Below are 72,089 nucleotides of genomic sequence, written 5' to 3'. Positions count from 1 at the left end.
AATATTCATTCTATTTTCCTTTCTTTGTTCTTATCATGTTTGGTCTGCTTTTCACAGATTTTCAATTTTGCCATATTCTAAGAGTGAAGTAAATATAAGGACTTGCTTGGTCTGCCTTGGAATTGCTCAGATCACTCATTAAGATGGGAACACACTCGATTTCCTAGGGAAAAAAAGACCATATTTTCATTTTGATGTTTCCAGTGTAAAAATCTCAAAATGTCATTAATGGTTCTTCCAAGTCCACAAGCAAGAACTGTTAACAAAATCTTGACATTTCTGCATTTTCTTTTGACAACCTCCTGGTTAATTGATCATTAAGGCAAAGATCACACTCATGCTCTGTCCCTGTCCCTCACAGATACAGATTTCTCTGTGGCACCAACCCCCCTCAAGACACACACACACACACACATATGCACACACACACACACACACACACACACACACACACTCTCTTTAAGGCTCCTTGACCCCCTCAAAGACCCATTTGCTATACATGGTATTGCTCCAGCTCCCTTTGCTGGTGTCAGAGATGCGGGGATGAAGTAGGGTGGCCCTGAGCTGTCCTACCACCTTCAGATCCTTCTCCTGTGGGCCATGAGGGAGAACCTTGCCAAGGCAAGTGCAACACTAATATGGGTAAGACCAGGTTCAGTCCTGGAAGGTTTGAAAAATCCCAGTTTGGGACCATACTTTTAGGAAGTCAAGGCAGATCCAGAACCCTTGGGTACTGTGGCCCTCCTCACAGGAGAGATTTTCAGTGGATGGAGAAAGCTACCCTAATTTGGTGGCTGAAGTACCCTCAGGAGGTGGGGGAAGTGGGGGCTGAGACTCCACCTCTGCTGCTGACCAAACCACCAGCGCTGGTGGTGGGAAGGCATGGGACTTCCAGGTGGGACCTATTGCATTTGGCAGGGGACAGCCAACCCCAGCCAGGTCCACTTGGGTGCTCCATCTGTGTGGGGGGTGAGCTGGATGATGCACTCCATGGGTCTGACAAGAAAAACACTTAAGCTCTGAAGCAAGAGCTTGGACCCCAGCCTATTATAGTGTCAGTCCTTTTTTGTACCTGGTCTATAATTCTTAGACTGTTTTCCTTGAAGACAGATACAATTTTTACTGTGTCTTTGCCCATATGAAGCAAAGTTCAGAGATTAACATCACAAAATGAGCTTTCCAGCATTTTTAATTGTATCAGTGTATATTCACAATTTAAAGTTCACAGCCATATATTGAGCTGTGACAACTGTCATGCTTGAGTGTTGCTGCAGTCCCATTGTCAGCCGAACTAGTTTGCAGCAGTTAGGATATGGTCCTGTATTTTGAATGCATTTGTGTTATTTTTCGTATGGATACTTCCTTTTATAATTATTTGAAGTTTCAAACAAAATTCACTTGCACACAGCTACATACATATAAACCAACATGTACACATGCATGTGTGTAAAATATGTTTACTGTAAAAAAACTATCACTACACAGAAACAGTATTTATAACAAAGTCAATGAAAATAAAATATCAGGCTAACTTGTTATGTGCTTTATCCATTACCGTGGATTTGACAAATAGCTTATTTCTTCTTGGTTTTGTTGAGGCAACACAAACCTAATTTCTTCAAATCCATATTTTTTATGTTTGGAAGTAGGTATCTCTTAAAATCAATCACCTTTTGCAATAATCTTATTTCATATCTTCTTACTACTCATGCAGTAGGCAGCATTTAGCTTTATGTTTGCATATCCAGCAATGTGGCCAGGTTTCATAATGCTGTGAATACCAAAGCATAAAACCGCTTCTCAAAAGCAAATTCATAAATGCACTCATGCATACCTTTTTGAGTTATGAGGTGGCTGCAGATTTGGCAGTGCTGACTTGATGCAGTTTTGACAGGTTAGGTTAAAGGATTAAGTCTAGTCTGTCTTCACTTTGCCCTGGCTCTGACACACTCTAAAAAAAGTTGTAGGCTGGCTCTGTGCCTAGTATGACCTCCACATCTCCTCGGAGTGACAACACTTCCCTTTAAGGCTCTCCAAAGGTCAGGGCAGATAACTTGTTGAGTCTTCCAGATACTTTCTTATCTGTGGCTCTTCCTCCTAACCTCACACGGTGGAAGAAATATGCAAAACCCTGAAGGAAAATAAATCAGGCTTTATAAGGAATAACTTGCATTAGATCAAATGTATCTATCCAGCTTTTCTTTAGTATACAATACGTATTTACAACAAACTTTCAAGACCACAGGTCACTAAAATCAGATAAGTGTTCTGTACGAAGAGATTTCATGGCCCCTCTTCTTTTTGCCCTGGCTAATTTGCAATTGAAAGCAACTTTCAAGCACTTCAAATGAGAGGGCCAGGGAATTAATGATATGATGATAAAGGAGTTCAATGCTATAAAAAGGCCTGTAATATTTGTTTAACAACTGTTCACCTTTGAGAAAAAATGCGAAAATAGAGTAATGATAGGCACAGCCTTTTATTGTGGTATTATGCCAAAGACTTTTACAGAGAAATGTTGCCATATGCAAGACTCATTGAGATTAATAGATTTTTAAGACCAGAATATCATCTGGTGTTCTGTATGACTTAGCCATTTAATTTTATCTGGTATTGCATTTAAGAACTTATGACTGACTGCAAAATATGCTTTAGGAAAAAAAATATATCTGTTTTGACATAAAAGTTCAAATAAGAAAACAAATTATATCTTTCTATACATAGTGATTTCCCTTTATATTCTGACTGCTGGAGTTGGTGCCGCTGTCTTCTGAAGTCAAGTGTTGTATCAAAAAGAAATATAGTGAGTTATATATACAGGGTTCATATGGACTATGATTGTCTAAGACACTTTAAAAACAATGAGCTTCCTGTATGTTTCTTCTTAAGGTGGAATTCACTGTCTGTAAAATCATCCCTGTAGCTCTTCTCTGAACACCTCTAAACGTTTACTGTCTTTTTGGAAGAATAGATATCAGATTGCATTTTGGTGATGGTGTCAGTAACTTCATGGACAGAAATAATACAGCTCTTTCCCTCTATTTTATGTTTTATTTTTTATAAATCCAGGATTTATCCCTTTTACCTGGATCACAAGTTCAGAAAATATTTCCATTTAAGAAGTATTGCCACCTTTTCAGGCTCAGTATTTCTTAAATTATTATCTCGCTAATGTTAAATCCTGTACTTCCTACCCTTAGGTATTTGGCTTTGCATTTAGTTATATTAAATGGATTATTCTTCTCCCCAGTTTACTAAATGATCTAGAGAATCCCATACAAATGACTTGTTGTCATGATGTTTTAACCATTCCATCTGTTTTTATGGCACCTGCAAACCTTATCAACAAATTTTTATATTTTCTTATGTGCTTTTCTCAATGATTTATGGCTGCACTGGAGCAAGAACTGGTCTGTGCGAGACCTCAGTGGAAACATACTGGATTAAGATTCTCAAGTAATTACTCTGTTGGATATTTATCATTAGTATATCACATATCATATCATCTCATGATTGTGAGAAATTTGCATGGTAATATGTGGAAAAATGTGCAGACATTCAGCCTGATCAGGCTATTAAAGGTACCTTTAATCAGCCCGTCATCTCTTAAGAAAGGAAATGAGGCCAGCAAGAACTATTTTATGTAAAAAAATATATATATAAAAGTGTCAACTGAAATTAATTATATTCTCATCCTTTATTTTTCATATCAGTTATTCCATTATTTTGGCAGACACAGTGTCATTTTTACAGGTCTATTCTAATTATTGCTTTTAAATTGAAATTTACTTGCAATCCTTTAGAACTGCCCTGCCATACTGAAATTTTAAATTGTTACCAGGAACAAACCTTGCAATTATTTTAAACTCTTGGATTCAAGCGATCAGGACTCTAGTTCTTTGTAAAAGAGAAAGAAAGAGAGAAGGAAGGAAGGAAGGAAGGAAAGAGGGAAGGAAAGAGGGAAGGAAGGAAGGAAGGAAGGAAGGAAGGAAGGAAGGAAGGAAGGAAGGAAGGAAGGAAGGAAGGAAGGAAGGAAGAAGCCTTATTATAGTTGTCTAACTTGTTTCCGAAGCCTATTTAGTTCTAGGACTGCAAATGACTTTGTGACCACTTTTTTCAGTTAAAGAACACTTTATCTTGGATGAACCTATCACAGCCTATTTCATTTAAACTAAACTGAATTAAGAATTACAAAACTAGTTACCAACTTAGAACATAATTATAAGTTAAATTACGGACATACTGAACTCACCATTTACTTCTCTGAAGCTACAAATGAGTAACGTCAGTCTTCAGAAGATGTGGAGCTGATGAAGATATGCAAGGAGGTACAGCGTACAGCCCAAATGCTCAACATCCACAAATACAACAACTTCTTGTATTTTCTGCATGTGTTTATCTTTGCATATTTCATTGAAATATTTTCTTTTACCTCAAAGAATAAAAACATTATTCCTTTTTAGGACCAAAACTGTGGTTTGCTTTCTTTGGCAGTGCTGGAGAAGATCTGGGGCTAGAAGGCAAACCAAGACATTCCAGTGAATTTGCCAGAGCACACAGTTCTGTCCCTGTTCCTGTCCTGTGGTCATATACACCAAGTACAGTATCATATGCAGACTGCCCTCAGGAAGCAGAAAGCTTTTTTACTAAATTTTGTAGTCTTTACCTTAGCAGATATATAGGCATTTAGTGAAGGTTCAATGACATATTTTCTGCTCTAAAGTCTACAAACAGAAAGGTTAAAAGCCTATTGTTTTATATCAAAACTTAAATTTTCATTTTTAAGAGCTTAAAGCTATTTTTCCTATAGACCTGCAAAACAGTTTGATGAAGTATCCATCGATTGCACTTCTAAAGGAGTTTTAAGCAGGCCAGTTCCTACATGGAGTCATTATCCAATGTGCATTGCTGAGTGTAAAGAGGACAATGGTTCAACAAGGAATAAAACTGAATTTCATGTTTTAACATTAGAGAGAGTAAAGAAGATCATGTATTAATTAAATAAAAGACTAAACAGGACAAACCTTTGGAACAACAGACATAACATTTAAGAATAAAGTCAACATGGCAGGGTAAAGGTCGGAGAAGATCAAGTAAGACGCTAATAGTTGTGCTTTTTCCATTTTCTTATCGATCAATATTATGTTTTTCCCAGTGAAAATGCAACAGCAGAGTTATTGCTGACCTTTTCCTCACCCTTCTATTCTATATAAAATCACAACAAAATAACAAACAACTTCATAAGCTGCAGAGTTTTTTGATCCAAAAAAATATATGTCCAGAAAATTGTTGTTTAAGACACGCAGAGAAAGAGTTTCTTTATATGGTAAAAAGTAATCCACTTCTCTTCTAATTAGTTGTGTGAAAAACTTTGTGCTAGCTTAAAAGCCAATACTTACGCATCTTTCTTAGAAAATTCAGCAACAGATTTTGATAGCATTTTAAGAAATTGACAGGCCAAATAGTCTCCCACTAAAAAGATGAGAAATAATATATATATTTCAATTAGGAAGAAAACTGGACATTTGCATTGCTATTATTATAATTTTGTGGTATATAATTTTTGCTGAATTTATTCATCATTTGAGTGCCAGCATAAAACACAGAGATGTATTATAACATACCATAAAGAAATATCACTTTCAAGTGAAGGAAGAGACATTTATATTTTCTATTGTAAACAGTATTTCCAGATCCATGTATTAGAAATAAGAATAATAAAAAAAACACAAGTTATCTAGTGAAAAACATTCACCGTTGTCCTTTCAAAAATATATACTGAAAACACCATCAAAACTTAATAGCTGCCTAGTAAAAAGGTTATTGCCATTTCAAAGGAGCATGTAGTGAAGATATAATTACTTCATATACAAATTAGATAATCACAAGACTATCTACAATAAAATTTATCTTGACACACTGTATAGTCTGGTGCTCAATAATGCAATAAGGATATGTTTTATTGCAGAATGTTATATGCTCACTAGATGTCCCTTTAATGTGACATACAGGGTGTGGTAACTTGTAGACAAAAGAAGTCTCTTTGTCTTCTCTAAAAGTACAGCTATTTCCTTTATTAAAAGGCACCAAACAATAGAAACACATAAGGTAACAAGTATCCATGAATATTTCAATATCACATCTCAAATTTCAAAACCTGGACATTGGCTACAAAAACATTCAAGATATATACATAACAAGTCTTTTGCAGGAGATTAGAAACATTGGCAGGTCTCACAGTTTATTTTGGAGTAGTGATATATTTGAAATTGGCTCTGAAACCATGACTTATAAAGATAAGTGATTGCTGGAGTAACTCTAGTTTTACTTAGAAAAGCAGGTTGCAACTAACCTGGCTGCATAAACAAGCTGGCAAATACAGAGTTCCTAGATGTATTTATTTATTATTTATTTATTGTATTATTTATTATTAAACCTCATATTTGTTTTTAAAAATTAATTATTTTACAGGTCTGAGTTTTCATTTGTAAATATCTGGGTGCAGAGTAATAGAAAATGACCTAATAAAATCAATCTCCCTATCATGCTTTATTGGGCCAGAGCAATTACTGTAAGCAGGATGCAGCTCTCACCTGCTCTCCAGCTGTTCACTACCTTCACTTCTACACTAAGCTGAAACTCAGGCCTCTTGAAGATACAGAAAATGACACTCAAGAAGGGGGAGCATAATTTGTTCTCTAACTATTAGCCCAACAGTTATAACATTCACTGGAAACCCACTGAAACTAGAACTCAAGACTGGTTACATTAAGATCTGTTAAAATGAGAAGGCATCCAAATACATAAAACATAGAGAAACTGGAAAATGAAGAACCTTCCATATTATTTTTGTGCTATGTCTTGCTATACAAAGTCACTACTTCAACCCCATTTTTTCCACATTTTTAACAATCACTAGTACTTCACAACAATTCCAAGCTGAAATAAAAAGCAAGTCACAACTCCTTCATCTGGTGAGACAGTGGCTTTGTAGAAGATATTATTTGGGTTTTCAACCTCCAAGGTAAATATTTGTGGTCAGTAGGCTTCATACTAGTTCCAAAATGTTTTGTTTGTTTGTTGTTTGTTTGTTTTTCTTCACAAAGATTACTGTTTAGGGACACAGCTCCTGGGATGCTATGGCTTAAGAATAAGCACACTTCTCTTTCTACAGACCAAGATGCACAGAAAGGAATTTCCACAGCAAGGAAGAGCAGCATTTCTGTTACAGTAGAGGACCTCTGGTTGCCATGAGACTGTGAGTGTTGCAGCTCTCTCTGCTCTGCTTTTTGTCCCCTGCATCTTCTAATGTATTTTGGATATTTTAATTTTTATTCCATTTCCTCTTCTTCCCAATTTCATCATTAATGTCCCTTTCTCTGTTCCTATAATTTTCTCATTCAGTTTGATTTCCTCTCAACATGTTGTTTTTTCGCCCATCCTCCATTTTTTTCCTCTACTTGCTATAATTTTATCACAACCGTGATATACAGCTATTTTGGGAAGTATCTCTGACTTGTGGGTCACACATTTTCCCTTATTCAAATCACTTTTTATCTCCTCTAATTTTCTGTGAGATTCATACTCTGAAAGATCTCCGTGTCAACACTGTATTTTACCTACTGAAAGATCTCCGTGTCAACACTGTATTTTACCTACTTTTGGTGACAGTGTAGATCTTGGTGTCTGACTAAAGATGGCTTGGAGATTCTTTTATTTCTGCCTATAAGGAAGCCAGACTACTCAAAGACAATGGAATTTGGGGCCTCTATGTAAGAAGCTGAACACATAGTATGAGGGAGAATATGTCTGAATTTTTCCAGCTGGAAGGAGAAAATGTGAGAAAGAAAAAGCTGTAGCAAGACAGATAAATAGAGCCTCAGTAACAAGGGCAAAGACAGGAAAAATATGTGTTTTCCACTGATACGTCTGCTGGACTGGATAGCCAGAAGTCTTCATGGGACAGGAACAGTAATTGTGAAACTGATCTCTGGTGATGGGACAGGGCAAGGAGAAACATCACTTGAACTTGTGAAGCTGGCCTAGGTGACTGCAGATCAGACCAGACCCAGCTGGGAGAGACCAGCTTATTTCCACTATTCTTTTTGCTCCCTGAAGATTAATTAGATTTGCAAAGAGAATAGAAGAGGATATGGGGAACTCTTTTGTTGAGTGTTGGACCAAACTACAAAGTAGCTAAGTGGCCCTGCAATAGCTTTCTATTTTTTTTTTCTGTTATTTTTGTGTAATTTCATAGTTATGTGTTTTTATTATTTTTTTTTAATTTATTTTTATTTTTATTTTTCCTAGAGAAGATAAATGTGTACTTCCATTCTCATGGACTTCTCTTCATATGTCAGAGAAATTCCTAACCATGAAGATCACTAGGAGACTTAAATTCCCAAAATTCCAAAGTGGATAGGGTTTTTCTGGGATACTGGACAAAAGATTTTATTTTAGAAAGGATCTCTTGAAATAATTGTCAACTCTAGCTCTTATCACTGCTGGTGGTTTCTAGTAGAATGGAAGAGGAATATGTATTTTGTATTTAAACCTCACGAATAAAGAATACAAAATCATATCCAATCCCCCCCCCCCCCCCCCGGGGGCCCCCCCCCCCCAAAAAAAAAAAAAAAGAAGGCAAAGAAAAGCGTTTTCCAAGAACAGAAAATGCAATGTAGCAGTTTGCCAGCAAAAAGATCTAGCACAGTTGCTGTGTGCCCATCAATCAGTGGCTGAGATGAACACATTTGTAAAAGTTAATAGAGCAAAGTATAATGTAAGACAAATTGGTATTATTAATCTAAAGTTTATGGTTCAATTAAACTAATAATATGCAGTAAAGCAAAAAGAATAATTAGAAATTATGATAAATATACATTTATTAAATACAAAAATATAACACAAGTTTACATATTTTGTTTTTTTTGAATATACCACTTTTTTTTTTTTTTTTTTTTTGATAGCTCTATATGCACTTGCCTTGGGGCATACTAGAAAACTGAAACAGTAAGATTTAAAACAGATAATTACTTGAAACCAAATAGTATTAAATATGCAACATAAAATTTACAGTGGGAATTATCCTGAGAGCAGAACCAATTTGAGATTTTAGAAAATAAAAGGACCTTTGAAATTGGTTTTATGAAATTACTTGTTTATCAGCTTTATAAATATATTATAAAGATTTTATAACTAAGGATTATTATTCCATTCTCCAAACCCTCTAACATTTACCAAATACATACAATAAACTGATCTATCTACCATGCACCAAACCTCTTATGTCCTTAATACTTCTCTTTTTTGAAGTGCATTAAATAAAAAGAGTCATTGCCACTTGGTTAGCGCTCAGCACTGCCCCTCACAGACCTGTAGTGCAAAATAGGAAGACCAAGGAAACTTGCATAACCCTTTCCCTGGAAAACCAGGTAGAGAGGTAGGAAGCCAGGCCAGGAGAGTTGCTTACTATTTAAACTGCCCTCTTCCCTACCCTCTGTCAAAGGTGTCCAGAGAACTGATGTGATCCTGCCAAGCCTTTCGTCTCTATCAGGGTTTTCCAACAAGGCTTCTGTCAGTGAGTATACAGCCTGCAAAACAACAGCCTCATTCCTGCAAAACAACAGCCTCCTCAGCTCAGGAAAACACTTACACACTACTGTCTTCAGCAGGAGAGCAAATTGGGTGCTATAGCACAGATACGTTTGGAACTAGTAGCTGAAGTTGTGACTTACGGATAACAAAAATGAATAAACTGCACCATCAGCAAGATTGACATTCTTAGCCTCCAAGTCTTCAAAGTTTACAATACAATTTCAAATAAAAATAAATAATAATAATAATAATAATAATAATAATAATAATAAAACAGACCAACAAACAAACAAACAAGATTACTGGGATGCCAGCAATTAATCTGGGACTTTGAAAGATAGATACTTTCAATGATAAGATACTTTCCATGAGGAAAATCAAACACAAATTCTACAGAAATAACCCAAATTTTAACATTTATATTTGATCTGTATCTGACTCAGTCTGCAATTTTTGGAATATGAGGCTTTCTTCCATCTGGATGGGGAAAAACAACAGTGGGAAATTGCAGCAGGAAGGAAAGTGAAAAAATAAAACTATATTTTCTGGTTTATAGGAGGAAAGAGGTCAATTTTGAAATGTATTGTGAATGTGTTGTGTTCCAGTGGGATTTTGTTGAGAGACAAAGAAATTAAAGAGAACTTAACAACAGAAAAGTAATTAAATCAAGTCCCTGCAGGATAAACTATTAATTTCAAAGTTTTCTTGAAATTTTTCTGTAAACAAACAAAACAAAATAAAAACAAAAACAGATACAGGCAAGCCCAAGCCCATTAAACAATATATTTTGATATTTTAATAAGCATTGAGCACAGAAAGGACCATCATTTTTGTGGGGAAAGTAAATATCATACATCCTTAATCAATCAACTTCCTTCAAGCCCCGGGGCTGTGACATTTCAGTCAGCAGAAGGTAGAGGACAGCAGAGACTGAGATATTTTCAGGATGGGGAAGCTGATTAGATGTATACCCAACAAATGCTCAGTTATCCTCACAGCAAAGAAATAGTATTCTATTTCAAGAAATGCTGTCTAGCTTCAGTAGTATCTCAGGATGCTTTTGTCAGCAAGACTGTAATCCCCTACTGTCAGAGCTCTTTTTCTCTATGAAATTCTTGTTGCCTGTGATCAAGTTACGTCTCAATCTCTTCAAACAAGCTGAGCAATATGAGCTCTGAAAGCCTTACGTTACAAGGCTTGAAACTTTTGGTTTCACGTGGCCAAATATTTTGACACAGAATGTCCTGAAAAGGTTTCATGCTTTTCTCCCAAAGAAATCTAAGCATAAAAGCTACAGCTCCCATGAAAATTGTTTTTGACTGGGTACTTTGTTAACCACGGTTTAGCCTAGAAAGAGGCAAAATGTTGAGAGGCTATTATTGATTTCATTCAGTGTTTCCAGTCTCTTGCCTTTTATTTAGGTAAACTAATTACAACAACTTAATTCATATTATATTCAAAAGTGTGCTCTTTTTTTTTTTTTTTGGTATGTTCATCATTTGAAATTGTGTAACAGATTATTTAGGCAAGGTTATTTAAGCCTATAAAGTAACTCTTACCTACTGAAGTCAGTAATTCAAATATTTTCTCCCTCAAACTCCTAATTTTCATATGTAACTGATTACTTAAATATCAGAATATATTTGGGTATTTCCCCCCTTTGTATTAGTTGAAAGACTGTCACATTTACAAAGAGATTCATGCAATAGTTTCAGTTAGAACTGAGCAAATAATCTCTGCATAACAATTTAGGAAATTTATTATTATCTTCCTTCTTGTTGGCTCTGGGGAAGGGTCCTCAAATACAGCTGATGTGTTGATAGCCAGAGTTGCTCTTGCTTTTCTTCCCACATACATACAGCCTACAGACTGCATACAGTTCCTTGGAATATTTAATATGAAAAACAAAATTTTTTGAATGTGTTCACTAATTTTAATAGCTGTATTCTTATTCTGAATTGGTCCAACATAACAGACAGCAAAGTCTGAAAAAAAAAAAAAAAAAAAAAAAAAGAAAGAAAGAAAAAGAAAAAAAATGTGGTAGGCAAACTTTGACCAACATTCCCCTCTTTCTCTCTGTCACACTTGCACAGCAACAGATCTTGAGGATTTGAGGCAGTACATGTAATCCTCTAATTCCAAACAAACTACTTTTCATGCCTGTCTTGGTCTAAGCAGTGATGTTCACTTCAGACAATGAGAAAGAGTAGTTTCTCGACTCTCGCATTTTTCACTATTTGGAAGGTAAAAGGTGCTCTGAGCTCCAGGAGAAAAGGAAGGGAAGAAGTAAAAGCCAGGTCCATGCCTTTTTCTGCTTTGGTTTGGATAACACAGAAAATTTTGCCTTGATCATTCACAGGTCCTGTCCCTAGACTGTCACTCCATTTCTGCACTCGCTCATATTCCTTCACCATGGCCTCAGCACTTATCTGGGCCAGAGGGGAACACCTCTGGGGGAGAAACACCCAGTACAGTGCAGAGGTAAGGATAACATGAATAGACGAGTAAAAGGGGACATTGCGCATGGAGAATGTCTGTGAAACAGCACAACAAACTGAATTCTTCCTACAGGACATACCAGCAGTGGTCTCTCTGTTAATTTTAATTTAGTAGAAATGAAATTCTAATTCTTAGAGTTAGGAAAGAAAACAAAATAATATTGAAATTGATGCCACTCCTCCCATGTAAAACTGCGGAGGCTTGAAAGGATTCCTCTGAGAGCTCTGAACTGCATCCTTCTTTTTAATGAGATTTTTATTTTGCCTTGGCAGTTCTCTTCCCATTCCCAAATTTTCTCTTGGAGAATCTCAGTACTATCTCAAGATGAGTCTGGGGGCACCTTTGTTAGAATAACTTAGCTAGTAGAAATTAAATGTATAGAAGTGTTTAAGATCTCCTGTTGTCTACATATATTTTCCAAAATATTTTCAGAGGGCACTTCTGGAGGAAGGGGAAAAGCTTTCTGTTCGTTAGCTTTAACTTTCAGTTAAGCAAATCAAAATTACAGTCCTCAGCCTCAACAGAGAAAACACAGGCCCAACCTCCTTAGCCTGGAGGCACCTTAAAGCCCATAGGCTTCTCATACTCATCTCTGACTCTACACAAACTGACAGTCGTAGCTCAGAAAGCTCCCAGGGCTGCTTTGGACATCTTTGAGAGGCCTGAATCTGCTTCCTTCTATATAGAGGAGTTCCTCTACCTCCTTTGTGCAGGGTTTGGTTCACCTTCTGTTTGCTCAGCAGGAAGGGCACGCACTGGTGGTGGGAAAGTCGAGGCATTCCCTTGGTTACTGGGAAGCTTTGCAAATGTCAGGCCATTCTGGAGCAAAACTGGCCAGTGAAAGGGGTGAAAATTTGAATGGTAGCTTTAAATCTGAATTGTCACAGAGAAGTCAGTATGAGTTTGACTACCTAGACCAGTAGACAGAGCACTTGGTGGGCATAAAGGAACTTCTGGAGTACATTTAGTGGCTATTTAGTTGCTTAAAATGTTTATTCAAGCAGAAGTTTTGACTCATGCCTTACCTCTCCTTGCTAAGTAGTCCAGCTCACAGACCCAAGGATATGCTTTCACATAGCTTTTCTGTCTGATCCAGAAGACTCCTTGTCTGTACAATTAAAAGCACAAAAGCACAAATGGGAGGGTCTCCATGCACTGGCTGCTTGGAGACACCCTCTGTGTCAGTTACCTTTCCTCTTGGCTGGGCAGGAGGCCCAGGGACCTGCATAAACCAAGGCAGTTACAAAATACAGCTGTGGCATATGGCTGCTCAGGACAGGATGGCATCACTCAAAGAAACAGAATTTCAGCCTAAGTGAATCCTCAAAAAGTCAGTTGCTGCTCTTCAAACAGACATGTCCTCAGGTCTCTGGAAGGTTGCTTATACACTGTGATCTAATGTTTCTGAAGGGGATGCAGACCTAAGCCAGCTGAAGGAAACAGGAGTGCCTTTAAAGCCAGGTATAAAGACAGATTTTGTAAGGGCTAATCTTCATGTTGTTCCACACTTCATTCCCTATTCCATTTCTACATTTCAGCCAATACCCTAGTCTGTGGGTCTTTTCAAACAAGCCACAAATAATTTTCCCTCTATTTGCAACTGTAGCAACACTATTTCACAGAGCACCAAGAATTGCCTTGGTTTTTAATACTATAACAGTACCTAGGTTTTAATTACTTGAACAAAAGGGTTTCAAGTCCATCAGAGTGCCTTTCAAGGCCTGTGAAGATATTAACTGATTCTATAACCAATTACCTACATTTTCCTTTACTTATTGCAAATGTGACCTTTTGTTAGAATTTGATTGCAAGTTTCCTGCTGTGAGTATATAACTATCTGTGTGTCTGAGAACGGCTACCCTCCACTCATGTGATGACTGTTGTTAATTTTAATACACTTTGATGGCTGGAGAACAAATAAGTGTCTGTGACACAGAGCAGAGACATTTGAAGGTGGATAAACTACCACTTTAATGAGTAGAAATCAGCAAGTAAAGGGGCCTTCTAGTGACAAAGCAGAAGACCTTCAACCTCAGTAAAGAAAAGTATTTTTCAGGCTGGAAAGAATAATAAAATAATGAAAAAAAATGCTGTCCATATAGAGGTAGAACACCCCACAAAAATGACAGAGATTGGAGAGAAGAGGAATACATAAATAAGCGCTATCAGGAGATAATCTATTTCTCTTATAAATCAAACTGTGCGGTAGAAAATATTTCAGAGAAACTATTGTAGATCTGGGGGGGGGGAGGTGAGGGAGTGTTGTCATTGCTGTTTTTTCTCCCATATTGTCACTGTATCACTGTTGTGTTTTTGTGTTGTAGTTGTTTTTTTGTTTTTGTTTTTGTTTTTTTTCTTTATTCCAAAGGCTTTATTTTCTTTATTCCAAATCATCCAACTAGACTCCTACCTCCGAAGAAAAATATACTCACAAATTTGTTGGAGTCCAGAGGAAAGCAAGAAGGAAAATTAGGAAGCTGAAAGGATTCACTTGAAAGACAGAATGTAAAAAGTTACATAACCTGACTAAGTAATGATCAAAGTGACATATATTAATTCTTTATAAATGTTTAAATAGTATGAATTCTTAGGAGTGAGAGGAATTAATTAACAATAATTAAGGGATAATTAGGATATTAGAAAGTTCTAGATTGTCTAAAAATACATTTATTGTAAAGAAAAATAAAAATATTTTCAAAAGAAAACAAAGAAAAAATATTGTCTACTTATGCAGAATGATATTTGACTAAATTCTAGCTCTGGAAACTACATTCTTGTTTTTACTGTTATTTAAAAAAAAAAAAAAATACAATTGCACACATTGAAGTTGCATTTAGCAAAACCATGAGATAGATGGAAAAGTCTTGAATCATTTATTATTATTATTATTATTATCATTTCTTTTCCTCCACATCCTGTGGGCATACTCTGAATCCTAAATACAGATTTGTTATAATTACTGAGAAAGTCTGAAAATCACAGCAACATCTCCTATGACTACATGTAAAAAAGGAGCAGCAAGCAGGTCCTCTATGTTCTTTCCTACTCAGTTAATATTGAATGGTTTTCCAAATTGATGAAAGGATTAATCATTAGCCTACAGAATTATTTTTTCCCTGTGTTCCCAATCACTGATTAGAGAGACTCACATATCTGCAGAAAAAAAATCAGCCTTCATCTTGTCGCTCCCAGAAAGAGCAACCTTCACACTGGCTCCAGAATCCACCATTTTCCTGGACCCTCGGTCCCTCACCCTATACAATAATAATAAAAGTTTTGGACTTGTATGGGGTCATAGGGCCCTCTACAGAATTTTAGTTTTACAGCTTGTAATTGCTTTTTTTTTTTTTTTTTTTTTTTCTGTTATCACTGTTAAATAACCAGAGAAGAGGTATTTCATCTGTTTAAAATACAAAACACTTCCCAATATAAAAGCCTTTTTCAGTAATAATTTTTGCCAATCTCTTGAAAATTCAGTCTGAAATTGTCCATGCTGAGTCAGGTAATTTTATCCTCATTGTTGGAAGAAAGAAATTCGAGAAAGATACCAGCTGGTTCCAAGAGTCAGATAAGCGAAATTACCGTGATGCTTATTCCAGTTCCACCATCCAGTGACATTATCAGTTACCTGCTGTAACAAACATTCTTCTCTGAAGGCAGGAAAACAGTCTTGGTAAGACCTCCATCATCACTCGTTCATACTTCCTAAGGTATATTCTAATGGTCACTTGATGACCACTGCATTGAAGAGGTCCCACAGTATACTGAGACTTGCACTATTGGCACAGACCATCCACAGAATCAACCAAAACTCAGTGCCGCTCTCCTTTCCTTGTTTCTATCCAGGTCCCTGGGAGAAGGTTATCTTTACCTTATCATTACCTGAGTAGCTCCCCAGCTGGTAGTAGCTGGCCTCCTCTGTCAAAAACCTGCCCTGACGCAGCTACCTGCTCCCACACAGCTCTTTACTGACCTCAGGAGTTCTACTGCCTTTACAAATAGCCACAGAGCTTTCTAAGCCCCCTGACTTATGCACAGGTTCTCCACTAACAGGGAAGTTCTTTCTCAGGAAATATTATTTTCTATACATAAATACATTCTTCCCTCCTCTTTGTGAACCAGACTGGAGCCTTCTAGATACCCAGTGCAGCAGAACACACAGAGATGTTTGAAACAGAAACCACTTTCCAAAGCAGTATGGCCAGAGCATGAGGGTAGGCAAGGCTTGAGCTGTCAGGGCTATACTGATTGCAGGACAGCACTTGAGTTTAAGCTCACTGCCAGCTTGTATGCAGACTTGGCCCTCCTCTACAGTGCAGCCAGCTGACACACTACATACATAACATTTTGGAATACAAATTGACACACAATTGCTGTAAATGATCCAGGAGATGAGGAGGAGCAAGGTTTGTTTTCAGCAAGAAACTCAGACTGCAACTAGCTCATCAGCCAACAGATACAGTCAAAAGAGATCTGGCTCACAGGCTCAGAGGCTTGGGTGGCATTTCCAAATGGAACGACTGGTATCAAGTAGTTCCACATAACTTCTTAAAAAATCAATGTCGAATCCATGTTCACACTGAATAAAAACTATCCATAAAATAGAGCACTTTGTAGAACATTGTCTGCAGAAAGGTTCAGTCAGTCCTGCCTTTTGGTATCAGTGACCTGTGAATTTTTTTCTGGTTCTCAGTAAGTGTCACTGGAGCAAGCAGGAGAGAGGAAGCCCTTAAATTACAGTGGCTATTTTTGTAATGAAGTAAGGCATAGCCAGATGTATGTCTGCTAGATCACTCAAAGTCTTGAATCTTAGGCTAAGAAATCCAGTGAAATAGCAAATGTTATCAAAACTGCTTATAACAAGGACCAATAGCATTTCAAATATAAGACAATCAAGATTAATTAGAAACCAGAATGATACAAGATGCAAAGCTGTATATCTTTGAGAATTAAAGCTGATTGCCAATGGCACAGCACACATTGTATTTATGCAACATCTTGCAGATTGTCCCCAGTCTGTATCTTTCTCTTTTACCTTCTTCCCACCTTTTTCTTCTTGTTCTAGTCTTACTATTTTCAAAGGGAAATTACTTGTACATTTCAGCCTTTTTGACTTCTTAGGGCTGAATTTTCCATCACTGTTTTTCTTTTGCTACATCATAACCTTCTAAAATTAATTATAAAAATATCAATAAAACCAGTAAGGAAAACATTAATATCAAAGGAAATGATATATTTCCAATACACACCTATTAAAATGTAGTCTTTGCAAAACACATCTTAAAAGCTGTACTGTAGACTGAAGTTTCTTTATATAAAATAAAAAGGAAAGCCTGATTTTTTGTATCAGTGAAAAAGAGCTACTGGAGTAGCTACTAGATGACAAGGGTTTTCAAATTGATTTATTTTTTTCTCTTTTCTCTGCAACAACAGTACAATTTTAACCACCATATAAATTGAGATAGATTGTCACACTGGTAGCCACTGGTCTTGCTGGTGAACCAGAATGACAAGAGGAATTACACTCCTTTCAGAGGCTGGAGGTATCTGTGTGAGTCAAACAGGATGGGTGGGATTCAGCTGCTTAAACATAGCCATCTCAAGCCACCCGAGTTGCCCTGGGGCGGTCACAATAATCTCCATGGGGCTGGCTCTGCAGCAGGACCACAGGGAGACCCACTCCCTTGCAAAACAGCAGGTGTGTGCCAGGCAGGCTTAAAATGTCAGGGCCAATACCAAAAGTGATATTCGACACTTCTGTTTGGGCAACGGAATCTTCCCTTCCTTCTTGAGTATTCATTCTCCTGACCTTCTTCTAGTGCCTGGGGGCTGTAGCTCACCTTTCACTCCATTCATATTTGAAAATGGACTTTTTTTCCAGACATTGCAGTGAAACTAAATCAAACGCAAGCACCCTGCACCCAAAGAATTTGTTTACTCGGTTATACACCTGGAAAAGTATTAAAAATACTTTTGTCTGTTTCCTTTTTTTTTTTAATTCTTTCCATGATATATAGAAATTATGGGATACGCTAGCTTGGTCCTCTTACCTCCTTTCTGACCACCTTAGAAGAACACGTCCTGCAGCTTTTAAGGTTTGTTAACAATTTTCAGTATCTTTTGGAAAGAAATGCCTAAGACATAACTTCTCACAGAAGAAAAAAAAGCTATTTAAACATTTTCTATCTTCTGATATTCAGTGGTGAGTACTCTCCATCATGAAGTGAAAGGTCTGCTCTGAGATATGTATTAATTTTGAAGCAAGGATTTCAACTCCATTCTCCTACCAGCCAGGAGACTGCCCACAGCAGAAAACCATTGAAGAACTGCAGGTGCAGCCTTCCCAGGCTTGACAGAGCTGTTCCATCTCATGTTAATAATTAAATATTCATTGGAGCATGGACCAGAACCTGACTCTCCCACTTCCCAGGTGATAGCCCTAATTACATGCCTGTGTCATCAATCTCTGTCTCTGCTGTAATGAATTGTCATTATTTGTATATACTGGAACAGTTTTAACAGGAGAAATGGAGAACAGCTCCCCTTCCTTCTCCCCTCCCCTCTGAATATCCAGCAGCCAAGAGGTTACAGCATTCTTTCTGGCACAGATGAAGACCTGAATTTGTCTTTCATCTGAATTACACAGAGTAAAGAATTTGAGGAAAGATGCATGGAGAATGGCCATAGTCACTGCAAGATAACCCTTGAGCAATCTCTTTGTTAAGTTGAGAGAGACTGAAACTGGTAGGAATATGACTGAGATTATTATGAAGAAGGTTCTTGACCAGGTTGGCAGTGGGTAAGCTTTCACACATACTTACTGGCCACTGAACTAGGGCTTAGCAATCTTGCTAGTTTCTTAAAACCAGAGTTACGCACCAAAAGAAATGCATGAATGCTTAAGACTCATTGCACATCTAGTCCCTGTTATCTACAGGATTACTTGCACAGGTATACATTGTTTCAAATAATTTGCTAATGAAAGGCAGTGCCAATAATCAATATGTTGTCTCTATGCTCCTCTCTCTTCAGGTGTCATTATATAGCCCTTGCCGCTGACTTGAACAGAAAGATTTCACATTAAGACTCACACAAAAGGTCCTTCAGACTCTATAATCACATATTGCCTCCCCAGGGCATTTTCTACAAAGGAATACCACATTTTCATATCCATTACTCACATTCTCTGTAATATCTTCAGCACTAACAGTGTTGAAATTCCTTGTGCAGGCTTTAAATAGTCTGTTTTTGCAACACTGAGTAGGTGTTTCCCTAGAGTTTTCCGCAGCTAGATGCTTCCTGAAATGCAGTACAAGAGAATTAATCTATCACGAGTTAAGAGTCTATTAATGCTTACCATTTCTTTAGGAAAACAAATGAGATTAGAACGGATACACTTAGCTCTATTTATAATAGACACTCTAGTTCTGTGCACTTTCTGTATGTGCAGAATTACTAACTCTACAGTGTAGAAAAGCACTTTCTATTACACTGCAGTCAAAGGAGAGCATGGATATTTTTACATGACATCTTCACTCATTAACCTCTTGAATATTGCAGCATCTACTTTTAATGTCTGAGAGTTTTGGCAAGTCAAGCTGCAGCAGGGGCCAATGCAGTCCCCATGTGTCTATGAGAGGCAAGGACAGATGATAATCTTTAACCCTTGCACACCTGATCACATACTGGAGCATGATCCTTCTTGCACCATGATGCACTAGCAAGGACAAGACTCTCACTCACCAGCTGATGCATGGTGCCACAGATTCCCCTTAGTGTTCTGCTTCTGCATCCTGTGGCCAAGGTACCAAGGAGAAACCGCAGTGCTGTGCTGTGAATACTCAGGCTCATGGTGCTGCAGCAAAGAGATGGAGATGGGGACTACCCTGCCTGTAAATTTGCACCTGCAAATATTTACTGAATTCTATTACAGATAACATGTCCATAGCCAGTTTTATCTTTCTACTTTGGTCCTTCCCTGTTGTATCTATTATGTTTGCCTAAAAAGTAATTACTATGCAAGCCAGCAGTAATTAAAACAGTACTTTAAAAAATCCATTCAGAGCTGTAATATCTGAAAATGCTCCCATGTAAATCTTTTGCACTCCAATTGTTCTTTTGCTAACAGCAGTTACAACACTGTCACCCCAGTGAGTTATTTGGAATTACTCTTAATTTAACCCTAACAAAAGTGGCAGGAGAATCAGGCTTCCTGAATCAGGCTATAATACTCTGAGGAGAAAACCCTGAAAGGAAAACTGATTATATATATTTTTTTCTTTTGTTAGTGCCAGCATTCAAACATCATGCCATCATCACAGCATAGACTTTGTGAAGCTAAGTGAGATGTATAGCAGGACAACATGTAGACATTCACAAGGTTTTACGAGAATAAGGAGAAAATTTCAACTGCAGCTGGGCATAAGGGAGTTTATGGCACAGTGGTAGAGCCTTGTTCATAGCATTTCTACAGCAGGAAAGATTGGGGAAAAGCCATGAGAAGATCTATTAGAATTCAAGTGTGCTTTCTCAGATAGAACTACAAGCAGGAGATTTCATCTTCTTTCATATAAGAGAAAGACAAACCTTAATTCTTCTTGTAACTGCTTTAATAATTAAGAAAATAGAAAGCATATCTGTGATCTCCCACATTAAGTAAAAAAGCATGACCAAAATACTGAAGAGAAAGGAGTAATATTGGCTAAGTAGTTGACTGGCTATTGTGCAGCTAACGTACTAGCACACCTGCCTTATCACATCATTATTATTGTGGTGGCTTGTTATGCCATCTAGCAGGGACTCTAGGAACTACCAGTTCTTGGGAAGTGAAAAGAAAACACAAAAATGAGACAGGGCAAAAAGTTCTGGATTTTATATGTGTTAAGAATAAATCCAAACATTTGCATTTTTCAAATGGATCAGTTTCTGAATGAAGAGAATCTTTTAAAAAATGACCATTTACCATTATTTTTGTGATACACACTGTGTTATATTATGGAACATTTTCACACTTTCACTATATATTGTGGCATCAACCTTTCCCAGCTGTCAGTAAAAGGACACTAGGTTTTTGATCTATCCCATCAACACAGTCTTTACATTCTTATGCCTTACTTTCTACCATATCTAACTTTATTAAATCATTTTATAGGTGAATAGAGAGTAACAATAACTAGTGACAGTACTGCAAATACAAGAGCATTATACCTTATAAATTCATAATGATTTTTCATTTTTCTTTTGTATTATTTCACTGATCATTTCTAGATTTAACTACTTCCATCACTAAATATCTAAGCAATATTTGAGAGAATTATCCACAACGTCAGTGTTCATCCTTGCATAGATTTCTCTCTTGTCTGCATTATTTTATATTTAACAGTATAACATTTAACAACATAAAATTCCTAAACTATAATTTGGTTATTATTTATCTTGACATACATTTGCAACTCTTAATTTTTTGCTGTCCTAAATAGTTTTGTAATATTAGGGAACATTCTTAAACTAGTTTTTATCCCCCTTGCCAGATGATGCATGAATACACTGCTATTACAGATTTCTGATGTACCAGTTTAAAACCAGTATGAGAGTAACTCTTATGAAAGCAACTTTACCCTTCTCTGGACAGTTTTAAATATACAGAATGACCACACAATAAATTCATTGCTCCAGGAGCCTGTAGGGATGGGGTACACTTCAAAGCACATAGAGGAACTCCAAATGATGTGTACTGAAATATCTACTTACCAAGACTTTTACACCAACACTAGATAAGATGATACAGAAAATATTAGAATTAGTATTTTGGAAATTTCTTATGTGGATTGTTTAAAATAAGAGGGTCAACAAACAAACTTGTTGAAGAAGATTGTTACCTGTAATAAATTTGCTCTCTGGTATCTAATATTGGAAATTCTGATCAAAATACATTTCAACAAATTCACCAATTAAAGAAATAAATACACAAACACACAAACAAACAAAAACAAAAAGAGCAAAGAAAAAAAAAAAGGGGGGGGGGGGGGGCCAAAAAAAAAAAAACAAGGATGGAAAGCCAAGGATTAACATAATATAAAGACTGGTAGTAGGTGATTGCAGTAAGCAATCATATCCAAACATGAACCTCCTCTTCTTCATGCTGAAAAACAGATTTCCCTCACCTTTCATAATATGATGTGTACCAGAACTTCACCATCTGTACAGACCTGACCTAGAAAACTTTCTGGAACCAGAGAAATCAGAATGGGACACGAGCCTGGACACAGTCAGCAAAGTGCCAATTAGGACAGAATACCAATATAAATATAAAGCTGTTATAAACATTATTCTCAACCAAAATCCAAAACACAGCACCACACTACCCAGTGTGAAGAAAATTACCTCTATCCCAGACAAAACTAGGACAAGCCGTCACTTCTTCATGAGGGCTGGTGGATGGCACAGGAGGGCTCCCACAACCAGAAGGGGAGATGAGCCTGCACGCAGTCCCCATAGTGCCAAATTGTGGTGGTTTTACTCATGTGGGTGGCTGAGCTCCACCACAGCCACTCTCTCACTTCCCCTTCTCAAAGAGGAATGGGGAGAAAATACGATGAAAAGGGCTCAAGGGTTGAGATAAGGATGAGGAGATCGCACAGTAATTATCGTGACGGTCAAAACAGACTCAGCAGAGGGAGATAATAAGATCTATTACCTATTACTAACAAGCTAGATAAGTGAGAAACAAAGGAAAGAAACCAAAAGAACCTTCTCCCCCACCCATCCACCCTCTTCCACCCCCCGAGCGGTGCAGGGGAAAGGGGGAATGGGGGTTATGGTCAGTCTATAGTGCTTCTTCTCTGCTGCTCCTTCTCAGTCACTCTCATCCCCTGTGCTGTGGGGTCCCTCCCATGGGATGCAGTCCTTGTTGAACTGATCCGGCATGGGCTGCCTACAGGCAGCAGCTCTTCAAGAACTGCTCCAGATATGGTTCCGTACCATGGGGTCCATCCCTCAGGAGCAAATTGCTCCAACCTGGATCCCCCACAGGCAGCAGCTCCTGCCAGGTCACCTGCTCCTGCGTGGTCTCCTCTCCATGGCCTACAGGTCCGGCCTCGTGCCTGCTCCTGCGGGGTCTTCCACAGGCCACAGCCTCCATCAGTGCAGGTCCACCTGTTCCACTGTGGTCTCCTCCACGGGCTGCAGCGTGGAACCCTGCTCCACCGTGGTACTCCATGGGCTGCAGGGGGACAGCCTGCTTCACCATGGTCCTCACCACAGGCCGCAGGGGACTTCTGCTCTGGCGTCTGGGGCACCTCTCCCCCTCCTTCTTCACTGACCTTGATACCTGCAGGGCTGTTCCTCACTTCTCTCACTCTCCCAGCTGCTCTGTGGTGCAGCGTTTTTTCCCCTGTCTTAAATATGCTCTCACAGAGGTGCAAACTACATCACATATTGGCTTGGCTCTGGTCAGCAGTGGGGCCCTTACCTCACATGGGGCAGCTTCTAGATTCTTCTCACAGAAGCCACTCCTATGGCCCCCCGCTACCAAAACCGTGCCACGTAAACCCACTACACAAATAGCAGAGGAGAGCATTTCTACCAGGTGGTGGTGGTGGTGGTTTTCTTGTTTCCTTGTTTATTGCCCCGTCTTGGGAAGACCTCCTCATGAAGCATCCCCCCTCCCCAAGCCCATGGTGGTCCTCGCAGGGACTCCTCCTGGGACACCAGTACAGCAGCCAGGTCCCCTCCTCCCCTCTCCCTTAGGGCTCCGTGAAGAAGAGATGCCACTTCTTCAAGTGGCACGGGGGATGGGAAAGAAGAGCTCACACAAGCCTCAACAACTATCAAAAGAACTATTTATTTACACAATATCTGACAGGCAAGCCTGCTAGACACTGAGTCTGGTGGTTCTGCCCAAGCCCAAGTTAGTGGTGGGCGCGGAGGCTACGCCACGCGTAGGGAGCTGTGCGCGCACGCCTGCGATGTTGTTGCCGGGCTCTGATGGTGGACACCAGGGACATCCCAGGGTAGCTCCATGGTTGTTCTCTCAGTGGTGGATCCACCTCCATGGGCTCTTCCGCATCTTGTGGCGGATCCACGTCCATGGGTTCTTGTTTGTCTTGTGGTGGATCCACGTCCATGGGCTCCTCCCTGTTGGCTGGCAGATGGACGTGCCTGTGTCCCTGGTTGTTGGCAGGAGGATTGGCGGGCCGTGGTCCCACACCGTTCTTTGGTGAAACGACATGCCGGGGACTCGCGTTGCTCGCTGCTGGCTTCAGAGCCGCGCTCTGCGTTCCACCGGTCACAGGAACACTGGCCATCGCCGTTCTTCCAGAACAGCCGTTCGGGGCCCCAGTCTGCTTGGTTTGATCCTGGGGCCTCGCACTGCTGCCTGGTGGCTTCACAGCCGCGCTCTGCGTCCCGCTGGTCATGTGAACGCTGACCATCGCCGTCTTGCCAGAACAGCCATTTGTCGTCCCGGTCTGCTTAGTTTGATCCTGGGGCCTTGCACTGCTCCCTGATGGCTTCACAGGCATGCTCTGCATTCCAAGGTTGACATGAATGCTGGCCATCGCTCTGGTGAGGGATCTGATCTTCCTCCTCCCTTTCCGCGTTCTCTTCCGATGACGCAGCCTCCTCCTTGGGCCTGAGAACAGCACCAGCCTGCTCATTGCCGCACTCAGTGGTGGGCAGCCACCCGTCTTCCCGCTCCGGCTCCTCTTGCTTCTGAGCATCTTTTACGCTCCAAAGCCTCGAAGCCTCGCAGCAAGTGGTGGGCCAGCTGCGAGGCTGCTGTATTTATAGGGCCCAGAAGGCAAGGCGGGGTGGTGGTGGCTGCTGTGACATAAGCAGGCCGCTGTGATGACCATTGTGACGGTGGCCCACACCTGTAGCCAAACATGGCCGTGTTGCCATGGGATGCAGCTTCAGCCTGAGAGCCTCTCCCCTCCGGGTCCCAAGGACCTCGGTGGCCCTCCAACAGATTCCCTCTGTTGCGCTGACCCAGAGGAGGGGAAAGTTGCAAGAGAAGTTGGAAGGCAAAGAATTGTGCCCTACTGAGAGACATGAAGGCTGGCAGGGTAGCATGAGAATCTGAAAAGCCCTTGGTCTGTGTATGTGCTGTTCTGCCACAACTAAACCATCAGCCTTTTCCTTCTCCAGGGGAACTGCTGCCCCTCTCATTATGCATATGGTGTGGAATTGCACAGAATCACAGAATGTTAGAGATTGGAAGAGACCTTTAAATATCATCTAATCCAATCCCCCTGCCGGAGCAGGAACACCTAAATCATATCACACAGGAATGCTTCCAAGCAGGTATTGAATATCTCCATAGAAGGAGACTCCACAACTGTCTGGCAAGTTTTTATCAAATGCTGGAAGACCTTGTGCATCAGCAGCATAATATTTTTAGAAAAGAAAGAAAGTAGCCCTGGAGTTTGTAGGACCTCATACTGAAGTTCATTTTCTCATCAACTTTTCGCTATCGCAACACAGCCTCGTTTGGCTACAAGTGTCATCACTGTCACAATGGCTATCACAGTGACCTCCTAATATCAGGGGAGGTCATTCATTTGCTCTTTTTCTGACAGCTGGGATTGGTAGATACCCAAGATAGATATTAGGCCAGTTGTAGTTTTGCATCTTTGTGATTTGTAGCTATGGGATGTCCTGATTTCATATCTTTGTAACTAGTATGTGATGGTTTTACTCGAGTGGGCAGCCGAGCTCCACCACAACCGCTCTCTCACTCCTCCCCTCCTCAAAGAGGAAGGGGGAGAAAAGACAACACAAAGAGCTCGAGGTTTGAGATGAGAATGATTTAATTAAAGGGAAGGGGAATGGGGAGGAAAAGAAACAAAAGAAACAAGACCGCACAGAAGCACAGAGAGAAAGGAAAAAAAAGTTATTCTCTGCTTCCGATCAACGAGTGATGTTTGGCCACGTCCCGGGAAGCAGGGCCTCAAAACGCGTACCAGTTGTTCAAGAGAGACCCTCCCCCATGAGAGCCCCCCTTTTATTGCTGAGTGTGACATCAGGTGTTATGGAATATTCCTTTGGTTGGTTTAGGTCAGCTGCTCTGGTGATGTCCCCTCCTCATCAATTGCCCACCCCCAGCCTGCTGGCTCTTGGGGGCTTGGAGGGAGTTCTGATGTTGTGCCAGCACTATGCTGCAATAGACACAACACTGGAGTGATACCAGTGCTGTTCCAGCTATGAGTGCAGAGCACAGCACTGTGTGGGCTGCTGCAGGGAAAGGTGACTCCATCCCAGACAGACCCAACACACTAGTAGCACTTGAAAGATTTTTTTTTTTCTCACCTTGTTTAATAGTTTTTTGAATCTGTAAAGTTATAGCATCTGCAGCATTTTGTTGCAAGGTGTTGCACAGTAGCATGGGTCAGAAATACAGAAAAAAAATCTGCATGAAACAGAATTAAATAGACTGTGACTATTCAGCTTGGAAGAAATATGAATGAGAGCATGATATGGGGCTTAAGAACAAGGTAACCAACTCATTGCGATGTAAGTCAACTGAAAAAGGAGGGATGGGATCAAGTCTAAAAGGTTCGAGGCAGATAAACAAAAGATGGATATCAGTGAAGTCCTCCTGGCAGTACCTGACATTCTATAATCATCCAAGTTGGCAACAGATGTTCTTCAGTGGTACTTGGCCAGGAAATAGAAGCCAGTACTTACACAAATTTTGGCATAGTATGCAGACAGGGATCATGGCACTGAATAAAATGATCTAGTTGGTTTTGCTCTGAGATGGATGTTTTACTGGAAACCTTCAGCTGTTCACCCTTTTTTTTTTTTTTTTTTTTTTATCATTGTCTTAGATCCAGCTTTTTAGACTCTAAAAGATTTTTTGTTTTGTTTTTTGTGTGTGTGTGGTGTTTTTTTTTTTGTTTTTGTTTTTTTTTTTCTAATTGGAATAAAATTATCACAGTGAAAGCCACTGTACCACATTTCTTCTGCCCAAAGATTTTATAGTCTTAAGAGACATCAATTGTTTAAAAACAAGGTCAGGTGCATGGAAATGTTAGGTAAAAAATAGAGTATTTGCCTGTCTGGATTTTAACGTACACAATTTTATACTAATTCCATCCTTTAAATTATTGTTACTTCATTTTCTGTTCATTTTCTATTTTATGCACAGAGCTAACACTATTCTTGCATACCTTTCATCTGTGATTTTCAACATTTACTACAGTTCCCAATGGAAGAAGGTATATGCTCTGATATAACCTCATTATGCTTTAATAGGAGTATAGTATGGAAGGAAAATTCCAGTGCCTGTAGTACTGTGTGAAATCAGTTTTTCTGATGGCATTAACTTTGAGCACAGCTTAAGTTTTGGTATCCTAGTGCCAATGGGGGGATACAATGATATGAAAACTGATCATGTATATAGAGGTTAACTTGTTATAAAAGATCCAAATGTTCTTCCTAACTATTTTATGAGATTTTTATGCATCTGGAGAGTGATCACTAAAATTTAATTTGTTTGGACTTTATCATTTTAAATTTTAAATAACTGCACAAAAATAAAAAATTAAATTTATCCTTGTCTAATAAATTAATACAGTAATACTGATACTGCCTCTCAAGAATCAAAATTCAGTTTAGCATAACTAAAGAGGTCTTGTCAAATATGAATGATCTAGCCATCTGTCATTGCTAGAGACTATAATATGCTTGACATGGCTGAATTAAAGCTCTCTATAAAGGGTTCACAATGTGATGTAAGTAGCATTTTCAGTATCAGGTAAGTTTATTAGATTTTAAGGGCACATGATATAAAAGGTTTTTACAACCACTGTAATTATAGTAGATGTATACAAAAATACTTTTTGTGTTAGCTACAGCCAACAAGGACACTTAGTGACATTTTCGTAAGAGTTCAGCACTGCATTCAACACTGCCACAGTTTTTGTGCATCTAGGTAGGAAGTCAACTTTCAAGTAAGGACTGCATAAATAAAGCAAAGAATTCACATTTAAAATAATAATAATAATAATAATAATAATTTAACAACCTGTGCATAAATAAAGCTGAGATAAAGTTGAGAGGTTCTTCAGCATAGACAGGTATCTAAAATCAATTGCAGTCAATGGAACTTAAATTATAAAGCATCTTTAAAAATTGATAAGTGACTTGTGGTGAAAGTTGATCATAAAAACATAGAATCATTCAGGTTGGAAAAGTCCTTTAAGACAATTTAGACCAACCTTTAACCTAGTACTGACAATTCCACAACTAAACCATGCTACTAAGCTCTTGAAGACCTCCAAGGATGGTGACTCAACCACTTCACCGAGCAGCTTATTCCAATGCCACACAACCCTCCTAGTAAAGAAATTTCTCCTAATATCCAACCTAAACCTCTCCTGGCACAATGTGAGGCAATTTCGCCTCATCTTATCACTTGGTGCTTGGGAAAAGAGCCCCACCTTGTTACAACCTCCTTTAAGGTAATTGTAAAGTACAATAAGGTCTTCCCTGAGCCTTCTTTTTTCCAAGCTAAACCTCATCTCCCTCAGCCAGTCCTCATAAGACTTGTTCTCCAGACCCTTCTCCAGCTTCATTGCCCTTCTTTGGGCACAAAGAATGATGACTGATGACTGGACAAAAAGAATTGATGACTGGTCCTTGACACTTTTGAGTCTGTTTGGCTTTTGTATTTGTGATGGAAATTATTTATAATTGTAAATGCCTAAATAGCCAGCTAAATTCAGTGAGAACTAGAAAGCTAATATCCTTTGAGGATTAAGGCCCTGTACTGGGTTTACACGGCAAGGGTTTGGTATCAGAGTAGGGCTGCAGGAGTGGGCTCTGTGAGCAGAGCCCAGCAGCTGCCCCATGTCAGATCAGAGCCAGCTCCAGCTGGCTCCTAAGGGACCTGCTGCTGGTCAGAACTGAGCCAGGGAGTGATGCTGGTTGGGCCTCTGGGAGAGCAGATTTAAGAAAGGGAAAGAAACTGCAGGGTAACAGCAATTGGGAGAGAGGAGTGAGAATCAGTCCTGTAGCCCCCAAGGTCAGTGCAGAAGGAGGGCAGGAGGTGCTCAAGGCAGGCATCACAAGATATGAAAAGATATGACAAGATATCACAAGATATCACCAGGGGCTTGTGGAGCAGGCTGTCCCCCTGCAGCCCATGGGTCCCACAGGAGCAGATCTCCACGCTGCAGCCCGTGGAGGAGCCCCCGGTGGAGCAGGTGGATGTGGCCTGGAGGAGGCTGCGGCCCATGGAGAGCCCCCGCAGGAGCAGGCCCCGGGCCGGAGCTGCAGCCCGTGGAGAGGAGCCCACGCAGGAGCAGGGGTCTGGGGGGAGCTGCCGCCTGTGGGGGACCCGTGCTGGAGCAGTTTGCTCCTGGGGGATAGACCCCGTGGTACAGAGCCGTGTGGGAGCAGTGCTTGAAGAGCTGCTGTCTGTGGGCAGCCCATGTGGGATCAGATTGGGAGGGGCCCCATGTGGAGCAGGGTCAGAGAATGACCATGAAGGAGTGGTGGTGATGAAGCTTTAGGGACTGACCACAGCCTCCGTTCCCCCGTTCAGCTCTTCAGGAGGTAAAAGAGTAGGATATGGGGGAAGGTGGTTTTGGTTTGCTTTTAGTTCTCACTGCTGTAGTCTGTTAGCAGTTTGCAATGAAGGATATTAAACCCCTACAATGAGCCTGTTTTACTTATGACAGTAATTGGCAAGTGATCTCCCTGTCCTTATCTCAGCCCTTGAGCTTTCCTCCCACCACCACCCCCATTGTATTTTCACCCTTGTCTTTCTGAGGAGGGGAGTGAGAGAGCAGTGTAGTAGTGCTGAGCTGCCTACCAATGTGAAACCAACACAGCACCTATACCCATCACACAGGGAGAAGATTAAAGCAAGTGTGACTTCTATTCACAAAGTGCATCTTTGAATGAGCATGTCTGTAAGAGGCCATGCTAATACATTGTTTCATTCCACCTAAACCAAGTAAACTTACATGGAGGCAGGTTAGAATATAAGGTTGGAACAAATATTGGTTTCAAAATAATTTTAGAATAAGAAAGCATTAGAATAAGTCTACAAGAAACATTTTATACCTGAGCAAGAATGGCCACATTGCATGAAGATGTCAATAAGAGATTTTGGTACAGATACAGTGATTGTAGAAATAAGTCTGCCCCATAAAGGGATTTACACAGGACATGTTACTAGGGGTACATACCGAAAAAAAATGAATATAGCACAAGTATGTCAAGAGTATCAGAAAGATAATGCACAAAGCAGCATTTTTAACAACAAATGTTAAAAGCAACAATCAGTTTACAGCTATACTTGAAAAAAATTACAAGTATAGTTAGACTCATTAACAGGTAGAAAAAGCAGGATCTAGCAGTGTACTGGGTCTGGCTGGGATGGAGTTAACTTTCCCTGCAGCAGCCCACAAAGTGCTGTGCTCTGCACTTGTAGCTAGAACAGCAGTGGTATCACAACGGTGTTGTGTCTGCTGCTGAGAAGTGCTGGCACCTCATGAGGACTCCCTCTAACCCCCCAGAGCCAGCAGGCTGGGGGTGGGCAAGAGGTGGGGAGGGGACATCCCCAGGGAAGCTGACCTAAACCAACCAAAGGGATATCCCATACCATGTAATGTCACAGTCAGCAATAAAAGGTGGAAAAAGGAAGAAGAGAGGAGGGGTGGGCTTTCATCATGAAAACAATGTCTGTCCTCCTGAACAACGGCTATGTGTGTTGAGGTCCTGCTTCAAGGACATGGACAAGCATCACTTGTTGGTGGGAAGTAGAGAGTAATTTATTTCCTCTGCACTTCCACAAAGCCTTTCATTTTGTTTTGTTTCCCCTTTTCCCCTTTCCCTTTAGTATTATTAATGAATAATAATATGTTATATAATAATATATTATAATACTTATTATTAGTGAATAATAATTTTCCCTTAATAATTATTTTTCCTTTAATTAAATTATCCTTATCTCAACCCGCGAGTTGTTTCTTTCCTTTTCTTCTTCCCCTCCTCTTCTGAGTAGGGAGAGTGAGAGAGTGGTTGTGGTGGAGTTCAGCTGCCTAGCAAGGTAAAAGCACCACAAGCAGAGAACAGAAAGTCTGAAGAAACTACTCATTTTCTTCTTTTGCAAAGAACTAAGCAAAGAAATTGTGACCACATATTTATATTAGAACTGCGTTACAAAGAAGACAGAGATGCAAGTTAGAGTATGGAAAGAACAGATTGCAAGTTCTTTGTAAAGGAAATAGGATGAATGTCCTTAGACCATGTTGGCTTGACCCTAGGAAGTGACCAGTGCAATCTCCTCAGCATTCACAAATTTCCTGGGAACTCAAAGGCCAAGAGAGGACCTAGAGGACAGAAAAGTAGTCATTCTCTCTCTGCATTTACTTTTTACTTGTTAGGGAAAAAAATAAAAATAAAAAAATTACATTTGAAACATCTTTAATGCATTCACTGGAAATAGTAAATATGCTTCAATCACATGTAATGAGGACAATAATATATATATATATATGTTTTTGCCAACACCTCATCATGTTAACTTCCTCCCTTAACAGGCCAGTTATCCCATTTCTTCCCCCCTTATCTATTAGGCTATACATCACCGATAACAAGGCTGTGAGCATTGTTACCTACAATATGCCTAAAGCAAGCTAAGGAAGACAGCTATGAGATTGTAATAGATCTCCACACAGTCACCATCTTTTTCTTCCCACTTAGTACACTAACAACTGAGTGACAGACTGACATTTCTCACCTATTCAATCCACAGTGCTCTCTGACCTCATATGACAGGTTTCCGGAAATTGCCCCAGCTGTGAAAAACATGTGGACATCCCAGCATGCCTTAGTCTTGCAGGTCATATATTAGCACACATATACCAGCACACAGAAGATGCAAAACCATGATTTCTCTCCAAGACCACTGCATGTCCCTCTAGGCCAAAATTTTAATCACATTCATATCACAGTTTAGCTAAAATTCTGTTTTGGTCATGGACCAATATTACCTGCTCCAGGAGTAGAAGGACTGAGCAATGGAGCATTCAACAATTAGATACCCACTGCAAAAGCAATATTCCCTTTGTTTGTTTTTTGTTTTTTGTTTTGTTTTCTTTTGGCAAATTCATTGGTAAACATTCTACTGAAGCTTTCATTATTACAAAACAGCAAATACATTTAAAATAGATGGTAGAATGCAAAACATAGGCACCGAGGAAATACTTCAAATAAATTATTTTTTTGTTTGGTTTTGTTTGGTTGGGGTTTTTGTTTGTTTGTTTGTTTAAATATAAGGAGCTTCCTTTGATATCATATGAAGATGTTTTTTGTCTTAAGGGAGAGGGGTACAAGAGAAGAGAAGCAGTCTTATAGTCAGGCTCTGGATCAGATCTCGCATTTACTGTTCTCAACAGGAAGACCACAGAATGCTAATAAATAGGTTTTATTTTGCATGGCTAATAATAAACAGAAATTGGCAGCTTAACACATACTTGCTGTTTTCACCTTACATATGTTTTGCCTACATTCAGTTCCTTTTGTCAAACTTCCATTTAGTGTTTTGGTGCACATATAGTTATACTAGAGACTTACAGAGAGCAACTAGTCATCTGATTTCCTTGATCAGAGCACAAGACAGACTATTCTTGAACTTGCCACGTTCTCTCTATTTGCACATAACTGCAATTTACCTAAGAAAGGATTTTATTTTTTTTTTTCTAGGCAACTGCTATTTACATAAAATGTTCATCCTGATTGTTCATTTATCTCCTCTGGTAACATAATTTAAAAGACTTATGGAGAATGAATACAATTATCCTTCTAAGGCATTCTGTTTTTAAATAGAGTTTGCAAGTTCCTGTATTCATACTTGGCATTGAATGTTTTCAGAAAATTCCTTCATGCAACATGTATAGATATTTCTTATATTAGGAAAAAAAAAAATCAGACCAAATAACTTAGACCAAAAGCTTGCTGCCTCTGAATCTCCCCTCTTTTCCTCACTAGCTTTTGCTTTTTTCCACTACTACTCTACCCTTCCCAGTGAATCCCCCTGCCTTTAATTCTCCTTTGCTTCTGCTTTTGTCTCTTATCAGTGGCTTATGGCATGACTTAAGTGCTGGCAAGATGGAGCAGATGAGGTATGGATTATATGATTTTAAAATGCTTTTGTCTTTGTTCCCATTGGAAAAAGCCACAGATTGGTTATATGGAAGACTTACAGATATATACATCTTCTAGGATCAAAGGTGCAGACATATTTTTCTTGCTATTTTGTATTCAAAAGTAATCAAGTTGGACAGAAAATACTTTACAGTTGACCTGCTGCCAAAAAGAATTTGAAATTTTTTTTGGTCATTTTGATTTACTAGGTCTCAAGATAAAAGAACATTAAGAATAAGCCATTACGTCACTTAACCAAACAGTCCTAAAGGATCTTACTGCTGAAGTGAACTGCATTTCAGTGTTTTTCCACCTGCTATAATGAATGATGCATGAAACACTTCAGATAGTACCAGCATGATGAGCTGACAACTGGACTTGGCTTCGCGGGCAAATTAACTGGGCGGGGGGCGGGCAGGTATTTAGTAGTTTTGTTTTCCAGCTTTTACTGTACTCTTTACTACACCTACATATACTTTTACTTTAATGAATTAAGGCTCTTTCCCCCATCCTTCCTAATGGAGGAAACACTGCATCACACTCATTTTGTAACTAAATTAAGATTTACCCACATGGAATTAAATCCATATATTTGTAAAAAATATTTTACAGGTCTCTGTATACACAAAATGAGGATTTTGTTATATAACTAAGTAGAGACTGTACAGAAATTAAGAAGCAGATAAATAAATAATAATAATAAAAAAAACTAAGAATACAAGCAGGTTGAACTCATAATAGTTTTGTTACATGCATTCCAGTTCCACTTTTTAATTGATATCAATTACTCAAAAAGAAGGTGAAAAACAGAAGATTCTATACTTTTCTTAACACAAGACCATATTTGAAAAATTAAAGCAGGATCCAAAAGGAACATGGTAGTTACAAAATTTTAGTACAAAGACCACATGCCTGGCTCCAAGACCAGTAATCCCTGTTAATGCAAACAATTACTTTTCCTATACAGAAAGAAAAAGAATATATTAATTTGTAGACTTGATCTGACAACAGCCAGTGAGCTGAATCCCTAGAACTAAAGACAGACAAAAGGAAAAGTGGGGAAAAAAAGGGAGAGAGTTGGATTTAGAGTCCAAAAAATATTGGTAGTGTTTCTACCTCAGTCATAACAGCAAGAGGAACAGCAGCCAAGTTGTTAGAATGTTTGCCTGTCCCAGATCTTTGGTTTGACTATTTATGGTTAAAAAAAAATTCTAGTCAATAACAGTGGCTAAAAAAGTTCTGGATTAAGGCAGTGTGATTTAACACATAACACTAGGAATATTTTGAAGGAACTTTAAAAGTCAGGTCACCACAGAGTACGTAATTCCTAAACTAGAGTCTTATGGGGAGAAAGTTCTCTGGTGCACAACATATCCTATGCCACACTTAGGATCTCTAGCTGTCTTCTCAGCTTGACCACCACATAAAATTGGAAGTATGCAGAAAAATGTTAAACAAAGCATTCCACACTTTTTAGCCTTAATGTCTAATCTGTGGTGGCTTGCAAAGGAGTTTTTGCACTGGCAGGAAAACATTAAAGTAGTTCTGTGGCAATACAATGTATTTTTGGAAGTTGTCTTGCCCTTTTATACACCTGCAACCTCCTCCCTTCATCGAGACAAGACATTATGAACTCTGAAGTTACAAATCTCCTATGCAGAATATGAGCCTCACAAAGTAAAGGTAGTTGTTCCTCTTGGAGGGGATACATTTAAATCCAAAACTCATCCTTAGGACAGAAACAAGACATTAAGCTCTTCATGTTAATAGGAATATGAGTTTTTCCGCCTGGGACACAATTCAACAGAGCAGTCAACCATTTCTTTAGCTTTGAAGATGCTGATCTGGACCCTGGGTTAAAAAGAAACAGTTCCCAGCCTGTCTCTAAAAATGGTTGCTTGGGGCTAAAATCTGAGTTTCCTTTCTGTTACATGAAGATCCAAAGAGACTCATCCTCCCTTCTCAGTTGAGTTTGGTGCTGCCTAGTCTTAAGATTTTCAGTACTCAGTAGTGTACCCCAGACTCATATTTTGAGAGGGATTGCACTCCCCTTAAATAATATGGGAATCCCATTTTTCTGTCTCAAGGGTGAATGGTGTAAGGCACTTATAAATCACTGCAGATTGTGGTTGTTATCAATTGCCATGTAAATTAAGGCCATGCAAGTACCTTCTACTGTTTCATCTTCCCTTTCATATGTAGCCTGGTTACTACTAACTATTACATATTCAGTGAAATATCCTAAAAATAATAATAATAATAAAAATAAAAAATAAAAAATAAACATTACTTTTTAATTTTAACAACTTTTTTTTTTTCTAAGTCTGCCAGCAGCTGACAAGGTAGAAAGATGTGCTTTTCTCTTTCATTCTTGTGAAGTTAGAGGCAGTGCCAATTTAAACTGTGACTGAAGCTCTACAGTGATGCAAGTCTATCTTACTACTTCAAATTTAGTGATGCAACCTGAATTTACATTAATTAACTTTCAAAGATTCAACCAATTTAAAGCTTTTGAACAATAACAGTTATTTGAAAACATTCCTACAGGTTTATTTTCTTCATTTACATTTGTATGCTATCTCCATCTCATTCAAAGCAGTCAGGACCGGTTTGCTTCTCTCTTCTCTGGAAATTTACACTAGGACCCATTATTAGAATCAGAATCCTGATCTAAGATTATGATGAAAAATGTTGCACTTCGAATTGGAAATAGGAGAGGAAAATGTTCATGTATACGTAAGAATTGTACTCAGACAGCTGATTACACCTTTTCTTATACCTTAACAGATTTTTACACCTTTTAAGGGAAAACTTTAAACCTGAGAAGTAACAGGTAGTTTCTACATATCCCTTGGGGATAGTGTACTCTTCTGTATTTTGCTTCTATACAAACAGTTCAAAATTTTAAAGTCATTTTGTCAGTCTTGCAGCCAAACAAACTTGTACAGCGTTACATATTCCCTCCAGATAGATCAAGCTCTGCATGCAAAACCAGACAAGTAAATAATGCCAACATGCAAAACCAACTTGTAAATACATTACTTTTTGGCAGTTTTTTTTGGCACTTTGTGGGGCTTAACAGTACCACTGTACTTCAGTGAGATTAATGTTTTCTGGTGTGAACTGAAATTATACCTCTATGCCACAATGTCTTTTTTTTTTTTCTTGGGCGGGGGGCGGGGGGACGACACACTGCACTTTGGCTGCAGCCTAAAAGCCACGTGTACATAAGCTCCCCAAGCCAACCAATCTTCTTCCCATGACCTACAGCAATGTAGGCATGGAACCAGATTAAAGCCAAAACTTTCAGCCCAGTCCTTGACCTGACTAGTGAATGAGGATCCGGATCCTGGCATTTATACATCATAGTTTATATGCAGCCAAAGTAAATACTGTAGTCAGAGGTCATGGGGCTTGATTTTGAAAAGCCCTGCATAAACAAGAGATCTCAGAAAAGCAAATTCAAGTAACATTAATGTCAAGAAAAGTAATTCTGATTGCTGTATTCTTTATCTATCATGATTAGACAGATGAAAATCTATGATAGCAATTTTTTCTCTAAGGTCATTTTTTTATTATTATTATTACTTTTTAACAGGATCTGTACTGAATTTCCTCACAGAATGACTAACAGAAATATGACCCTTGTGCACCTGTTGTAATTAATTCATGAGGTCAACTCTAACCACTAAGCCCGTTGTCAGGTTATTTCTATTAGTGATAAGGAGCAATTGACCTTAAAACATTGAATCCAGGTAGCTGAGCCTATTCCACAAGGTCTCTTGGCTCCACCCTTGTTAAGTGAAATCTGCCAAGTGTGGATCTTTTGATCTCTACTATATAGGAAGCATGAGGATTTGTGTTAGAAGCATGAGGAGTGTTAGGAAAAAACAAAACAAACACAAACAAACAAACAAAAAACTTAAAGTATTACAGAGAGTTTCAGTTGTCAGGAATTTAAAGAAAAATCCTGGTTTGGGGATTTCCCTCACCTCCACAAACACACACGCACCAATATTTTAAAAGAAAACAAAATACAGGAAAAGAAATTATTTTTCTTCTGAAATTCCATTCTTTTCAGTCAGCTAAGGACTCTGAATAAAATCTTGCTTTAAGAAGGAATAACAGATCACAGTCACAAATAACTACACAAACTATTGATGTATATGATCATAGCAAAAAAAATAAATAAAAAGGTAAAGAATAGGGAATGAGGAAAGTTTTTTGCATAAGTTAGTCAAAACTTAAAGACTAAATGACACAAGGAAGAATTCATACTATTAAAGATGTAAGGCCAGTAAGATATTTGGTGCACATCAGGAAACGTTTTATGCTATTGTTGTATTTATTGCTATAATTAGATGAAATTAGAACTAGCTAGCCAGATATCAAAAAATAGTTAGAAATGAGGAAATCCTTGTCAAATAAGGGTATTTCTCATTAGGCAAGGCCTGACAGCAAGTAAAATTGTTATCCAGAATAGGAAACAAATATAAAACCATGTGCAATTATGAAAATATTTGTAGAGTAGAAGTGACAGGGATAGAACTGCTTACAGAATGATCTGTACCACTCAGCTGAGCCCATCTTAGCTCAATGAAGCTTCATATAATCAAATGCAAGGTCATGCATTCAGGGACAGAACAAATCTATTGTACTGGAACTGCACCCTGGAAAGCAATGTGTGAGGATCTAGAGGACACAGTGAACAACCAGGTCTAATCTCCCAGTTTACATGAAATCCAAGAAGATGAATGTCTTCCCTTGTATGTAAATAGAATTCCCTCTCAGCTATTTTATTTCTGCACGTGATAGCTATGTGGTTAATGCTACACTATTAAATTTACTGCAGCTAATCATACTTTTAAGATGTAAGAACTGCTGTGTAAGGAGTAAAATAAATAAATAAATAAATAAATAAATAAATAAATAAATAAAATCAATTTCTGCATCTTATCAACAGAAAACTTACAGGGTACAGTATATGAAAGCCTTCACAGAGTGAAGTGCCGGATGCTAATCACTTCCTAATCATGAAGTAGAACACAATAAGAGAGCAGCAAGATGCTCTGAACTAATTTACTCATTAAATTAGCTCTCTTCCAGTTTTTTTTAAGACTCACTTGTGTTCCAAGAGGCAAAGTTAGATCAGGCAACACAAGCAACGTGGAAAGCTCGTGGAACAATTGTTTTTAAAATGTTTAATACCATTACCCAGACCTGCAAGTCTGAAAATCTTTGTCTGGAGGTTGTCTATCATCCCTTCCATTTACTGTTGGAACAGAATATATTTCATTATCACTTAGTATAAATGTATGTATGATATCCTTCACAATCATTAAATATTTAATGTGTCCTATTTTGATTATTTCTGGTATTTTTATTTCTAATGCAGATCACTGAGTTGTTTTTTTTTTTTTTTAATATACTTAAACCTTCCAATTGCTCTTAGCATTAATAAGGATAGTTTCACTCATATGTACATGTTCTCCTACTATTATCTTAGGCCTTCCCAAAATGCCTTAATTAAATTAATAATTTATGCTAATTGGCATGAATATCAATCATTCCATGACTGTTCTGAAGATGATGCTACTGTTCAACACATATGGAGATGCTGAATACTAGCTACTTCATCAAAACCATAGAAAATCTAAGACATTAATATAGAGTGCCATTCAAGCTGGTAAGCAAAGCTTAGAAAAAGCATAAGCCCTTAATTCCAGTAGCAGGTATATTGTAAAGAACACCACAAAAGCAGAATCATCAAAAATAAGAGTAAAGCCCCAGTTTTCAAAGTTTAATTGGAATCACTTTTTCATTTTCATTGCAAAAAGTAATACAGGTTTCATATGTAATCTTAACTAAAAAAAAAAAAAAAAAAAAAGTGGGAGCAGAGAGGAAATCCACCTGTCTGTCCACCTTCTAGAGCTAACTATTTCATTCTAACTTGGCTGGCTTTGTTAGGCACTGACATGATGACAGTTCCTTGGCAATGATAAACATCAAGATTTGAGATCTGGTCTTTCTTTTGCAAAAGCAGAGTTCAAGTCACCATCCCTCAGACAAGTAGAGTATTTTTGTGGGAAAACAAAGTTCAAGTCCTTTCTGTACCTTATTCAGAAGAAGGTTTGGAATATATTTCTAACAGCACCATGTTCAATAGAACCAGTCTCTTTGACCTAATATGCATTTAATTACTACAGATTGAGCATGGACCATTGCAATGATCTAATTACCTTTATTACACAGTCCATAGTGGTTTCCAGGTATCACCATTGTTTCAATTAATACACATTTCAGAAGCTACCAACACTAAAAATAGAATCAGCAATGCTGCAGAATCTTACAGACCTTGGTAAGAGACACTCATGACTGAATCTGCCTTTCTATATCTTCCAGCAATTAGATCTTACTTTTTTTCAGCCAGACTACAGACCCAATTATCAAAGCTTTCTTCCCTGTATGTGTACTGGTAGACCCTGATCAAGTCAGCCCTTAACCTCATTTATGAGGAAGTGCAAAGATGAAGCTTGTTAAATCTTTCACTACACAACACGTTTTCTACTCTTGTAATTTGTGCCATGGCTTTCTCAAAACTTTTTCTAATTTATCCCCATTAGTTAATGAACCACAGACCTCAAACTGGGCTCAGTATTCAAGTAACAGGTGAACTCATGAAAAATTCAGAAAGATGTGCCTATGCAATACAGCGCTATTTATTCTTCCAAAGCTCACAAACGTTATTCAAGACAGAACTGAATTGTAAACTTATAATGATCTGATCATCAAAATAAAAAAAAAATCCAGACAAATGTAATAGTTAATATTTGCCATTGCCTGCTATTCACCTGGGATAAAACATAACTCAGGTTGTTACAGGTATCCCCTCAAATAAATGCTTCTTTTTTCTACAGATACGGACAGAATTTATTTTTGGTTTACTTTTCATCACACTGAGACATACAGCTTTGTGCCAGCTTTGGCTGGGCAAGAGGCAGTGAGCAGTATCACCAATGAATCCTCTGCCTTACTTAAAAGTCCCTCAGTCTTTCAATCCTCAAACCATCTGTAGTTATTACATGTTGCCTTATGACACTGATAAGAAGCTAAGTGCAACACAGTTGAGAACAGATGCCATCAAGAGTCCAAGAGAAATAAATAATTTCAGCAATTATCCTCATTTTACACTGAGGTTTTCACACCTAGATAATGGCTACTCTTTAATACACATAATCCATGTGAGTACAGCTGGTTGGTGGATTACACAAGACTTTCACTTCTGAATCAAAAAATCATGGAGTACTACCAAGTCTAATATTCACAAAAATCAGAGGGCATTACATTAACACTTTTAGTTTTATCAACCACTACTACTAATTTCATCAAAAACATGTCAAGCTAGCTTGACATGGTCTGATTTCCTTATGACTCATGTTGATTGGCACTAATTATACAACATTTCTTTAATTCATTATTAATTAGGTCCCTTATTATTTTGCCCAGAAGTTATGTCAAACTGACAGACATGTAATTATCCAGGTCATGCCTTTTACCATCTTTGAATGTTGGCATATTAGCCATTTTTGTTCTCTTTTTCCAATATTTCAAAGCTTATCAAAAATCAACATTAATGATCCATAAGGCTCATTGGACAGCTCTGTGGAAACTAATTACCTGGGCATGCCAATTTAAAATGTCTAAATTTAGGAGATATTAAAGAGCAGCCCCTTGATTATCTATTACTGGAAATTATTTTATTGATTTCCTATCATACAGTTACATAACATAACAGATATACCTCTAATTTTCATCTTTTAACATCACTAAATTTTACCACATCCTTCTCACATTAGACTAGTACACCTGCTAAAATTCTTTCCATTTCTAAAATTTCAGTGCTTCTTACTGGCCTTAGTTATGCTCACTATTGGTCGTTTCCCTCTTATTTTCTTCAGTTTCTCTTAGCTGTTCACAATATACATACTGCTTAATTTTATACCTCTTGTAACTGTCCTCTGAATAAGGGAATAAGTTTTTAACCAGTGTGGCTTCCTTCAGTCTGACTCTCTTTTTTAAAAAATAAGAAGAGAAGGACCATATCTGTACAGAAAAATACAAGGCATGGGTAAGATTTCAGTTTAGGCAGCAGCACAACTGTTTTCTGTTTCACACTGTTCTTTTCCTAGTAATTTCTAATATAGACATGATTTTGTGACCACTACTGATATTTGAGCTGATGCTTTTATGGAGATATTCTAATTCTAAACCTGACCCCAAATCTTAGCAATACCGAGCTGTACATTAATCCCATTCTCTCTCTTGACCCTATGTTTCTCCTATGCTTTGGCTACAGTGCAGTCATCTAGGAGCACATGTTTGTGTTTATGTTGCTTGGCCTATGTTCTGGCCTGACCTCCACTCTGATAACAGGAGTACTGTTGTAGACTACATTGTGACATACTTCACTCCAAATATCAGTGATCTGCAAAGGGCTGCAGGGAATAAAAACCGCCAGGTTAAATACATCACTGTCCCTTCCTACAAACTCAAGCAACATTTCCCTCTCAAGCATTAAGCCAACTTTAACTCCCATGATGGAATCTATAAAACTCAGTTTCTGGATCTGAACATAGCAGATTTCATCACATCCAGCACATAGGCACCAGTTCCAAGTATTCATGTGTCCAGAAACATCAGTATAGAAAAAAAAAAAAAAAAAAAAAAAAAAAAGAACAATATTAAAATATGGAAATTTATAAGTTAATCAATATATCAACAATATTAAGTAAGAATCTTTCCCTAAATGTAGGCAGGCAATTGCCTCATTCCTGATCATCAGGTTTATGAGTAGCTAATAAGACTACTTTCAGACATTATCCCCTGTATTCCTCTCCTCTGTACGTCACTCAGCTTGCCTTTCAGAGTTGGCACAAACTGAACATGGAGCAAGTCCAGTTCTCACTCTAGACACGAGCATCCAGAGAGAGCTTTGCGGGAGGCCACAACTGATTAGATTTACAGCTCTGATGCCAAAAGACGGTATCCCGGCCAACTTCAGCACTTACAATGTCTCATTCCAGACCTGTCCAGGCCCTCTTTCCTCGGAGACAGACCTGTGCTACCCAAAACATCAGTGGAATCCTTGCTATATGCAATACATTTCTGGAAGTCCTTTTTATTTCTGATATCCCCTCATTTCAAGTGTTCAACCTCCCTTATGCCCAAGCACTCCAGACTAAAATTAGCTCAGGCAGATCCCACTCTTCAGTCACACTGCTGTGCTTCTAACTTGCTTTCATGACACAAGGGTAATGGCATTGTATTATCTTAAAGTTTAAAATTAAATCAAATTCACCATTTGAGGTTCTGCTACAGTCACTTGTACCTCAACTTGTTTACAAATCCTCTTTTAATATCTAAAACACTTCAGATTTCCTTTCAGTAACTGATGCATGAGAACTTGGTTTTATGATCTATGAAGCTGGGAAGCTTCAGAGAGCATGGCACAGTCCAAAGATTATAATACTTGCTTAAGTCTACTTAGGTATTAAACCACAGGTCTGCTACCAGAAGATGACTCCATGGAGAGTAGGGAAGAGATGTACCTTATGCAAATCCTTTCTAGGAACCAAGAACTGCCTTACTCCAGGTTTTCTTTAAAGTGACTTTTTTCTACAAATTAAAGCTTTATTAAAACAAATTAAAGAAAAATATTTGTGATCATAATCTTTTGAAAAAAAAAAAAATCATTGTGTCCACAACAAATACACTAATACAGGCTTCTGATATAATTTCTTCCCCTTCTCCAGTATCCCTATGAGAAAAAATGCAGTTTTTGAGAGTCATTCATGACAACAACAGTTGTAGATATACCAGTATATACACAAAGTTAACACAAATGGAAATGACTTGCTGTTAAGTCATAAGTGAAGACTAAGAAATCTTATGCAATACTTTGTTAGGTTGCTACACTATAAAGCATCAAATTTACAAAGAGATTTTTATCATTAATCACTGTAGTGAATGCAGTTTTAGATTTCTTGACCCACTCAAGAGTAAAAAAAAAAAAAAAAAAAAAGCTCTAGCCAAATGACTGCCTTCTTAAATGTATGCTTCAGACCAAGCAACAGTTTCATAAAGAACAGGCTTTTGAGTTAGGCACTCTGTTTTCCTGAAGCAGGAGATAAGCATTAGAGGTAAACCAGAGAGACAGGTTTATTACAAGTAAACCATTGATTTGTCAAAGATCTAGTCCTTATTAATAAAGGGATAAAGGAAGGGGCAGATGGGGAAATGAACAGAAGACATGGAAAAAGGCAACAATGAGAAAACAGGAAAAAACTAAAAACCATAAAGGAGAAAATATACTCACTGGGGAAGGTTAAAAAAGGGTGGGGATGCCTACAGAGCTGTAGCCAGTTTTACAAATTCCATAATGTTTAACTGCATTCTTATTTCACGAGTGGATTCACACTGCTTAGGGATAAGAACTTTTTGCTTGAATTCTGGTGTTTACTAAAACAGCATCTCCATTAGAAAGTGCTGTTGATAGCATTTGTACGGGTATACAGTTGCCAGTATGGCAATAAAAATGTATGCACAGCAGGGTGATTGGAAAGGTTTCCTAAAATAGGATGTAGTATCAGCAGAAGATAATATGGATATGTGCAGTTATTCATAATCTCAGAACATTTGCATCACTCTATGGGAAATAAACAGTCCCTTTAAAAAAAAAAATAATAATAAAAAAAAAAGTTTAAAAGCAATGTTCCCAGTGTTCCATCACATTATTTCCATTTTGCAGTAATTGCATTCTTGGTGCCTCTGCTATTCTTCCATAATTTGTTCTTCCACATGACAATTTTTGCTTTGTCATCTCAATTTTTTGACACCTGAATGCTAAGCATTTCAGATGGCAAAACGAGCATCAAGTCATTGGATGGCAATGTAAACCTGGAATAATCAATAATGACTGCATAACTTTCAGGCTCAGAAAAATAAGTTCCTGTTACTGTCAGTTAAATTCACCGTATCTCAAACACAACTGAGCTCTGTGAGCTGCTTTCAGCATGGAAAAAAGAGATGGTCAGCATGTTCAACTGCAATCCCCCACTGCGATCAGTCAGTAGAAAATTATTTGGGATCTGGAAAGACTAGAGTGAAAGCTGGCACTACATGGGCATGCACGGTCTTCAATGCATCTTGTTGCACAGGTCGCTAACACCAAACAGTACTTGATAAAAAGAAAAGTGTGAGAAATTCAATCATACAAGTCACTGACATACGCAGCATGGATACATATGTTTTTAATTCTACTTTTCTTGCTCTGCTATATTGCTTCTGATTAGGAAAACTGAAACTACTATTCTTCCTTAGCTACACAAGTCCTACTGGACCTCCAGAGAGGGAGACAAATGGTAATTTACACCATAAATATTATGAAAAGTTGAATGTGGGGTCATTTTTACCCTGATCAAGCCAATCCATTGACAAGATTGAATTGACAGATGTGATTCTAAGGAATCCCTAGCTTTAAGTTTGGGCAACAAACTCAAGAGACCACCACAGAAAAATTTAATTACCTCTCAAAACAGTGTAGACTAATAGCCGAGAAAAAAAGGAATGCCAACAGCATGGCTAATATAGAACCAAACATTTCTATTGCTATCAGAGTACGCTGCATTTTTATCTAGTTCTTGCTCAGTATTAAAAACTGTAAATATTACTTACAGGTCAGAAAGTAGGAAGTATAAGGATGTTGTCTGCTAATTTTGAGAAGCATGTTACAAGAGCAACCTCCAGAGCAGTTAGATGACTATATCTGACAGTGCCATAGTAGGCAGAGTCAGATATAGTCATCTTTTATGCCTTTATGAACTAACTATACTCGGCTTGTAAACTAATTTTAGTTATTTTTAATTAGAGAATAGAGAGCACTGAATATTATTGGAAAAGACTGGATCATCTTTATTCATTTTTAAATACATAGTGACTTACGCCATGAAAAACTTAATGTATGTAGCAAAAATAAGGAGAAGATATGCAATCTGTTTTTATTTAGCAGGTGAAAGCAAGATACAGCCATGAAGACTTGCTGCACATCAATGTAGAACGCTTCCTATTTTCATAGTGACTGAGCATAAAGTATGGTTTGTACTTTAGAAACTGGGATAGCAGGCTATAGATAATTCCTCCCAGGCTGGAGCTATGAAAAACAGAACAGTGACTGATAGAATTCAAGTCTATAATTTTTTTTCCATTATGCTTTCTAGTCTGAATTTGCTGTCTAAGTATCAAAACAGCATTATGGTTCTTAAGTGTTTTAGTCTGCCCTTGAAGATCCATTTTCACACATCTGTTCATAACTAGCCCAAGAATTTTTGCTTTTTCTCATTTTTCCCCTGCCTACTGGAGATTAAGGTTGGCCTTTACACAGGTACGTGGACAGCAGAACTCAAGAGTGCAAGACTTCATATAAACAGGCATTCACAACCAGATATATAAGCCTAGCAGATACAAAATGAGGAGCAAAGTCTAGAGTTTGCCTATGAAGATACCCAGAGCAAAGCAGAGACCTTCTTTGCTTCACTGGTGTCAATCAATAGCTCCATATACAACAAGTACTACAGGGAGAACAAGAACAGTGTTCCATAGCCAAGACCAGTGAGATGGGATTTGTCAGGGTCCTCAGCAGATGCTGTACTAATTTATTATGAGAAACAGTAATCCAAGCAGCTACATTATTCATGAGAAAAATCAAAAGCCCACAGATGACTACATACAGTAACATATTTCTTGGGTCTCTTTGCAGAGATGACAGCACATTAAGAGAACTGCACCAGCCATATGTAACATTGTATAACTCATTATTTCTTAGGTTTAGGTCATTCCAAAGAATGAATCAAAGGCTAACCTGATGATTACTGAAATGAGCAGCAATGGAAAGGGGGAAAGAGGAAAGGAAGAAGGGGAGGTTAAGCTTTCACAGGTGAACAAATGTTTAAAAGGGGTGTATATGCATCTAAGTAGTTGCAGTGGTAGCTTCTAAACACATCTTCTCCAGACAGAAGAGTTCAGACCTTCCCTTAAGCTTGATTGCACTTCTTCAACTTCATCTATAACTTGAACACAAGCAAGTTTAGTAGTCATAGCCCCATATGATTTTATTCAGCTTGATACCATTATATCAGTTTAACTACAGTAATATAAACAGCAGCTTTAGTAGAATCCTTAGTAGAATCCACCCTGTTGAATTTCAGCCAAGCAGCAACTATTGCCTGGGACTATGTTCCATTGCCAGTGTTTAAGAAGTCACTTCCCAGCAACAGCTTAAAACTCTCTGGAGCAAAGGCCACAGCTTGGATCCTCCTTCTTCAGGCACATGCCTTGTTTGACAGTCACAGTTATATGCTGGAATGCTACACAACCACACCAATCAGACAAGAAGGTAGCAGAAAGATGATGTCCTTCAACCAGCCTCGCACAGACTAGGTGAGGTTACAGTCTAACAATTTGAGTACCTACTTATCTATATTATTGGAGCAAAAGATGTTACCTGCAACGGAGCAATATCCCTACTTTTTTGAGTCTGACAAGACCAATTCCTACAGAGGTTTCAAGGGTGTGAAATTGTTGAAGTAGAATCAGATATTTACACTCAAATGGAGCATAAATGCCTATGCTCTCACCTTTCACAGGTATCAGCTCTCACTGATAACCATTTTAGGGCACTACATTTCTTTTATAGAGTAAAGGAAGTATAGCTACTTAATTCAGGGATCATGATCTTGCTCCAGAGATACATGCCTGTAAGTGTGACAGTGCTGAATTGTACTTCCACTTTAATTTGTCTAGCTACCAGGCCATGAAAAAATTAACAATATCAAACACTATGAAAAGACAAACACCTAGGATAATCGATCACCCAGTAATTTATATCAAATTCAGCGTTCAAAAGAATACAAATTACTCATTACAAGCCACCCCTTGCCTCAGCCAGATGCCACTTTAAAGCCCACAAGAAGTCTGCCAAACAAGGCTGAACATTTGTTCCACAAAAACAAAAACAAATACAAAGTAGGTATTATAATATCATTTGGATCATCAATACTTTAAAGGTAGTTTTAAAAAGGCACAAACTGGACTTTCCGTAGTTAAGAAACACAGATGTAAATCTTGAGCTTTTAATTATATTGTTTATTTATAGTTAAACATTAACATCTTAACAGAAGTCTGCAAGCATGCAGGGATAATCTTTCAGTGATGTTTCTGTTTAAATTGAAGTCCACAGTAGCCACATGTTCCAGTCTTCGTATCTTTGTCCTGCAAAAATAAAGACACAAGATGTTAGTACCTCTTTAGAGAACTTAGTTTCTCTTACTTACATGCAGTAGTTTCTCTTACTTACATGCACCATCTTAAAATGGATCAATATAGGTAAGTATAGAATTTATTCTTACTTGAAACTCTGCAAGTAAGAAAGGTAAGACGTTCATACTTGGTATCTATACCATATGCAGATTCCCTGCTGCCATTTTTAACTACCAGTCCTGATCTCTAAACAAAATTTTTAAGTCCCGCCAATTGGTATCTTTTCAGCAATAAAGGATTCTCTTACCAAACTGGACAACTTAAGTCAGTTCATTCATATTTGTTCCAGAGTTCTGAAAGGATCATTTTGTATTTATTTTAATAGAGAATGTGATTTTTCATTTTCAAGTTATAGACAGGAATTTCAGCCAATAACGTAAGCTGACAGAGTTAGTTACATGAAGGAGGAAAGTTCAGTAGAATTTAAAGAGAAATCCTGAAAATAAACATTTTGGAGAGAAACAGAGATTACTACAGTATAAGATTTTATTCTTCTTTCCAAAAGATAGAGATTTATGTATAATTAAAATTTAGAAGCGTGACTGATTGCAAGCTGTCGGTATCCTCCTTAACACAAGGAAAAGACAAGACAAGCAGACACAAGGAGGATTTTCTGCTATTTAGCAACATGACTATCCACAAGTTAATGCTAAAAGTGAAAAAAATCCAGACTACCCTCCACCCCCCTGAAGCTGGGATTTCAATCATTATGGCCAAGGAAAACAAGTTGATCTAAAATCATTCTCTCCGTTTGCAGGTACTAGCATTCAAGAATTCAACTATAGACCTCACATACTTTAGTTGTTAACACAAAAAGATATCAAAAGCTACAAAAACTAAAGCATTTCTCAAGAAGAGCGTGATGCAGGTCAAAAAGATCAACATTAAGTCAGACCAGAGTGCTCCAGAAGTTAACTTCTTAAGACTAAAGAATACAAGCTTCCTCAGTTTTATGAATTAGAGCATCAGAACATCTGCCTTTGAAGAATGTAAAATAAATCATTATAAAATGCTTACTCTGTTCAAAATATAAGTAATTATGCTGACAACAATGCTGACAGTAAAGGACACTATTGCCAGTTCCCCCACCACTCTCTTGGGTATTAAGCAAATGTCAAAGTTGAGCTAAGCAAGCAAAGACTAAGTTATCTGCAGTAAGGGTCTACCTCAGGACAGTGCCTAACCAACTGATTCCGTAAGTTCATCAGTAGCCTCAATATTCTTACAACCCAGAGTAAGAATACACTGGAAACTATATCGCTACTGTCAGGGAGAATAGGAGGGTAAAACATTTATTTTTCACTGATTCTCTGACTATAATGAATCTTTCAGTCTTCAGAAATACGAAGATTTCTAAAGACTTTTTTTCCTTTCTTTCCTCTTGAGCTTACAGGATTCTAAAATAAACCACAGTCTCAAGAATAATGCAGAAGTATGGCTAGTCTACACAGGGGATTTAAATAGTTAGAATAAATGCCTCAAGACATGGAAAGCTTGTTTTTTTTTGTTTTTTTGCTCACAAGGCACTGCTTGTTAATATTACTTTTTATTTGTTTTGTTATGAGATTTTTTCAAAAAGTTAAAATCACAAGCAAGAAACTTCTGGTGATTTCATATGGGAACTCTCAAATTCTTCTAGGTAGAAAGAAATCTTAATTTTGTATAAGGGACAAAATAAAATGAGCCTCTTAGTAGGTTTTTTTACTTCATTAAACTAACATGCCAAAGAGTAGATGAACTTACAGACAAGAAATAACAAGCAAAACATGCTATATGAAGAACAAAAACATTACCAAGTTTATGTATACTTTAGGATGTCCCAAAGCTCCACCACCACCATCGCATGATATCACTCTGCTTTCAACTTCACTCACAGGCTGCTCTGCTATTAAATCAATTGCAAAATTCTTGTTCACCTGACAGAAAAAAAGAAAGCTTTCAGTTATCTTGCACACTCAAACAGGAAACAATTGCTATTTACTGCTCCCCCAAATAGTTATGTTACAGCCAACTTAAGAAGTGACTACATAAGTTTTTTTCTGACCTTCTCCACAGTTGCAAGAACTTCGGCTGCATTCTAACTGTTCACCAGATCAGTGATCTGAAGGTGTTAAACCCCGCAAAAATAATCCCTGACACAGACCACATCAATATGCTCCAGTTTACAACATGACCTAAGCAGATTCAGCAGAGGTGAGCAGGAACAAGCAGCTGAGAACAGAAAATTTTTAACTGACATTGCCTCTGTATTGTGCTTTTGCTGCTACACGATAAAATTGCAAAAATCTGTGCTGATAAACTTGAAATAATGGTGGGACAAGTAAGGTCAGGAGAGAGATGAAACAACTGCTGGTAATTTAGAATCTCCCACTAAGCATGTTACTCCATCACTGCACATCAATCTCAGGAACACATTAGCTTGGTTCACAACAGTTAGAAAGGCAAATTGTTCAGATTTAGAAAGAAGAAAAGCCTCTAAACACTGTTATGCCACTCTGTAAATCCATCTTATTCACAATTCCTGAATGCAAGTATCGCTACTGACTGTCAGACTTTTTACTTGAGCATGTCTGTGAGACCTGATGAACATAAACGTTCCCTGAGAGCGCCAGAGGCAGGTAACAGAGCAACCTGCACCTACGCAGAACCTGCAGCACCCAAAGAAAGTGCTGTCTACCATACCGTGCATATGTTTCATTAACTTGTCAGTATCTGAGTCTTAGGAAAAATACGCAAGACTTTTGAGTGCCCATTAAATGAATCTTTAAGACCCACAAGGGTATTTTTATATAGTTCTAGTACACGACAAAGATTCTTTCGCCAAGCCTTCAATTAAGTCTCCACAAAAATCTGTGCTTTTCATACAGCAATAGAAAAGTCAGTTTGCCAGCCACAGGATTTTATTTGCCTAAAGCTAAATAAAGTTAACAAAAAAATTAACTTCCAGTATTGTAGCAAAATGGCAACATCAAGAAGCTCATTGCTTGGAACTGACATCCACAAGTCGCATGCAATCTCAGTCAGCTTGCAAGGATTTTAACTGCTGCTTTAAATAATGATCAAAATTTCAGATCTTTTTTATGCTGAAGGAGGAAGATAGCACTGTGGTGCAACTCAGCTTCAGGATCAGAAAGAGAACTCCGCTCTTCCATATACTGGTTTATTTCTGAACCACAAAATCTGAGGGAATAGGGGGAAAATAAGAACCTCTCATCTACTATACAACAATAATTTCTGGTTCAGCATGCTAAACAAAAGTCTAGGAATGTGCAAGGAAAACATGCCAGAAAAAAAAGACTGAGAAAAAGAATTATGAGGGGAAAAAAAAATGAAGTAATTTTTGCAAGTAATTTTTGAAGTAATAATATCACGTCCCTTCAATTAAAGCACAGTAGTAATTACTGTGGAAGGGAGATTTTTCCCTAAGCACATCCAAACAGCATTGTCCTTACCCAAAGCATAACTCAATGAACAACTTTTTTTTCCCCCAAGTGCCAGTCTGACAATCCTACTGCTGCTTGTTTCCAGCTACTTGCCTGTGCCAGTACATTGTCTGTGAGGCTGAGAGTGAAAAACCAAACTTGGAACTGACCCAGGTCCAAAAGTCCAAAGGAAAAGAAGTGTGTATTTAAACCAGACCATCTCTGATGTCAGTTCTTCTCACGGCTTCTGCTGCTGTACTAGCACAACAGGAAGAGTGGAGCTGAAGTGGAAATTGCAGTGTGGCATTAGATTCTGTGTCATCTTAGGGATTATACGAGGACAGGATTACACTGGTCTGGCTGCACAGATGCAGTTTAATTGCTGCCATTCTCAGTTTTCTCACAGCTACTTGTTTTAGACCCTTGCCAGAGATCATTAATCTCCCAGTTCTGCGCATTTAAACATTCAAGATCCAGCATGGAGAACAATGATTTTAGCTAAAACACATGGATTTTGTTAGCCAAACAATTAGACTGGCAGAACTGAAGTGAGAATGTCCACATAACCTGGCCCTGTTCTCCCACAGCCTGGCAGGCACTCAGAAGGTCCACATGTAGAAAGAACCAAGGTGTGCGGCCAAATCTCACTGGGGGCACGTGCAGCCAAAGACTGGGGTTCAAAACAAGTAGCTACGGAGGCTGTACTTGTCTGGTAAGAAGTCTGAGTTGATTAAGCAGTGAAGAAAAAGAAGTAACTGAGGAAGCACAGTCACCATGTCAGCAGGCTAGCTTCAGAAACAAGGCAACATTCAGGCTACAAACACTGCTGTGAAATTCCAATACAAGCAACTGAAATGCATTTGGGGAATTCCTATAAGGGCAAAGCCACTAGAAAGGTATCCCACTCTTCTAACCACAGATAAATTCACCACAGATAAATACAGATTAGGATTATTTTTAGTATTTAATATGTAAATTTTGTTCCATCTTCACAATTGAAACCTAGCATTAAGTCTTGCTTAACAGACTTAGAGTTTGCCTTTTACTGGGGAAAGAGGAGCTGGGCTAAACTTAAAGCTTTCAGTGTTCCTTCATACATAAAGTGAACCAGAAATAAATCCGTCACAAAGACACATTAGCAGGACCAGCAAGCTATGGAAAATTAGAGTAAAAGAGCAAGTCCTACAAAGTTACAGAGGTAGCACAGAAATAGACATTGCATTTGGGAAAGACTTGATCACTGTTCTCCCAGGAGTAAACTTCAGAACATATTTTAAGTAACATTTTCATTTAATTATTTCCCATGTAGAATTCCTATTTTTGCCATGCAGCATAAGTTAAATAACACATCTTATGAAATTCATGATACAATGAATTCAAAAACACACAAAAAAGACACAATGAGATCGGGTTAAATTAGAAAAGTAATATTTATATATGCATGCATTAAAAATCTACCACACTTACTGCCTCTAATGTCCATACACATTTAGAGCATTAGCACAAAAACACTAACCAGGCATTGGAGAACACAGTCCAGATAAACAATTCCTGTTTCTCTCCCAAAGGACAGCAGCAGATCCCTCAGGGAATCATGGTGTCTGATTATTAGGGAGAACTGAATGCTGGAGGACATAGTTTCACATACCCACTCTGTTGATACAAAGCAGCAGCAAGCCTACAAAATAACTTCATTTGGCTGATGTATTACTTAATTTTGCCTTTGAGGCCTCATTACTTTAGAATACTCTAAATCTTAGTTTTATTTATTAAACTATATCACTGCTTCAGCAAATGCTCATATGTCTTCATAAAAACACCTTTGCAATGTGGGTAAGGACTAAGATTTTAAATATACAGAGGCAAATTAAGCCTCAAAACACATTTAAACAGATATATAGATAGGTGATTCAGCAAAGCATTTAATTACGTGCTGTTGCTGAACAAAAATGGCACTAGAATGATTGTTAAAGTTTTCTTTCAAATGACAACACTGTCTAATTTTCAGATGCCAAAAGCTTACAGCTCCCACATCTTAAATGTAAGCACCTAATGGATATAGGCTAAGTCTTGAATTTTTAGAGCAATTTGAGAAGGAATTTCCATTGAAGTCACAAATGCTTGGAGAGAGGGAGAACAAAGTTAAACTTCATCAGCCAGTAGTCTAAAAACAAACAAGAAAAGCCCTCAAGCTTTAAGCATACAGCAAACCCTGACAGAGAGAATTTCTTAGAGACTAGTGTATTATCATACCCAAATTTACGCTAGAACTTAACTCATAAGAATCTGAAATCATACCACTAAGTATGATTAGAAGGATGTTTAAAAATCACACTTACTAACTTGTAAATGGTATCCAATGGCTTTATAGCTTATTTTAAGTTAAAAGTTATAGCACTGAAATGATAATTTGTAAGTCTACAAATTTAAGATCCTTCTTCAAATTAACTAGATACACAAGGGTGTGGATTTATGCAGTTATTCTGCATCTATGCTTTCCACTACCCCAAAATATTAGTTATTTCAATTAAAGTTCAGTTGGAAACTAGCATTTCCAGGTCTATCCAGCTTACTTCAGTTTTGAGCACTCTCAGTTTGGAAAAGCAGAAACATTTAAAATAAAAAACTGGTTATTGACTGAAGTTGGACACTTAAAGCAAGCAAGCTGGCACTTCATTTAACAGTTTATACCTATAGAAAGGTATTGTCAGATAGTTATTAGCAGTAATACAGCACTATAATATTTTTATGTTCTGAATTTAGTAAGTCACTGTTAAAAATCATTTTACCTCAAACAGAAAAGCGTGAGGCATTTTGGATTCTTGTCGCCCCCCAAGTCTTCTACTTGACAGAGTTAGCGTTACCATAGTCATGCAGAAGAACACAACCACACCAGCACTATGTTTTAACTTGGATCCCAATTTCTAGGACAAGTCATGGGCAACAACCATGTTATTCCAAAAGTATCAAAATATGTATGTATACTTTGCATACTCAAATTATTGTATTGCTAAAATATGAGGTTTAATGTTTGTGCTCTGCTTTCTGGGTAGTTATTACATATTGTAAATGATATTCCATTTTTCTCTATTCCCGTATTTAAATATAGTACGGCTTTTAGCAGAAAAAAATAAGTCACTGCATTTGAGATTACCAAAAATGAAAGTAAGCTATCAATCTGAATAGTTAACATGTACTTAGATAGCTAAGGTTACTAAACTTCTTATCTCAAATTTTTATGTTTGTAACATACAATCTCAAGTTTATCTTTCATTTTTTGTTTGTTAAAAGAAGGCATATTCAAACAACACTATTAACTTTGTAGTTTACCAAAGGAAAAAAATGAAAACATGCTGTCACTTACAGTTTAAAATATAACGCTAGATTTCAGGCCCAAGTCCCACATATTTTAAAAACCTATAAACTTCTGCAGAGTTCCTCATTATTTTTGACCGTTTTAGACTTAAGCCCGCCAAGCTACTGAAACCTTGGTTTTCCATCAAAGCAGACTTCTTTACAGACAAGATCAAACAGCTACGTTAACGAGAATAGGGCAGTACACAGAAGCTACCATATGCTGTACTGAGATTTTTCAATCAAGTGAGAAGAAAAACACACAAAACTTGAAATACAACCAATTTTATTTCTGCATTTTGGTGGCTGAGGGCATCAAGTATTTAAAAGAAGTGCCACTTCCACTCCCCTGAGGGAAAGCGGTAGGAGTTACCTCTTTTTGTCGTCCAACAAATCTAACTTTCCTGTAATCTTTTTCTTCATATACCTGAAAAGTAAAATAAAAATGATCTTATTTAAAAAATAATGACCTTGAAGAACACAAAGACTTACAGAACTATCAAGTGTAAACCATTTAAATCTTTTAGTTTCAAGCATTGTCATCATCTTACAATTATATACTGCATAGGAAAAAGTAGTTTTCATTTCTGTCACAGAGCAAAATTCTAGGTTGGAAAGATAAAAAGAACAGGCAGAGAGGGCAAGGCAAGGATGCTTAAAGACAGTAAATAGAAGCCTTAGCTGTGACCAGAGATACAAACAGAAGGTTTATTACTTCTAGTGATGGTTTTTGATCTCACACTGCCATCTGGAAGATGAAATAAACTATGCGATGTAATATATATATGATATGTAATATGCATATAAATACACATACATGTTTATATACACACAGAGATACACTCTTGAGTCAAGTAACTACAGAGGTAGTCTTCTAACACCAGCTACACCCCCCATACCTCTTTCATATTTCCAGAAAACACTACACAACTATCCCTAGTTCTCATGCTCAACTTTTACACGAGAACAGAATAAAACAAAGTTATGTGTCACTTACACAAGGGTACCTCCCAGCTGTCAGCGCTTCAGTTGCAGTAAGTGTTGCATTCAGAACACAAGGTTTGGTAATGGCTTTATTAATGACCCTATCCAAGACAGCATTTCGCTTTTGATGCCACACATACCTTTTGCCTACGCATCATCCAACAACATTAAGGCCATAGTGTACATTAAGTAAAGAATCACTCCATTCTGTCACAAGCCTGACAAAATATCTGACAAAGAAATACATATATGTTGTCTAGATACTCTGGTTCAGAAAACTGAAGTTATTTACTCTCTGAATGCTTTCTTCACCCCTTTTATAGAATAATTAAGGTTGGAAAAGACCTTCAAGATCACCTGGTCCAACCATACCGCTCTACCAACGTCACCCACTAAACCACGTCCCTAAGCACGTCCAACCTTTCCTCGAACACCCCCAGGGACGGTGATGCCACCACCTCCCTGGGCAACCCGTTCCAGTGCCTGACTGCTCTTTCTGAGAAGAAATGTCTCCTCATTTCCAACCCGAACCTCCTCTGGTGCAACTTGAGGCCACTCCCTCTAGTCCTATCACTAGCGAGAAGAGGATTACCCCCAGCTCCCCACACCTTCCTTTCAGGTAGCTGCAGAGAGCAATGAGGTCTCCCCTGAGCCTCCCGACACCCTGCCCCAAGCCTGTAACGCTACACGGGGTTGCTGTAGCCGCAGCGCAGGACGCAGCACTGAGCCATGTTGAACCCCCCCGGGGGAGCCATGCCTCCCCCCCGTGCCCTGTGTCCCCCCCGCAGCCTCACCTGCCCCGTGTGTGTCACCAGCTCGCCAGTACCGGCCGCCCGCAGCCCGTAGTGCCGCCGGGACGCGGCGGGCAGGGACGGGCGGCGCAGCGGCAGCAGCAGCAGGCGGCGGAAGGTCGCCCCGGGCGCCGCCATTTTGCGCCCTCTCCGCCGGCCGTGCGCATGCGCCTCCCCCGCCCCTCCGCGAGGGTTGCTGCCGAGGAGCGGAGCCGCGCTGGTTGCGGACGGTTGGTGGCCGTTGGGGAGCGTTGGGGGCTGCTAGCGGCCGTGGGGCTCGGTAACGGGGGGAGGAGGGGTCGTGAGGGGTGTGCTCATGGTCGCGCTGTCCCCGCAGGGCGCGGAACATGCTGTTCCTCCTGGCCAGGGCCGCCGCCGCCGGGCCGCTCCGCTCGCTGTGCCGCTCGCCCTTCAGCTCGCTGGCGCCGTGGTGGCGGGCGGCGGGGGGGGCCCCATTGGTCGCTGGGGCCTCGCCGCTGTGGAAAGGGGCGGCCGCCTCCCCGGCCCTGCCCGCCGGCCCGCCGCTGCCCGGCCTCCTGCAGCTCGTCGCCGGGCTGAAGACGAAGACGACGCTCCGAAGGCGCTGTAAGGACTGCTACATTGTTCGCCGCCGGGGCCGGCTCTACGTCTGCTGCAAGACCAACCCCCGGCACAAGCAACGGAAGCTGTAGCGCCGCGGTTGCTGCCCGCCCCAGCGGCTGGGAGCGTTGCCTGAAAGGGTGCTTCTGTGGGGCTCCGGAGAGGGAAGAAATAAACGTGGTGTTTCTGTGTAAGGCCTTGAATCCGAGTGTCACTGGCCGGCCGTGTCACTGGGATCGCTGCCAGTTCACTGGCTGCCCGTTGCCTCCTGACAACTGGTAGCTGGGGTCCCAAGTCAGAAAGTGTTGTAGGTGACAGTGCTGGATCTTAATTTCAAAATAAGAGTACATCAAGTTCCTGGTGGTCACTACCTTAACTTTGTTTCAAACTATGGATGCTGAGAACTGAAAGCCATGACTTTCAGGACCGCTTGGTTATTTAGCCTTAATGCCTTACAACCAATTAGCTTACTCTTAAGTTAGTAAGAGTGAAGCTAAATCCTCTGACTTGGATGCATCTGTGCTTAATTAAAGCAAAATGGAAATAAACATGGCTGATAGTGCATTATTACAACATACTCTGAATCTTCCATGAAGAAAAACGTGATGTTGAAAACTGTGGTAACAGAGCCAATAGCATCAAACTTATCTGGGCCGTGAAGTGTCAAATAGTACTAAATATGTTACATCAAAAGATGGTGTGCTGAATTTTGGGTTAGTTCATATGCCAGGTAAAACAATATTTTTACTGTTGAGTAACAGCAGGCATAGCCTCACGCAGCTTCAATAATGCCAGTGTAAATAACCCTTGTAAATAACCCCCTTCATTATGGGTTTTTGACAGGAGATGATGGCATTTTATCAGTGTAATGTGAAGCAGTCTAGAAATTTTTAAGTTAAAGCACATAATGTCATAATTTAATAATATATTGCCTATATGGTATATGTTGAAATGTTCTTAGTGTCTTCATCCTTCTAAGTCCCCTCTGATGGTTCTGGTATACCTGGTATTCTACTAGTAAAAGTTTCTTGACCCTTAAAACAAAAAGGCAGTAGCTGGGGTAGCTAGGAATTACTGCCTTTTGACTAGTTTGTAAACTGTTTTTTGTAGATACCTACAACAATGATGAAAATAGTAATTTCAGCTTCCAGCTAATTTGCCTGAAGTTTCTGCAAAAGATTTAGGCTCACTGACAAATACCAATGAGGCCCTGGAATTATTTTAATACAGCTTTTTGTGTATCCCTTGAAACAACTCTCCAGCAGAGAATTAGGGGAGAATGACTAGGAACATAAATGCCTCAAAGGTCATATAGTCAAGCATACTGTTGAATGCAAACTGTGTAGCAGCAGGTGAAAATTTAGTCAGCCAGAATTGCTGCAATCCCCAAGTGTGTTCCTAGTGCTTCTGAACATCACCGTGCTTGAAGCAGGGGTGTTTTGATCTTGCTGTGAACCACAAGTTCTCAGCAGAAGGTACCAAACTAAGCTTTTGGACAAGTAGGTTGTTGCTACGAGATTGCCAGAGCACTGTGAGATAGTATCCCAAACCTAGAAGAGGTGAAGTTGATTGAGCACAACCCATATTTGAAGTTGGTCAAACAGTATGATGTCTAGAAGGACTTTTCTGCCCTCTTAAAATTCCACAACTTGAAAATTGTGCTAACTTCTATAATTATATCTTTTCATTTTTAATAGGTGCTTGGCAGGCAATGAGAAGTTGAAGTTGTGGCTAGGCAACCCAGAGGCAGTAGTTATTGACTGGTCCCTATGTGTCTGAGCACTTGGTCTTTTCACTCATCTATCTCACTACAGGAAATGTGTATTTGGAGAGAGGAACAGGTTAGTTAACATGGACATCCATCTCAGGAAGCATTGAGGAAATTCATGGCAATGAAAGGGGAGAAAAATGGCTGGCTTCATCTAACCAAAGACACAGACTGATTCAAACCTTGGAAGCCTACTCAGAACCAAAGAACCTTGAAGTAGTGGAAAACTTGATGTACCTCAGAAGGTGTGGCTGAAGTTTATATGCTCACAAATAAGAGCTCTTACTTTATAAATAAATTTCCTGGGAAAGTTTTACCCTTGCTTTAATGTACCTTGCCAGTTAAGCAATCTAAGCAATTGGAGATTTTAAAAGCTCTGATTCCCACCTTAGAGTCAGTGGTACTTTTTAGTTTAGGGGTATGCTGTATATTTTGCTTTGGCAGAAAAGCCTGTGTGCTGTAAACCTCTGTGACACCTGGTGAGTGCAGTTATTAATACACCATTAAGGTAAAGAGTGTGTATATGTTCAGAAAACCCAGTGGTGAGGTCCACCGCCCTTTTCTGGAAGGTCATGGGGAATGTGCAAGGACTGACCATGGGTCGAATGAGTTGGCCATCAAATGAGGTGAGGGTCTGCAGGTTGTTTTTTTTGCAAAAGTAATAATCAGCTGTACTTACTGCCTCCCAAACAGTTGATCCAGCCCCATGATTCTGTCAGAAAAAAGGCTCGCACTCTGGTACAAGACAAAGTGTGCTGGGGTTCAGTCTGGGACTTGGGGTTCAGTCAAGGGCAACATCAGATGGTGAAGAGAGAGACCTGTAAGTACGATCTGGCAGGGCATGGAGCAGCAATCGCTCTCCAGCTAGAATCAGAAGGTAGTGGCAGTCAGGGGCAGCTTTACTCAGGTCAGGCTCATATCTGTTAAATTCTGGTCTAATTCTGTTCAGCAACAGAGTATGAAATTTACAGATGGCTTACTATACAGGAGAGAGGGGCACAAATTACTATGCTTTCATTTTCCCTGTTAGCCCAAGGCTTTAGTTCAAGTTTGTATACAATACAGATTGAGCAGCTTATTTCAACAACTTATAATTAGGAAAAATCATGTTACAATTAAAGCCATTAAATTTAGTGCTTCTAGTCAGAAGTTTAAGATCTGAAGTAATATGAATTCAGATGTTTATCACAGCTGTAGATTACTCGTGTCATCATCTGAACTGTTAGCTTGTGATACCTTCGGGTGGAGTGTTCAAAAGAAGGGAGTATTCGTGGTCATCACTGAAACGTCATGTAGAAACATCAGTAGTGCTAATAGATTTTGGAGAGAGGATTATAGGATTGGAAAACAGAAGGCTCAAAATTGTAATTGTACCCTGCCATTGACTTACTGTATTATCTTGAAGAGGTAATTTTGCCTTTGTCTCCATTTCTCCATCTGTTAAATGGGAATACTGAATCTCCCCCTTCTAACTACCTTTTTTGTTTTGTTAACGTCCACGGATTGTTACAGAGGTATTCTAAAAAAATAAAATCAGATTTCGTAGCTTTCTGTAATTTGGGTGACATCATGAAGGTGACTAGAACCTAGAAGGTGGTGCGTGTTTATTTTTGGTTTATTTACAACGCCAAATGAGATGCTGGAATAATGTCAGTCGTTGGCCTAGTTGTTGGTAGGTGAGGGTTTACATCTTTCATTACAGACTTTCTGGATGTCGTGTTGCTTAATAGCTTTTTTTTCAAAGGTTAGGTTATACAACTGCTACTTAAGCTACCTAGGCCAAAAATTTAGTCCTGTAAAACTAAAAAACCCATCAATGTTAGTTCCATAAATGTATGATTTTTCTTTTTTATTTCATCCTTTTTACAAGATGTTGTGAGGGCAGAAGATGAAAGGTAGAGCAATGATAAGAAGAGCGCAGCTAGAATGTAAAATGGTTTAGGGGGAAAATAGGACCCAATAACACAGGAAGAAGAATCCTTACACTAAAAAATGAAATAAGACTCAGGCTCCAATTACAGTTTCAGCCTCTAGTTTTCTGCTGATTTTGTGTCTAGGTTACCCCTTCCAGCAATTCTTCATTCTTCTTTAAATCCCTGCAGTGGAGTAGGAGTGTGACAACTGATGTCTCCTGTGACTGTCTCCATTGTACAGTTATGAAAATAATTTGCAGTTGTGAGTGACTGAACTTGCTTAATTCCTCCAAACTGTTTGAGGGAATGAGACTGTCACATTCCCAGTACGCAACAGGTGGATATGTATTTAGGTCAACTGGAGGATAAATCTTAGAACTCATGTATATTAATGACTGTCAGACTTTGTGATTGCATGTATGGGAATTACTGCGTTGGTTGCTGAATTCAGGACAACAGCTCTTCAGTAGTGACAGGTGAGGGAGAAATATCTGGAAATGGTGCTACTGGGGGGGGGCTGCGTCTGCTTGGATCCAGGAGGTGCACGCAGAGGTTAGCTGACTGACAGGTGACTTTTCCAAATTCTGACATCACCAAAGTCAGTTTCATAACAGCACTTTTTTTTTTTTTTTTTTTTTGCGGGGGGCCGGGTTCTGTATACATCTTGTAGCTTTTCCAATTATTTTATCATACCATGTACATAATCAGAAAGATAAAAATAAGCACAAGAAAAGGCAAACCTTAAGAACAGTTGCTAATGGCTTTGTGAAGTATTAACAATTGGAAGCTTTCATTTGCAGAGGGATGAAACAGATGACTCATCAGTCAATATGTGATTGTGACTATGCAAAGGAAAATTAAAAGTTGGAATTTTGATTTTACAAGAAAAATAAAAAATAAGTACTCTTGAACAAGGAAAAAGGAAGTGAGAAGCAGGCTGCTTTCTCATATTTGTTTAACAATGCAAATGGATACTGCAGCACCACTGGAGACACTATTCAGAATGTCTTCTGTGTAGTGCCAGTGTCTTCCTGTAGTTTCATGCGTTCCATGCATCTGATATTAGATAGGCTTCATTACCAAAACTAGTTCACATCTATTTGAAGCATCACCATACTCTAAGGTTCTGAATCAACAAGGTATATGCATATCATATGTATTGATGAAAACTATCAAATGATTTTTAAAGTATAAATTAAGGACACTGTTGTCCCATTCATGTTAATAAAGCTGGTTATCCATTTAAATGCTTGTATGCATTCCATCACAGCTCATCAGATTGTTCATTTAGAGTTCAGAATCTGTACCAGTAGCTTAAATGGTTGGCTGAACATGATAGTCCAAGAGTCTGATAACAGGCAGGATCTTTCTGACTTGCTGGGATGGTTTACTTCACAAAACAGGTGGGGTCAAGCCCTCATCTGTCCAGTCTCTCCTGCTCTCCAGGACAGAATTTTTCTATGTGTTAGAATAGCTGAACTGCCCAAGAAGCTGCTATTGAACTGTCACACTTTCAGCCCAGTTTATTTAGGTACGTGGTGTTGTTTTACTTTTATACCTCTGGGAGATAAACTGCAGCAGTTTAGTTATTGCTCCATATCCCACTCATAGTGGAGGCAGCAATCTTTATAAGAGATTCATCACAGTGAAGACATTGAACCTGATCTAAAAATGATGAAAATGGTTATGGAGAGAATATTGGTACCCAAGATGAAGCTGTCACTTACTAGAGTTATCCACCAGCCTCCAGAAATGGAAAACTCACATTTCACTGAGAAGCTTGGGCATCAGACTTTGAACTCTGTTGTCTGTAAATATGAATATAGAGTTGAAAGAGAACATCGTTTTTCAGGAAGGCACATGTTTTTATATGCCACATTGTGCAAAAAGAAAAAAAGTGAACTCAGCACTTTGTGGAGTTGTTGATCTAAAAATACATTGGCTCCCTTTAGTGGCTGAAAATAAGCAAAGAAACATGCAGGAAATAATACAAGCTTCTCTGTTGTAAATGATTAAAGATTGGTAACGGACAATGCCCAAATGAGGAGAAAGCTAGGAACAAGCAGTCTCGGGGTGTAAAAAGGGATTTATCATGAAGGGAAACTTCATTATAAAGTGGGAAACATTTTCTTTATAAAAGAAGTGTTTGTGATGTCTAAAATTGGCCACTTACATAGGAAGTACAAGGTTTAGTTAAAATCTACTGTGAATTGTATGCCAAGTACTTTTTGCTTTGAATGCTTATTCTGATATTAAATGATATGTTGGTTTCAAGAAAGTGGTCTGGACAATCACCCTAATCTCCAATTGCAGAGTCATGAAAAGGGAACCTATGTGATATGTTTAAAGGAATGACAAGACAGTAAATACAAAGCAATAATCCAGGACTCAGTCTGGAGGATGAAAAATTCTGTCCTAAGAGATGTAAACACATAAGGTCAAAATACATAGGGCTGCAGCCTGTCATGCACCTAAGAGTCTGCTCCAAGACACTATCACTTTGCTGGTGAGCTGGTTTCCTTTGTGGTTACTGAGTTTTGTGCCTTTCACTGTTAGAGAACTTTATTCAAGGCAGCTTTGTGTCTTTTGGTAAGGTAATCAGACCAATCATCTTAAATTCTTCACTATAAAATATTTTTTCTAGCCTTTGAATATTTCTGTTTTCTCTATCTCCCCCCCCCCTCCTTTTTTTTTTTCATTTACAGGTACAGGAACTGTATGCAGAATCAACCAGTGTAATGCTGAACACTGAGGTTAAAATGATCCTGAATTTTCCACTCACCAATCTTCTACTTCCATCTTCTGAAGGTCACATTAATGCTACAGCTTTCCATTAAGGGTTCAGGTTTGTAGTCATTTTCCTATGACCAGTAAAGAGTTCACACTGTTCCTCAAGCAATTCTCTATTGTGCAGGTACGGCTGCAATGCCTGGTTTCTACATGTACACCTTTGCACTGAATGTAACAAAATAAAATTGTTTTGTGTAGGTTCATTGTGTTGAGCAACATACATTTTTCCCTCTGACTCTCCTATCATTATTTCTTCTTGGCTGATTTTTATTACCCCACATTTATCATTGCTTGATCTATATCACTCCCAGATCCCTGATAAAAACACAAGATATCTATCATTTGTCCTGATACTTCTGAAACCACAGTGAAAGAAATTTAAATTTTATAATGGTTTCCCATTTGCACTTACTTTTCGACATCCGTTGCTCAAGCAGTTGTTCATCCATACACATAGGTTTTCTTCGAAGTTTTGAAATGTAGGACATCTCATGTCCTATGCCAGCTTGTATCATTTGATTTTGCTCATGCATCTTGTTCCCTTGGACATCCACACTGCATGCATAATGGACAGCTTTCAGATGCTTTCATTGCTCAGACAAAACCCGAAAACTCTTCAGTGTCTAGACTTGTCTGGCTTATTCTCATGCACAGCTGGGCTGGTTCCTCCAGCCCATCCTGTGTGTCTGTTGCTATTCAGCCAGCTTGGATGTCTCACACAACTTCACACCGTGCTGCCTGCACTCAGTGTACATCCTCAGCATCATCCACACAACAGACAAACACGGAGGGTTGTCTCATCATCCATCTCATTGCCTTGAACACATAGTAAAGAGAGTTTATTTTTGTTCAGGAACCTGAGATTTGTGGCATGCGTGATGTTCAAAGAGGGGCAGGGGGGAAAACAGGCCCACTTAGCTGCTCATCTATCCCAAGCCCAGAACACAAGGAGACTGTGGTGGAAGAATCTTTCTGGCCTCTATGTATGTGGCAAAACACCTCCACACTGTGAGCTTTGGCTGCATCCCTTCATACTGCATGAAAAAGTAAAGAGCAGAACTAAAAGCAGTCCCCATGAAGGTTCTCAGTGATAGACGGCATAGTTGGGTGCTAAGCATTGCTCAAAGACTGCGTACGACTTGAGTGGTAGGTCAGAGTGGTGGCGGCAGGGGCCAAGGTGGAGGTCACTGGTGTTAAGGGCTCTCAGAAGTTCAACATCTGGAGTCTCCTTAGGCATTTGCAGTGCCTCCAGTCCCTTTCAACGATGCTGCCTATGAGTGTATGGTAACAAGCAGCTCTAGGCCAGCTGGGTGAGAGAAGGGACCACTGGAAAAAAGTCACTGCCCATAAAGGCAATCTATAGATAAATTACAATTCCTGATACTCTGTTAGCTACTTAATAAAAATATTTAAATACATTCATTATGTTTTGCATTGAAAATTAAGTTTCTTTTAGTAAAACCATTCTTTGAAAGATACTGTAGAACTGCCCTCCTTTTCCTAGAAATCTTCCGACTCCACCTCTAAATTTATTCAGAACTTATTTATATTTATGCCAGCAGTATCTTTTATGTTAAATAGCACTTCTGTTCCTGTGGAATTTACCCTCTTGATATTTCTTTCTAGGTAGCAATCATGTCCTTTCTCAATCTTTGTTTTCCTCAGCTAAACAAGTCATTTTAGTCTTTTCTCATGAAACAGATTTTCTGCTTCTCTCTTCACCCTAATAGACCTTTTGTGTAACTTCTGAATTTGTGAGATAAGGTTTGTAAGGAGAGGTAATATATTTTATTAGATCACTGATATTGTTAGAAAAAATAGAAAAGCTTTTGGGTATACAAGTTATTTTCACGTATGCCCAAAGCTTACCAGATTTTTTTCCAACTGTTTCAATTGTCTAATAAAAGATATTGCCTCTGCCTACAAGCATTTCCTCTCATATGTTCTTAGACATTATTGACTACACCATATGTCTTTGGAGTTAATCTTTCCTGAAATATTTTATATAATTCTGTCCTCCCAAATATTTCAGGTTTTGCCAATATGACAGATGAATAGCTGCCTCTGTGCTTCTAGGAAACACACCTCACCCTATGTATTTTAGGATTGCCTTTGAACAGCTCATGGGCCAGCTCACATTGGTGCCTCAGCATCTTTCCTTGAGATACTGTTATGCACAGGTTTTTCTCCTACAAATAGCCAGCAGCCTACTTTCCTTCAGTTCGTGCATGGTGTTATTCTTCCTATAGGATATTCCCACTTCCCCCCCATGCTGATTTCCTCTTGCTACCTTGTCCATATATTTCAATGATCCTCCCACTTTTTGTGCTAGGTTATAAGGACACACCACTAGCTTCTTGTCTCAATGAAAGTTTGCTTTTTTGGCACACCCAGGCTTTTCTTAGCCACTCAGATTATACAACCGTAGAAATCTCTGTGCTCATACAGAGGCTTTTATATCCGTCAAGTAGTGTGTATGAGAGAGTAAAACCACTACCTTTCAAAAATGTACATGGATTTCACTACTGAAATGTATCACTACTTCAAAATAAGTATTGCACAATGTTTGTTATTTTTTAAAGGATTTTTAAATCCCAGTTATAAGGCCAATAAAAGGCCTGACCTAAACCCCACTGAATTAAGTGGGAAGAAGCCAAGTGACGTGAGCAGGAGGAGTAAGATGCCATGTTCCCTGCAGAGCACACCCTACCAGAGGTCTGTCCCCAGAAGAGGGGACAAGGTGGGAGCTGGGATGCATGAAGCCTGTTCAGTGATTCACGCCTGTGCAAAACAGCTGAACTAAGGGGCTGGAGGGTCCCTCAAGGACACGCAAGCTGCGTTTCTAATACAGTTTTGAGGGGTGAGGGTCTCCTTTCCAGAAGTCTTCTTATTCTGCGCTGCAAATAATAGATGATCCTGTCAAAATTATGTGAGGAATGGGTGTCCTATAAAGAGGAAAGATATGCTATGTAGGAATCAATTCTAATCCTATTGAACAGTCTATTTTAGTGATTTCTTAAGAAATTTTGTGCATGTTTGTATATGTGCAGATTTGGCTGGACTCACCAATCTTCCCTTTTTTTAATAAACCAGCATAAAGTAGAATTTATTTACATAATGCAATGATCCATGAAGGTTACCATAACATCAAGGGACCATATTAACCGCTTGAATGGAATTCATTAGAAATTAACTACCACTTAAATTAATTTTCCCACATTCACAAGGCTGTAATGGTGGAAAAAGGAACCGTCCATCAGCATGTACTGACAGGAGAGCTGTCACTGCTTTTATTTATAGGTGAATACATTAACCCATGAAGCAGCCTTTTCAGACCAAATCTTGAGCTTCTGTACAAATAAGCCCCTTCAGAAGACTTTTAATAAGAAATCCAGCCTCAGTTAAGAAGGAACACATACTGGCTAATGCTTTTGCTGTTGGCTACGTATTGTAGCTTTGTCGTAAGAACCACAGAAAAATTTGCTTCCAAAAAATCCAGGCTTCACATTGTATGTAGTTCATTTTCAAAAGTTCTTATTGATAAGATGAAATTAGAGTGATATTGTCCTATTAGTACTGGGAAAACTATACTAACAAAAGTTTATTGTCCTTTGAATTTTTTAACTGTCTTACAAATGAATATTTGTGCAAGTGTCCAATAGTAGGATGAAAGTCAAAGAGACTTGCACCCATGTATGACCGAGTACTTTGGGCAAATTTACTGTGGTACGTTACAGTAATCAATATTCATTTCAGCTACAATGAGGAGGAACTTTGTGGCACCTGTTGGATGACCATAATTGTCGCAAAACCATATGACATTAGAGAATGTCATCTTCAACTATGTAAACCATATAGCTGAAATGTACTTAGGACAATTTCCTGTACAGTTACATCCAAACATTTTTTTTTCCTGAACAATTATAGCTCAGAGCTAAGAGCTTACCAATTATTAAAGTTTTTTTTTTATTATTTATTTTTAACAGAGGAAGTTCAGTAAGAAAATGATGGGATTGTTAGCATTTAAGAAACATCCCTTATATATATCTTTTAATATTAAAATAATTAAATTTTACATTTTTTTCATTGGGTGTTCTCGTACGAAATAAACAGTAGAGACAGAACATCAGAAGTGGTTGTGTGCCAGCAATATTGCTCACTGAAGTGTTTCAGTCTCACTGCCATCAAGAAAGAGAAAATGTGAAACATACAGTGAATCTAATGATGTTGTGTACACTTTCTCTTGGTGCTCCTCCATGGTTTCCCTACCAGTGTCAAAGAAAGCTTGCCAATGGTGTCAAGTATAAGGCATTTGGTAGGCAGGTGGCTTTCTCAAGTTACAGCTGGCATTTCAGTGAGTTTATTGCTGTGCCCAGACACTTGGCAAGCATAACAAATACATGAGCTTTTTCTGGGTTACCAACAAGTCCCTTTATTCTAGGGAGCTAAAGGCTCAAGTGATAAAATTGCATGTTGTTATCTTTTATGTTGTCCCTTCTGAACAGATTCTTTTCAACAGCTTCTGAGAGGTATAGAGACGTTACATGCTCAGGGCTAAAAATATAAGCTCAGTAAGTGAAGAGAAAATCTGTTGCAGGCTTTGCCCCACAATAATATATGTTGTTTTCCATTTCAGTTATGTAAATATGGCTATACTATGCTGTTCAACAATGCAGAATTAAAATCTCACTGCCAATATTACCTAAAAGGACTAGTGCTGCAGCTATGGCTAAAGCTGATGCCAGAAAGTATTTTTTCATGATCATTTTCCTTATTTCTTTTATCATTACTTTTTAATTAGTTAAACTAAACGTTCATAAGTACTTCTACTAATGGCTTAGGATGGTATGTGTTTGCAATATATGCAAAGGATTTTCTAATGTTCCTATGGCAAACTATGGAAAGCCTGTATTTGGAAAGAGACTAGCCCCCGTCCTTCCAAAATAGCAAGTGTCACCAGTACAACATATGATTAATTTATTATTTAATGGGCTTAGAACATTTTAAATTCTTACAACCACTATTTTGTTTAATTTTTCCGCATTTTACATGGCACTGCCTTTTAGTTCTGATTTGTATACGCTACTGTACACACTTAATGTAAGATGTGAATGCATCAGACAAACTAGGAAATAATGCTATTCTACTTAGTTCTCAGCAGGGACTATAGTTAATTTGGTTAATTGATACAGTATTGACTAAGTAATGACTCTCAGTTCTGTCTACATTTTTACATTTGTTAAATTCCCCTGCCTGATTCTGGTTTTCTGCTTTATTTCCTTTTAAAATTTAAACATGTTTAAAAAAAATCTCTCTGCAATTAATGCATTTCATGATTGAGGAACACTGAAATTAACTTTTAGCCAATTAAATTTTTACGAGTATTTGCTATTGTCGACAGTAGTAAAAACTTCTGTTTCAGCCATATCAATAATTAATTTAGAAGCACATGCCTGAAATACTTCCCCACATGAAAAGGAGTTGTTATTATCCCACAGCTTCCCTCACAGTCATCCCGGTGACTCCCTTGGCACTAGTACGCCATTATTTTGTTGGCAGCATTTTGATTTCTGCATGGTTATGATTAACCTGTACAATGTGTTCCTCTTAATGCAAAGCTGTTTTCTTATCCCTTCAATTCTACAAACTGGAAAAAGCATATAGCCGGAGGCCACACAGAATAATACCAGTGTCAAGCTTTAAAAAACATATTTGTTTTGTGTCCTCTAAGGACAAATGATAGACATGTAAAAATGTTTTCTCTGTTTCTCTTTCAGGGAATACTTACTTTAGAATTAACTTCTGTTACAGAAAACATAATTTGAAGCATCTACTATATATTATTTCTGAGCATTTCTGCCATAAAGAGGGAAAATAGTACATTGTGTATGACATGTGTGATTACAAGGTTATAGAACCTCTTTATGTTTCTCTTGTTGTTCTGGTTTCTCCTTAAGAAAAACCTGTCACTGGAAACAGTGTTATGTACCTGCCTTTAAAGGCCTCCTTTAAAGGCAGGTACATAACACTGTCAAACAGTACAGTGTAATGAATGTAATTTTTAATTGATTTATAATACTTTAAATTCCTACATCATTAAAGCACTCGATATTCTTCATGCAGTCTGGTCATGTATCACTTTTGAAATATTTCAGATGCGGAAAGAGATTTTATGATACATCCTTAAGTGTTCTGATGATTATACATGCTGTAACCTATTTCTTCATAAATGCATTCCATCTTTAATTTTGTCCTCTTCAAGATACAATCATCCTAGCATCCTTTTATTCATAAGGATTGTTCTTTTACATACTTTCTCTATCTTACCTATTTGTTAATTCTGTTTCTCTGTGATATCAAGCATACTTCATTTCATGCTTCATTGTCCAGGTTTTAGTTTCAGCTCCAGTATATTAAATGTTACCACCCTTTTGCTCCATATTTTATAGTTGACAGTACAGAAGCGTTAAAAGCCTTTCTCAGGCAAAAAGAAAAATGAATGTTCTTAATTTGGAATTCTCTTCCTTCAGAAACTTGATTGACCCCAAATTTTATGCCTCCACAGTTAAAGAAAATAAAACTCATTCAAGGCAAAAAGTGTCTGAGCAATACTTTTTTAAGTGAAGATGTTATAAACTCTTTCCTCCCTATTTCCCACCCATCTCCCTTGAAAAATAAATAAATAAATAAATAAAAATCTATACATTTAACTGGATATATATATATATATAAAGGATTAGATAAGTAATTTTTGCTCAAGACTACATATTATTAGCATTTTTATGGCCAATTTTTTCTGATACCAAAATGTTGTACTCCATCACCCTGAAGACTTTATTGTTTGAAATCCTTAATTTCCTGCCAGTTGTCACAGTGGACCTGATCACAGGAAATTCTTGGATCTGAGGAAGTCCTGTTAAAAGGGTGGCACCTTGGAAAGGTCTCTTAGAAAACCCTCTGGTGGATGTAAAAAAATGCTAGTTATATAAAAGCCCTTGGAGACAAAAGCGATGCTCATAAAAATAAATAAATCATTGTTCAGCCTGTAAGATGCCTTCTTTTGGTCAAGGCTAGAAGGCCAAATGACAAATTATCCTGATATGCCAGTTAAAGATCTTGGAAGCAGCACAGATGATCATAGTAGTTGTGGTCTAAGAAAGTGCAGATCTGGCCCAAAAGAATCACGTTCCCCAGCCTGGTTTTGTAGTGAAATGACTTCTGGTTTTCTAGTGAAATTACTTTTGTGACCTTATAAATCCTATGCGGCACCTGACCAGCTCACAAGAGTTGTCCTTCAACAGCAGGGTGAGCCCAGCCCACCCCCCTGGGAGCAGGAGCATGCAGTCTCCTCAGGATTTGGTTAGGAACACGATGGGCTCTGGGCTAAAGATTCATGGTCAGTGACCAGGGACTTACTGGGACTTACTACTTCAAAGTCTCCTCTTCAGAGGACTCCCTTCTCCAGGGGAACAAGAGCAAAGGCTTGGCCAGGTTGGCCCAGTCGATCTCATCAATGTGTGTGGTGGTGGGACAAGTAGCAGCAGTCTGAGATGTTGTACAGCACAATTCTCTCTCAAAAATAGAGGGAAACTGAGCCTTGGTTTGTGCTTTCCTTCCTTTCCCTGGAAGATGAAGACTACCTTCATAATCAGAGGGTCTGGTAGAAGGTAGCCAGTGATGACATGCAGGGTAAAATGATCTCCCCTCAGAGAAGAGAAAAAAAAAAAAAGAAAAAAAAAAAGAAAAAAAGAAAAAAAAAAAAGCAGTTAAAGAAAAAAAAACATGAAGAATCCCACCATGTGACAGCTTAAAAGTAAGAAAAAGTTTACATCAATAAATACCAAAGGTGAAACTAAAGATATCAGGAGCATTAAAAACCTAAAATAAAATAATTTTAATACAGCAGAATAAAAAAGCAAAATAATCAATTGATCAGTTGTATAGATCATCAGTTGAAATGCTTTAAAAAGACTATAAAATGTAGAAGTTATCTTTATTGTGCCTTGTGAAGTGATTGCTTCAGAATTAAAAGAAGGTGCTGTCTCACTGATGGTACTGGGATAGAACAGGATGCACATGTGCTCTCCCTGATCACTGTCCCAGAGAAGTAATTAAAAAAAAAAAAAAAAGAAGAAGAAGAAGAAGAAAGCAAAGATTTCTCTGTTTATAATAGTTGGCCTCATTAACATATCAGCTACTCCTGCTTTGATTTAATGGAATATCAAACATCTTGTGCTCCCACTTAGAGTCATTAGGCTTAGAGTGTGGCTTGCTCCGTTGTGGGCCTCTGACTTCTCTGTTGTGCCATCATGACGAATACCCTCAGATGCCTTTCTCATTGCTCAAAAATTCCTTCTGAATGTGCATTACAATCTGATTCATTTGTCAGTCAACAAATATATATATATATTTATTTATACTTTTAAAAATTATTACTTACTTTTTTTCTATTTACATCAAAAAAGTTCTCCGTGCAATATATTGATGATTTAAAGCAACACTTCTGCTTTTTAGAACTTTTTTTTTTCCCTGAACATGGGCTGGAAAATCCTTTTACATAAAGAGAAAACAATTAATTTAGGTTGATAATGGTTTTCCACTATTTTGTGACAACAACTAAGAAATTGAAAAAAAAAAAAAAAAAGTTACTTAAAATTATGGCATCTCTTATAAAATATATAATGGGATATAAAAATATAATGGGATTTCTTCACAGATCAATCTTTTCCTGTTTGCAACATCACTGTCTGCTGTTTGCATCGTTTTTGACAGGGAATATATTTTGATGACAAAATAAGAGTTACTTTCCCCAAATAAAAAAGGCTGAGTCTTGTTATCATATTTCAGTTGTTTGTAAAATTCA

At 38.5% G+C, this 72,089-nt stretch overlaps 1 protein-coding gene and 1 long non-coding RNA gene across 2 annotated transcripts; one reads left to right on the top strand and one right to left on the bottom strand.

Annotated features, from left to right (window-relative positions):
- The first annotated feature begins 27,300 nt into the window (after positions 1-27,300).
- LOC118162387 lies at positions 27,301-46,345 on the top strand. Its single transcript, XR_004748432.1, has 4 exons — positions 27,301-27,311; positions 28,148-28,154; positions 45,105-45,109; positions 46,212-46,345. It is a non-coding gene; the product is annotated as an uncharacterized LOC118162387 (long non-coding RNA).
- Positions 46,346-47,428: 1,083 nt separating this feature from the next.
- NDUFS6 (NADH:ubiquinone oxidoreductase subunit S6) lies at positions 47,429-56,332 on the bottom strand. The gene is made up of 4 exons (XM_035318509.1): positions 56,180-56,332; positions 54,775-54,828; positions 49,419-49,541; positions 47,429-47,577 (listed from the first exon to the last, which is right to left on the bottom strand). The coding sequence occupies exons 1-4, from the start codon at positions 56,312-56,314 to the stop codon at positions 47,512-47,514; spliced, it is 378 nt and encodes a 125-aa protein (XP_035174400.1). The 5' UTR covers positions 56,315-56,332; the 3' UTR covers positions 47,429-47,511.
- Positions 56,333-72,089: the final 15,757 nt, after the last annotated feature.

Source organism: Oxyura jamaicensis, chromosome 2 (genome assembly GCF_011077185.1).
Source record: "Oxyura jamaicensis isolate SHBP4307 breed ruddy duck chromosome 2, BPBGC_Ojam_1.0, whole genome shotgun sequence".
NCBI classification, from domain to species: Eukaryota; Metazoa; Chordata; class Aves; order Anseriformes; family Anatidae; genus Oxyura; species Oxyura jamaicensis.
This window is presented reverse-complemented; position numbering and strand designations above follow the sequence as displayed.

What these genes read in the sequence shown, in the direction of transcription:
- NDUFS6 (XM_035318509.1), bottom strand. Translation starts at nt 56,314, where the DNA reads ATGGCGGCGCCCGGGGCGACCTTCCGCCGCCTGCTGCTGCTGCCGCTG. An exon ending in TTGTTGGACGACAAAAAGAG is followed by an intron (nt 49,542 to 54,774) that starts GTAACTCCTACC and finishes TTTTTCTGTCAG; the next exon opens with GTGAACAAGAATTTTGCAAT. An exon ending in CTAAAGTATACATAAACTTG is followed by an intron (nt 47,578 to 49,418) that starts GTAATGTTTTTG and finishes TTATTTTTGCAG; the next exon opens with GACAAAGATACGAAGACTGG.